The following is a 72,089-nucleotide window of genomic DNA, read 5'->3' on the forward strand; positions in this document are numbered from 1 at the left end:
CTTTGTGGTTTCTATAAACTCTTTGATATGCTAGTAGCAAAGTTGGCAGAAGCATTAAGCACTTCTCACATTCTCCACAAAGATAAAAAAGGACTTAAACCTTTCAAATTGTTCCTATAGAGCACCTTACTTTATCAACAAGCTTATGTGAAATGTCTGAAGAACTGTTAATAGTTATAAATGGGCTTCTTCTGACATTATGTTGTGTTTTAATTTAATATAAATTGAATAATCAAGGGTAAGTGTTACTAACGGTCTGCATCTGTGGCACTGACCTCACCCATTGGGGGGAAACAGGGGTGGAGCCAAGGAGTGCTCTCTTGCTGGTGGGACACTAACAGCAGAGCATCTGGAGGCATCCTTGGGACCAGGAACATGCTGGTGTTCATCTGTTTATGCTGTAAATTATTTCTCCCTGAATACACATCTATTCAGCCTATTTGTTTCTCCTGATCCTTATTAAACCACAATAGGTAAGGGCTAAACATAGTTGCATGTAATGATTGTTTAAAAATAAAAGAAAATGAGTAACATTGCAAAATTTGAGCTAGAAGAAATACTGACTTTCTTTTAACACTGCAACAGTGATCAGGAAAAGGTATCAGTGAAAAAACTAAGTGAAGTAGTTAGGACATTCTTGTCACCTACCCATTTCAAGGATTTTCCAGATTTCCTTGAAATTAGTAGGACTCTGTAAATATTTAGCCTATTGAGCATATTTTCTTTTAATGGTGAGTATATGACTGTGTCTGCTTCTGAGTGTGTCAGCATGCGAGTTCTTACATCCTTAGAGCCTGGAAAAGGGGTAAGGATCCCTAGAGTTGAGTTACAGGCAGTTTTGAGATGCTGTGAGTTAATGAGGTCCTCTGCTAAATCCATAATTGCTAAATATTTTGATACACAATACATCTCTTCTAAATACCTAGACCTGAGGGTTGTAAACCGAAATAAACTCCTTGTTCTCCAAGCAGCATGTGGTCATGCTTTTGTTTTATACCACAGCAGTAGAAAGTAAACTAATACAGAACAGATATTTAGATTAGTATTACGTTTTATGGGATATTCTTATGAGTAGCTGTGACTAGCATCAAAACCAGAGTGTATGCTGAAGTAAAAGTTCATAGGTATCTCAGTTGACAGGACAGACACATTGTTCAAAAATATCTCCAGAACCAAGGAGGGGTAGTAGATTCAACAAAATCTAGAAATACCTATTAAGAGAGAAGGAGAAAAGCAAAGCAGATCTAAATTAACAGCAAGTAATGGCCTTAAAAATTAAACAAACAAAATGTTTTCTTTTATTGCTATTGTTGCTGTTCATGCTGTTCTGACCCCAAATGCTATAGGGCAATTTGAAGCAGATTTTTAAAAGTTCATAATAGCACAATTTCTTAAAGATTATTTAGTTTTGATCCCTTGTAGGTTTTGTTGTTATTGTTTTAAGATGGTAGCTTGGTTGCCTTTCTACAAGTGAGGTTGCAATAAAACCACTGCACTACACCACTTCCTGGGCAGAAAGAAAGGTTTACTGGGGATAAAACTGCCAAGGCTGTCTCTTGAGTGGTAGAGGCAGACAAAAGTAAAATGTCAGAAAAGCAAGCAGATTTCATGTAACAATCATGGGGGTGTGTTTGGGCTAATATACTCGGTTTGAATTGACCAGTGTGGTGGTGGTTTGGAAAAGAATGTCCCCTACAGGCTCATATATTCAAAAGTATGCTCACTAGGGAGTGGTGTTATTTGACAGGGATTAGGAGATGTGATCTTGTTGGAAGAAGTCTGTCACTGAGGGTGGGCTTTGGTGTTTCAAATGCTCAAGTAAGGCCATTACTCTCTTCTTGCAGCATGTTGAAATGTGGAACTCTCAGCTCCTCCTGCAGCACCATGCCTGTCTGCATGTCACCATGTTTCCCACAAAGATGGCAATAAGCAAGCCCAAATTAAATGGTTTCCTTTCTAAGAGTTTTTGTGGTAATGGTGTCTTTTCACAACAATAGGACTCTGACAAAGTGAACCCTTTCCTGAGGTAGCTGACCTTTGGGGGCAAACAAAGGAGGTTCCTAGAAAACAAACTTTCCTTATTAGATGTGCTTTCTGGTAAATGAAATCTGAGTTAATCTTCTGTTCACATCTGGCCCAGAGTCCTTCTGTTTCAGAAGTTGTAACTGCCCCTGACATTTTGGGTGACTGCTTTGAACCTGACACACCAGCCTTTTGTTTATGTTAAAGTGTGATAATCCTTTGCCTACTTTATGTTGATTGCAGATTTGAGGAAAGGGCATCTAGGACTGTGTTCAAACCAGGAGCTCAAGCTTGGAGGCAAGAGGAGATCTGAGGTAATTCTACCAGATGCATCTGGTTTACTGACTTTGAGATCATTTCATTAATTCTCTCCTGAAGGAACCTGAAGATACAAACATCATTATTATGACAAGGATAGAGACCAGTCGGCCAAGGAAGGGTAAAAGCCAGTGTCCCAGAGCAGATCATAGGAAGAATATTGACCTGGAGGCAGCCCCTATAAGCAGTAGTTTGCAAACAGTTTGTTTCTGCTTTTAATGTACTTGATTGGACTGGTTTATATAGTAGCAACGTTTTATTCATTGAAAAGGAAAAGACTAGTTGTCCCCTTTTCAGTGGTTAGGATACCCAAGGATAAACAGGTAAGCTGGTTTTAGGGTAATTGCCAGGGCAAAGTGGTTTCCTGGATTGCATCTGCTAGTTAGGTGAAAATATGCCAAGTTAGACACATACTATGACTGAATCTGCCTAGCAATAGGAGCCATTGGGCCTCAGGAGCGACAAGATAGGGGAGTTGAAGAGAGAGAACTTGAGAACACCTTTATTAAGAAGGATTTTATGTCCGGTCTCATTTTAAAGAGTATGGTATTAAGGGAGAGAGAGATAAGAGGAGGTAGGGATCCCAGAGTAGGATCTTAATTAGGGGATGATGGGAGGCCACAAAGGGAGAAACAGTCCCAAATGAGTCAATGAGGGAGTCTGGAAGAGAATATCAATGAAAAATTTATGTCATTCCATAGATAAGGTGACTGTCTCTTCAGAGGCTAGAAGGAATTGGATGAAAAGAAAGTAAAAGCATAATTTAGCCTTGATATCCCTGCCCAACAATGGGTATGGGAAACTCAGTATAACTAACAAGGGGTGAGCAATCCGATAGCCCCAGAGGAAACAGAGGAGATTGCCTGTATGTAGCTCTAGTTTATGGGACTAAGCATCAGTACTTCTCATAAAGATCTGAGAGGGATGAGTATCAGAGTAGGCAGCAAGTATGGACCAAGTTGCTCCACAATCTATTAAAATGAAAGACCTTTGCCTGCTGCCTGGATCACTGGCCTCTGAGTGACATCCCACTGTCCCTGCCAACTAAGTTCATCAAAATTAAAAACTGAAGGATTTTGTTGGGGGGTTCCCAGTGTCCCCTCAGGTTTGGCACAAAGTGTAAGAACCAAGTGAAACCACCACATTAGACAAACACATGAGTAAAAAGAAAGGTTCCTTTGGTACCAAACTGCCAAGCCTATCTATCTCTCAGGGAATACAGAGAAGCAAAACCATGCAAATACAATGAGGTTTTATGTGATCAGTACTAGATGCTCTTGCCAAAATAGTTGACTTTTGGGTGTGGGTTAAGGGTGATTGCCAGTGAACAGAAACCAGCCACCTTATGAGAGCTGCTTTTCTGGTGAGTAGATTATTTGCCTTAAGTTTCTGCTTTCTTGGCCAGAGCCCTTTTTAGGACATTGTCACTAGTACTGACATTTTGGTGGGCCACTTTGGTCTAACATTTTTAAATGCCATGAAGAGACAGTGAACAAGGGAAAATATGAAAGAAAACATCTAATTATGGCTTGCTTACACTTTCACAGGGTTAGTGCATAATCATCCTGGCAAGATGCATGGTATCGAGCCTGGAATTGGGGCTGTAGCTGAGAGCATAGACTCTGATCTTCAAGTAGGAGGCAGAAAGCAAGGTTGGATCTGGAGTGTGCTTTTGAAATATTAGGGTTTATATACCTTTTTCAACAAGACTACACCTCAAATCCTTCTTAAAACAAAATAAATTGACCAGCTAGGAATAAATCAAGCAAATGTGATGTTTATTTCAAACCATCACAGATGTAGTCTATGTTAGTTACTTTTCTCATCACTGAGACAAAACACTTCACACAAGATAACATTGCATGGTGGCTTGAAGAAGGGTCCAAGTAATTTCATATATTTGGATGCTTGGGGAGTTGAAGTGTTTGCAAGGAGTGCATATGATTAGGAGGTAAGACCCACCTGGAGGAAGTATTTCACTGAAGGTGGGCTTTGAAATTTTAAAAGCCAATGCCACAACCATGGTCTCTTGACCTGCAAATCCATATATGAGCAAGTACATACCATGTTCCTATTTTGCGACTGGGTTACCTCATTCAGGATGGTTTCTTCAAGTGTCATCCACTTGCCTACAAATTTCAAAATTCCATTATTTTTTTCTGTAGAGTAGTATCCCAATGTGTAGATGTGCTGCATCTTCATTATTCAGTTTTCAGTTGAGTGACATATAGGTTGCTTCCAGGTTCTTGCTATTACAAATAATGCTACTATGAACATAGTTGAGCACATGTCTTTGTTGCATGGATATGGATCATTTAGGTATAAGCCAAAGAGGTGGATTGCTAGGTCCTGTGGTAAACTAATTCCCATTTTTCTGAGGAACTACCATACTGATCTCCAAAATGGCTGTACGAGTTTGCACTCCCACCAGCAGTGGAGGAGTGTTCCCCTTTCTCCACATCCTCTCCAGTATAAGTTGCCATTGGTGGTATTAATTTTAGCCATTCTGGCAGGAGTAAGATGGTATCTCAAAGTTGTTTTGATTTGCGTTTCCCTGATAGCTAAGGATGTTGAACACTTTCTTAAGTGTCTTTCAGCCTTTTTGATTTCTTCTATTGAGAATTCTTTCTTCAGTTCTGTACCCCATTTTTTAATAGGGTTGGGTTCTTGAGTTCTTTGTATATTTTGGAGATCAGCCCTCTGTCATATATAGGATTGGTGCAAATATTTTCCCAGTCTGTGCGCTGCCATTTGGTCTTGTCCACTGTGTCCTTTGCCTTACAGAAGCTTCTAAATTTGAGGAGGTCCCATTTATTAATTGTTGATCTCAGTGTCTGTGCTCCTGGAGTTATGTTCAGGAAGTGATCTCCTATACAAATTTGTTTAAGGGTACCCCCCCCCACACTTTCTCTTCAAAGAGGTTCAGTGTGGCTGGATTAATGTTGAGGTCTTTGATCCATTTGGACTTGAGTTTTGTGCATGGTGACATACATGGGTTTATCTGCAGTCTTCTATACACAATCATCCAATTGTGCCAGCCCCATTTGTTGAAGATGCTTTCCACTACCCATTGTATTCTTTTAGCTGTTTTGTCAAAATCAGGTGCTCATAGGTGTGTGGGTTAATCAGGATTTTCTATTTGATTCCATCGGTCTACCTGTTTATTTTTATGCCAATACCAGGTTGTTTTCAGAACTATAGCTCCTGGAGTTCTTTTATTGCACAGGGTTGTTTTGGCTATCCTTGGTCTTTTGTTTTTCCATATAAAGTTGATTATTATCCTTTTAAGGTCAGTTAAGAATTGTTCTGGGATTCTAATGGGGATTGCATTGAATCTGTAGATTACTTTTGGCAAGATTGGCATTTTTACTATATTTTTCTACCTACCCAAGAGCATGGGAGATCTTTCCATTTTCTGGTATCTTCTTTAATTTCTTTCTTTAAAGCCACAAAGTTCTTATTTATATAGGTGCTTCACTTGTTTGGTAATCGTTACCCCAAGATACTTTATGTAATTTGTGACTATTGTAAAGGGTGATGTTTCTCTGATTTCTTTCTCAGTCTCTTTGTCGTCTGAATAAAGTAGGGCTGCTGATATTTTTGAGTTTGTGATAGTTTGCTGAAGGTGTTTGTCAGCAATAGGAGTTCCCTGGTAGAGTTCATTGGGTCGCTTATGTAAACTATCATAACATCTGCAAATACAGACAGTTTGACTTCTTCCTTTCCAATTTGGATCCCCTTGATCTCTTTTTGTTGTCTTATAGCTTTAGCTAGAACTTCAAGTACAATATTGAAGAGATATGGAGAGAGAGGCAGCCTTGTCTTGTTGTTGATTTTAGAGGAATCACCTTAAGCTTCTCTCCATTCAGTTTGATGTTGGCTGTTGGTTTACTGTATATTGCTCTTATTATGTTTAGATATGTTCCTGTTATCCCTGATCTCTCCAAGACCTTTATCCTGAAAGGTTGTTGAATTTTGTAAAGGCTTTTTCAGCATCTAGGGAGATGATCATATGGTTTTTGTTTTTCAGTTTGTTTATATGGTGTATCACGTTGGTAGATTTTCCTATGTTAAACCATCTCTGCAACCCAGGGATGAAGCCTACTACATGGTGGATTATTTTCTGATGGATTCTTGGATTTCATTTGCCAGTATTATGTTAAGTATTTTTGCATCGATGTTCATCAGGGATTTTGGTCTGTAGTATTCTTTCTTAGTTGTGTCTTTGTGAGCCTTGGGTACCTAGGTGATTGTGGCCTCGTAGAAAGAGTTTGGTAATGACCATCTCTTTCTATTGCGTGGAACAATTTGAGGAGTGTTGGTATTAGTTCTTCCTTGAATTTTTGGTAGAATTCTGCACTGAAGCCATCTGGCCTTGGTTTGTTTTTTTTTTTTTTTTTTTGTGGGAAGGCTTTCCATAACTGCTTCTATTTCATTGCGGGTTTTATAAGTCTATTTAAGTTGTTTGTCTGTTCTTGATTTCATTTTGGTAAGTGATAGTTATCTAGAAATTTGCCCATTTCCTTTGAATTTTCAAATTTTGTGGAATATAAGTTTTCAAAGTATGACCTGAAAATTGTCTGGATCCTTTGTGCCCATTTTTATGTCCCCCTTTTCTTTTCTGATTTTGTTAATTTACATGTTCACTCTCTGCTTTTTCGTGAGTTTGGATAAAGGTTTGTCTATCTTGGTGTTTTCTCAAAAAAAAAACAACTCTTTGTTGTATTGATTTTTTTGTATTGTTTTACTGGTTTCTATTTCATTGACTTCGGTGTGAGTTTGCTGCTTTTTGTTTAAAGACTTTCAGTTGTGCTCTTAATTCATTAATGTGACTATGATCTGTTTTCTTCATATGGGCACTAGTGTAATGAACTTCCCTCGTAACACTGTTTCAAGGTGTCCCATAAATTCGGGTATGTTGGTTCCTCATTCTCGTTGAATTTTACAAAATCCTTAATTTCTTTCTTTCTTCTTTGACCCAGGTGTGCTGCAATAGCACATTGTCCAGGATCCATGAGTTTGTAATTTTTCTGTGATTCGTGTTGTTGAATCCCAATTTTAAAGCAGGGTGGTCTGATAAGATACAGGAGAATATTCCAATTCCCTAGTATGTGACCAATTTTAGAGAAGTTTTCATGCAGGGTAGAGAAGAAGGTATATTCTTTTGTGTTTGGAAGGGTAGTTCTATAGATGCCTGTTAAACCCAATTGAGACATAACTTCTGTTAGTTTCTGACTGCTGGTCCTGTCTAGTGGTGAGAGTGGTGTGTTGAATTCTCCCACTATAAGTGTGTGAGGTTTTATGTGAGCTTTGAGTTTTTAGTAGCATTTCTTTTACGAATGTGGGTGCCTTTGTATTTGGGGCATAGATGTTCAGAATTGAGAATTTTTGTTGATGGATTTCTCTTGCAATGTATACGAAATGCCCGTCTTCATCTCTTTTTATTAATTTTGGTTTGAACTCTAACTTGTTAGTTATTAGGATAGGCACACATGCTTGCCTCTTATTTCCATTTGATTGGAAGATCTTTTCCCAACCCTTTACCCTGAAGTAATGTCTATATTTGGAAGCTTAGATGTGCTGCTTAGATGTGCTTCTTGTATGCAGCAGAAGGATGGATTCTGTTTTTGTATCCATTCTGTTATCCTGTGTATTTTCATAGGAGAGTTAAGACCATTAATGTTGAGGGAGAGTAAGGACCATTGATTGTTAATGCTTGTTTGTTTTAGATATGTTGTTGGAGTTTTATTTTGAATATATTTGTCCTGCTTACCCTGGTTTCTGGTGAAGTAGGATTAACCATTGTCAAAGTCTTTGTGAGAGTATTTAACTTCCTTGGTTTGGAGTTTTCCTTCTAAGACTTTCTGTATGTCTGGATTTGTAGATACGTATTGTGAAAATCTGGCTTTGTCATTAAATATCTTGTTTTCTCCATCTATAGTGATTGAGAGGTTTGCTGGATATAGTAGCCTACGCTAGCATCCGTGTTTTGTTAATACGTTTAGAACATCTATCTAGGACCTTCTGGCCTTGAGGGTTTCCATGGACAAGTCAGGTGTAATTTTGATAGGTCAGCCTTTATATGTTACCTGTCCTTTTTCCTTCGCTGCTCTTAATATTCTTTCTTTATTCTGTATGCTAGGTGTTTTGATTATTATATGCCGAGGGGTCTTTTTTTTTTTGTGGTCCAGTCTATTTGGTATTCGGTGTGCTTCTTGTACTTTCATGGGCATGTCCTTCTTCAGATTGGGAAAGTTTTCCTCAATGACTTTGTTGAATATGTTTTCGACACCTTTGATCTGGGCTTGCTGGGCTTCCTCACCTTCCTCTACGCATAATACTCTTAGGTTTGGCCTTTTCACGGTGTCCCACATTTCCTGGATGTTTTCTGTTAAGGATTTGTTGGATTTAAGATTGTCTTTGGTTGACGAATCTATTTCTTCTAGTTTATTTTCTGTGCCTGAGATTCTCTCTTCAATCTCTTGTATTCTGTTGGTTATGCTTGTATAGTTCCCGATCGTTTGCCCAGTTCTTTATTTTCAGCATTCCTTTGGTTTGTGTTGTCTTTATTTTCTCTATTTCAGTTTTCAAGTCTTGAACTGTCCTTCACCTGCATAATTGGTTTTTTCTTGGCTTTCTGTACTTTCCTTAAGGAATTTGTTCATTTCTTCCAATTTTTGGTTTGTGTTTTCTTCCACTTCTTTAAGGGATTTTGTCACATCTTCTTTGAGAGCCTCTATAATTTTTATGACGATAATTTTTAAGTCGTTCTCTTCTGTTCTGGTCTAGTTGGTGTAGATTCCCTAGATTCTGGTGATGTCATGCTTGTCTTTCTGTTGTTAGGTGTTTTCTTGTATTGCTGTCTTCCCATAGCTTCTTCCAGTAGGTGTTGGTGGGGTCTCTATTTTTCTCTATGGTACTTCCCCGGTGAGTTTAGGTGGGTCAGAGATTCGATGTTGTAGCTCTTGGTGGTCCAAGTTCATTAAGAGGTCTCTCCACAGTCAGGGGCCCAGCGATGGAGGTCAGAGACCAGGCTCCAGCAGAAGACTGGCAATGGGAGTGAAAGATCTGGAAGGCTGGGACTCAGGATGTTTGTTCCTTAAGCTGATAGGAAAATCTAGCCTGGCCTTGGCACTCTCCAGCTGAGGCCTCTTTGGCAGAGGCAGAGACAGAGGCAGAGGGGGGGGGGGGTCAAGGATCCAGCCTGCAGGAACTCAGAAGGGTCCTGCAGTGATAGGAGTGTCTCTTCGAGGGACCCTGAACTCCAGTAGAGGACTGGTGTTGGGGGTCAGAGACCAGGCAGATGAAAATTACAGGCATGGATAGGCAGGCCTAGTGTACTCAGAATAGCTCCATGAAGTTCCTCAAAGGTGTCTGGATTGTTGGCTCCACCCTCTGTCCCAGTGCTCAACCAGAAAGGTGGGACTGTGGGCAGGGTAGGACACAGGGTAGGGGGAGGGAAGGCTCTTGGTGGGGGTGTATCAGAGCTCCAAGAGTGCTCTAGATAGGGACAGGATACAGGGGCAGGGATATCTGGGACCATCCCAGGGAGTTCCAGGGGAAGGTTGTAGGGGAGAGTTCACCCAAATTAATCCCAGACTCACCTCTAGCCAAGGCCTGGTGATGGGGGACAAAGGCTGGGTTGATATTTTTTATTGTACTTAAGAATTCTGATTATAGTATAATTACATTTAACTCTTCCTTTTCATTCCAAATTTCAAATATACTATCCCTTTTTCTCTTTAAGATTCATGGCTTATTATTTACTAATTCTTATTGTACACACAAACACACACACACACACATCTATGTACGTGTGTTTGTGTATGTACAGTCTGTATAATGTTACTTGTATGTATGTTTTCAGGGATGAACTTTAATATAACTGAGTTAAATTGATAACACTGTAAAACATTACAGTATTTGCTTACATGACATTCAATGTATTTTTTGTGGTTTAGTATTCTGTGTAAACAAATCCAACATTTCCTTCTAGTACTATAAGGAATGTGAAGGTTATAGTAAAATAAAAGGGCTCAGAGTTTCTAACTGCTTGAATCAGCCAGAAGCTGAAGCTTCAAATCAAGGCGAAGGAAGAAGCTTTGCTAGCTTTTAAGGCATTGTGAGCAAAACAATGACAACTCTTATAAACTCAGACTTAATACTTTAGTATCTGACAGAGATGTCAAGCCCAACTATAACTTTATAATATATGAAAGCCTTTAGTGTTGTTTGTGTACTTAGATAGATTTGTCTACTTACAGAAAACTTTCAAAACTTCAAATCAAACTTTTAATGGGATGTGCATTTTCTGACAATTGATTTGCATGGAATCAATTTAAAAAAAAAAAAAAAAAAAGCAAAATAGCCTCTAAGCTTCTAACGGCTCATGGAGTTTGCTCTTTGATTTTGTCTTAGCAATTACACAATCGGTTACAATGATCAATATGCCACCAAATTTCACATGCTTCTTCCCACGTGTACAAAGTTTTTATTCATAAAATTTAACAGAGTTCTGACTCATGGTAAAATATTTCTTACATGTATTTTACTGCTAAAATATATTTACTTATTTTGTTGCTTTTTCAAAAATGATATTCTTGTCAATGATACTGTAAATTAATAGTTCTTTTCTCAGACTACTACAAGCATTTCAAAAAATATTGATACTTTTTTTTCTCAGAATATGACAAGCAGGTCCAAAAATAATCTGATAATAGATCAGGTAATTATTCACTGGCCTGCTGAGATCCATGTGTATAATTATTACTTTCAAGCACTACTTTCAGAAGCAAGGAGTGCAATAAAAACCTACATTAATAAGTATTCACTTTCCTTTCCATTGTAGGCAGTTATTTAAATTAATTAATGAACGCTATTGATCAGGGAAATTTTATTCAGTAAAAATAGTTGTAATGTCATTTTAACAAATAAAAGTTTTATAATTTTATTTTCCCTTTATATAATGGAATATTTAATGTTATATCATTTGAGTCTTTTTCCCCACTTCTTAGTATGATGTATTCATTTCCTTAATAACTGGAACTTAAAAATATTATAGCAGACATAAATTAATCATATGCATAACTCCTTAAACAATAATAGCTCTCAAATCTTTTAATACTTATTGTATTTTAATTATTCTTTGAAAATTTCATACATGTACACAATGGATACTACATCCATAACTCACTTCCCAATACCCCATCTTCCGAAGATCCACATCACATCTCTCTCCCAACTGTCTTTTTTAGATTTTTCATTTTCATGTTTTGTTATTTTACTCTTGTTAAATCTAATTAGCATGGAAAGTGGGAATGGCTTCTCATCTTTCCCAGGAAACAAGGATTACAATGAATTTATCTTCCCAGGCTTCACAGAAGCTTTACTTGTATAAGTGTGCTACAAGCTACCGATGGTTCCAATTCACCAGGACAGAGCAGATATTATGTTATTTAAATGCTATTTCTTATTGACAAATTTGTTTCCTAGTCCTCATTAATTACTGTTGTTAAATGTATAATCACAAGCTTTATTTCACATTGACTCATTTGGGAATAATCATGAACAGATGACCAGACAAAAAGTGCCAATTAGATATGTCGTTTATAACGAATAACATAAAACAAACTTGGGATAGAAGAGAATTTGTTAAAACTCATACTTTATTTTCTTCATGGAGCACTACATAAAGAGAGTACTAAAATTTTTACCTCTTCCATTAATATAATCACTTGATTAAAATCTTCTCATGAATTTGAGGACTCAGAAGGAGCTTGGAGAAGTCCTACACTGCCTGCTTCATGCCCTATGTCGCTAATATTTGGTCACTAAAGCAAACCTGCAGTTCTCAAGATGCTAGGAGATGCTCAAAATGCGGGAAACTCCACCCTGGCTTCAGGAGCACTATGAGTCTGCAATGTTCTTTGTAGGGATACCGTAGCTCCTATGATAAGGAAATATGCTGTGGCCAGGAATATGTCATGGTGTCCCTGTATGGAAAGCTAGTATGGCCATTGTGTGAAGCTGTGAAGATGAATCCTGGTTTGCCTTGAAGTCCCCAAGATGATGGAGATGCCAGAGTTTTGAGATGCCTGCCAAGAACAGCTAATAACATGGTGTGGAGCTAGCTCAGGAAGAGAAGTATGTTGCAGTTAAAAAGCTGAAAGCAGGTGGAGATGCTTTGACATCATAATTGGAGATGCAGAAAATGATGTTTGTCCAGCACATTTTTGGTTTGGTTGTGGTTCAGTATTTCCTCATTATGCTCCATTCCCACCCCCTTTTGCAATGTTAATTTATATTTTGAGCCACTGTATGTTAGAAGTATGTAATCTGACTTCTTTAAATTTTGTTTTAAAGGGGGTTACAATTAAAACATTTCCATGAGTATCATATACTTTGATCTATACAGTTTTAAACCTGTTGAAACAGTGATAATCTATGGAACTTTTGAAGTTAAACAAAATGCATTTTGCATGATGATATGACTATAAGCCTATGGAGGCTAGGGAGTGAAATGTGGTAGTTTGAATGAAAATTACCAGTACAGGCTCATAGGGAGAGACATTATTTGAAACGATTAAGGTACGGGGTCTTGTTAGAGGAAGAATGTCACTGGGGTGAGCTTTGAGGTTTCAGAAACTCAAGCCAGGCCCAGTAGTTCATTCTGTCCTCCTGCTATCTGCTGATCCCAAGGTAGAATTCTCAGCTCCCTCTACAGCACCATGTTTGCCTGTACTCTGCAGTGCTTCTCACTATGTTGATAATGAACTAAACCTCTGAACCTGTAAGCCAGTCCCAATTAGATGTTTTCCTTTGTAAGAGTATCCCTGGCCATGGTGTCTCTTTGCAGCAGTAGGAACCCAACTAAGTCTCCCCTTTATACTTTGTATTTAAAAAAACAAAATAAAATAAAATGGTTAATTCATATACTAGGGATAAATACTGATCTTTGGGAGCCCATCCTACATAGAGGGATACTTTCTCAGCCTAGAGACATGGAGGAGGGTCTAGGGTCTGTCCCAGATTATAAGACAAACTTTGAAGACTCCTCATGGAAGGCCTTACCTTCCCTGAGGAGCAGGATGGGGATGGGATGGTGTTTGGTGGGTATGATAGTTGAGGATGGGAGGGTGAGGGAACTGGGATTGACATGTAAAACAACCTTGTTTCAAATTTAAATTTTAAAAGAAAACAAAAACTGTTAATGCCTGTCTTTTTTTTCTTTTTCTTTTTTTTTTTTTTTTTTTTTTTTTTTTTTGATTAAACTCTAATGGACATCACTCCTGAAAGACAAAGATAGTTATGTATGATGCACGAGAGAAACTATAATGAACAGTCTGAGAGTCTGAGGTTCTTAAACTGGAAGACAGGCAATTCTTATTTTAAAAGAGTAGCTTCTGTCTTACAGTTTTCCTTTGATTCTGTATTAAATATTCTTTTATGTATCACTTCAATAAGATAGGTAAGTTAATTTTAAAGATAAGAAAAAAACATGAGCTTATGTTTCTGGCATCACAGTTAAACTTTAAAATCACTGTGTTATCTGAAATAGCAAAGCTAATAATAAACATGATGAGCAGTTACTGGATTTCTGTCTGTGATTCTTTTGAAGTTCAAACACTGCAATGACAACAATAAAACTATATATAGCATAAGCTGCCATTCTCATACCTAAATCAGTTTCTAATTCAGTCTCTAATTGAAGTTAATTGTTTTCAATTTTCTTCTCACTGCAAACATATTTGTGCAACCATTATTCATTCATAAATATGCATAAATATCCAACTACATGTAGAATTATTTATCATCAAACAATCATTACATTAATTTGTATATATAAATTAAAAACAATAAAATCTATTGTCTTACAAGGAACAATTTTATTGATTCTATTTGCAATTAGCCAGACTCAAATTATTACTGCTGAAAAAAATAAATAAAAGCATTATTAAAATTAATAGACATTTATTGTGAAAGCATCAATTGCTACAACATTTAAATTACTATTTCTTAAAATATACATGAGAGTCACTATACAATATAGAATAATTTGAAGTTCTTGATAAAATTACAAAGAGTTAGTCTCAAAACTCTCTTTGATACACGTAAATGTCATAAAGACGGATTTCAAGTTCATGTTCAATTTCTTCTAGAGATTCTATAGCAACATACATAATCATTTGAGACCTATTGATGTAGAGAAACAAAATCAATTTATTTACTTAAAATTGTAACACATTTAAAAATAGGCTATATACTCTATGGCCTATGAGCTAAAGAAAGAAGGTTACCAAAGAACTTCAGGTGACTCACCAGGCAGTGAGTTGTATCTGTCATTTCTAGAGTATATATATTATCCTTTTGTGGTCTTTGAAGGAGTTGAAGACAGATAGTTATGGTTATAGTTTTCCTTAGTTAGGCTTAAAGATAAGTTACATATAGGACTTTAGACTCAATAATATAGGATAGATGATAGAATAGTTTCTTTTAATCTTGCTAAATGTTAATGACTAATTGTTAACTGTGATTCTTATTTGATAACTGTTATGTGATATATTTTGCTATCTTAAGGTTAAAACCCTTCTTTTTATTTAGACAGAAAAGATGAGATGATGGGTGATGCCATTATGTATATATGTTTCTCATACTGGTTAATGAATAAAGCACTGTTGGCCAATAGAAAAAGAAGATAGGAGGGACTAGGAGACAAGGAGAAAATAGGAAGTATGAAGTAGGGTCAAGATAGAGAGTCTGGAGAAAGCAAAATGCTGGACGGCTCCCTGGTAAGAGAAGACCACGCGGAAATATTAGGTTAATAATTAAGACAGAGCTAGCCAATAAGAAACTAGTACCTGGCCAACAGCATTATATCAAAAAAAAAAAAAAAAAAAAAAAAAAACAAGGCTATATAGTATTTGAAAAACATCAAAATTCTTTTGTAAATTCAAATAATCAAACAATTAGATGCATTAAAGGTTTACACAAAGATCTCAGTGGCTAAGAGTGCTGGCAATGAAGCAATGAGGCCAGAATTCAGGTCTCAGAATTAACCTGTTTGGTATTTCTCAAACACATTTATCTTCAGCTCTGAGGGCTATGTTGGGCTCATCGGGCTTTCATCTGTATACGGGAATGTTTCCCTGAACATAACTACTCTTAGACCCTCTCTCTTTCTCTCCATGCACACACACACACACACACACACACACACACAAACACACATTTGCCTCATATCCATAAGTACTTGGGCAACAAATTCTCAAAGAATTTTTAAAGTTTTCTTTTCTTTGTTTCTTTTCTTTTCCTTTTTTTAAGTAGAGCTAGCTAAACCTACCATATAATCTTTGCTGATAGATACACAAATATAATTGAAGGTATGTGGAAACATTGTACCCCTTCTACTCAGCCAGTGAGAAACTACCTGCTCTTGGGGCTATAAAACCTGCTTATTAAATTTCTACAGTATGCCCCATCATTTTTATCACTGTCATGGGCATCTGATTTTGCAAGGCCATAAAATAAATGGTCTCCCTTTCATAAAACACACACATCCACACGCACACATGCACAAACACATACACACAGACACACACACACACAGAGAGACAGAAACACACACACAAGCTTTGGAAATGCCTGTATATTTCACAGAGCTGTCTTCAGGTAAAATTACATTGCATGTTGCTAGAGATGGACTAAACTTTTGTCTGACTTGCACGCATACCTCAATGTGTCTCATTTACAGTTCATTTAAAATTTTGCTTTGTTTTATATTGATCTCTTTATGAATAATCATTGGAAAATGGTCAAATTTGATGGTCGATACCATTTATATATGTCATTTACCAGAAATAACTTAAAACTTAAACCTACCATAAAACAAGATCTATTACTTTGGGACCTCATTTTCTGTCATTCATCACTAAATAAGGCCAACAAATAAAACTTCTAACTTCTCCATTAATGTAATAACTTTGGTTAGAGTCCTTTTGTAGTTGCTGTCCTTTTATTTAATTTTAGTTAATGTACATTCATATAATTCGAATACGACGTTCCCTTTAAAATAATGTATTAATTTCTTCAGAATGAGCTGCGAATCCCATTAGACAGTTGATTATTTGTGGTGGTTTGAAAGAAAGAAAATGGCACCACAAGGAGTGGCACTTTTAGGAATTATGGCTTTGTTCACATAATATGGCCTTGTTGGAGGAAATGTGTCACTGTGGGACTGGGCTATGAGGTCTCCTAGGCTCAAGCAATGCCCAGTGGCATAGGTCACTTCCTACTGCCTGCAGATCATGAGATAGAATTTTCAGCTTCTCAGCAGTATGTTCACCTGCTTTCTGGCATGTTCCAACATGATAATAATGGACTAAACATCTGAAACTGTAAACCAGCCCACTTAAATGGTTTCCTTTATAAGAGTTGCCATGATGTCTCTTCACAGCAGTAGAAACTCTAAATAAGGTGGAGTTTGGAACCAGGAATAGGGTATTTCTGTGATAGGCCTGATTGATCATGCTATTGTTTTGTAGAATATAATCAATGTGATTGTGAATTAGAAAAGCAGTTGAATACTTTAAGTGCTGTTTAATGGGCCATGCTAGTAGGAGCATGGAAGACAGTGGTACTGAGTATAATTTGATGAGGAGGCCTGGCTCAAGAGGTTTCAGATAGGAATTTTAGCATGTTGTATAGAGATCATTTTTGTAATATGCTGGTGAAGAATGTGGTTGCATTTTTCCCTTGTCTAAAAAGTCTACCTGAGGCTAAACTGAATGGCTTTGGATTAACTTTATTGGCAGAAGAAATCTCAAAAGAGCATAGTATGGACTACGGCATGGGGTTATTAATGTTAATTCTATAAATGAAGATTTATAATGAAAAGGAACAAGCTGAGTAGGGTAAACTACAAAATGTAAACATTGAAGAGAAAAGGAGCACTAAGAAATGGATTGGTGACCTTGGGGAAAAAATTCCACACAGTTGATTTTCCAACAAGTGGAAAGCAAATAAATAAAAGCTTAGAGATTGATGTTGTGCACACCTTTGATCCCAGCAGTCAGAAGGCAAACTGTAGTAAATCTCTGAGTTTGAGTCCAGCCTGGTGTATAGAGCAAGTTCAAGAACAGATAACTTAGGCAGTAAAGGTAAAAAACAAACAACAACCAAAAAAAAAAAACAAAAACAAAAACAAAAACAGAAAGCTATGTAATTGAATGAGGGGGCATGGCCCAGGCCCAGCAAACAATAGCACTTGGTAGCTTCAGTAATGTGGTTCTAGCTTTAGAGATAAGGGTAGAAGAAATTATGCAATATGCCCCTGAGATTAAGGAAGGCCACTGAGGACAGGCATGTGTCAATGATGTTTGTGAATGAAGCCTTATTAGAGAGGGTATTTTGTGAAGCTGTGAAGCTGAAGCCTGGATTGCTATGAAGAATCTAAAATTTTATTGATGCCAGAGTCATAGGATACCCGCAGAGGAAGCTGCTAACAGGAAGTGGAACCAGCCCAAGATAAAGAATTGTGTTACAGTCAACAAAGCTGAATGGAGTTGGAGGGAGATCTGAAGAGCATTTTGATATCAAACATGGAGATTCAGAGTTTAAAGTTTGCCAGCCACTTAAAGAATTTGACTCCTTCTTCACCCCATCCTCACCAGAGGCCATCTATTTTGAAGAGATAAACTTCAGCATCTTTATAACAATATTTTTCTATTTCTTTTTTTATTAATTTATTTTTTATTTTACATATTGATCCCAGTTCTCTCTCCCTCACTGCCTCTTTCCCTCTCTCCCACCCTCTCATACCCCCTGACCACCCTCCCCTCCCTTCCCCACCACTCTACATGTAGGGTGATGCCCTCCAGGAGGGGTCATCTATATCTGGTAAGTCATTTGGAGTAGGGACTAGGACTTCTCTCCTGTCTCTAGGTTAAGGGAGTGTCCCTCCATGTGGGATGTGACCCCCAGAGTCCCTTTGTGCACCAGGAATACATCCTGGTTCCACTTTCTGAGGTTCCTTAGACTACTCAGGCCTTCTATCGGTGACCCATGTTCAGGGGGTCTGAGTCAGTCCCATGCTGGATTCTCAGCCATCAGTCTGGGAGCCCATTAGCACCTCCTTGTTCAGGTCTGCTGTCTCTATGTGTTTCTGCAGAATGGTCTTGTCCTCCCTCTCTGCATCTGGATTCCAGTTTGGCTCAGTGTTTAGTTGTGGGTGTTTGCTTCTTAAGAGTTCTCTCAGATGCCTTTCAATATAGGCTGTTTTTTCCCCTTAGGGCAGTTGGGATAGGGGTTGTCACAGAAGTCTTATATGTCTTTCTTTCTCAACTGTGAGTTGGTTGACATTGATACCTCTGGAGGCATGTATGGGTCTTTGTTCCTACCTCAGATGGGTGTTGTAGGATATTTGTGCACTGTGAGAAGATATTTTGCTGTGATTGTTGCAATAAAAAGCTGAATGGTCAATAGGTAGGCAGGAAGTATAAGTGGTATTTCCAGGAAGAGAGAACTCTGGAAAGAAGAAGGCAGTGTCCACAATCAGACACAGAAGAAGCAGGACTTAATAGGCACAGAGGTATTAGCCAAGAGCCATGTGGCAGAATGTAAACACCTCATTTTGAGCTAAATACAGATATAAAATTTTGTGGACTCCTAACAAAAGACGTAACTTACCAACTTCTTTTTTAAAGTCCACAAGCTTTGTAACTGTTATTAAAACTTACAAGAAATTATGATTGAGGGCTTGAGAGATTCTGAAAATATCAACAGTAGTTGCTACTTTTACAGTTTGGTTCTCAGATCCTAGACCAGGCACCACCTCCAGATGAAGGAGATTCAACATCTTGTTATGGCCCCAATGGGTACTTGCATATTTGCACCTTCTTATATACAGATAATCAAATGAACACATAATTAAAATTTAAATACATCTTAAAACATAAACAGTGAACATACTGTGTTGTGTACTTCAATACTCCAACTGAAACAAGTATGTGAACTTAGTAATTTTTATCCTTTGGCAAATAACTTTATAGCCAAGATACTTTGTAGTATAATTATAGCATTTAGCCGTTTCTGGTTCACTTCTGAACAGGAAAAGAAGCTAAGTAACTGTTTCTCTTGCTGTCCTCTAGCTTAATTTAGATTAGGATGTTAAGATGAATCAATACTTAAGAAAATGACTTTACTATAAATAGCAAAATGATATGCAATCACTAATGACATTTTGTTATTTGTATACACAGAATGACACACACACACACTTTGCCATGTCTTTTATATTCAACAATTGAGTTTCCTGATTCCATTTATGGGTCCCTTTTAGAGAATAAATGATTATCTATCTACTTTGTACTAATATACAAGTGCCCGGTATCAATCAGTAACAGTAATCTAACTGAAGAATGTCAAAACATTTTGTGATCATATAGACAGTTCTTCTGTTCAAGTACTTCTTCAAATCATAGACTTCCTCCCAGTTTTCTTTTAAAATATCTGTCAGGTATATATTCTGAACAAATTGTAATATTTAAATAAAGGAAAAGTATCAAATTAAAGTTTTGTCAATGTGGGTTTCAATTGTCCTCCAGTGAATGTGAAATGAAGCAATTTTATGTTGTGTTATATATTTTAAAATGTTATTTTCTAAAACTTTCCCATAAAAGTCAAGCACTATAAATTTTTATCTAATTCAGGAAATTTTATTAAAAATAAAATGAGGAGCTAATAATCTTTAGACATGATGAAAAGAACTTCCAAATTGCTATTCATACTGAATAAAAGTGTTATTTTATTTGAGACAGATAATAGATAGAAACTTTCATTCTGCTGCTTCTCTTTTGTGCAATTGAACCCCAGAAGCCCAGTGTCCCTTTAGTAGCTAGCTAGTTCATCTAAATCATTATGGCATGAAATGCTTTACAGAGTTAATTGATTTATTTTGTTTTATATATTAAGATTTGTGATTGAAAAGAGATAAATGGGGAAAGAGTAACTGAAAATCTTCCTGTTTTACAGGCTTTTTTAAAGGGTTTCCTTTGGTAAAGGACAAATATTTTCACTCACTTACACCATGGGTTTGTGTGTGTGTGTGTGTGTGTGTGTGTGTGTGTGTGTGTGTGTGTGTGTATGAGTGTATGTTCATGTGCATTCCTATGTGCACATATGCATGAATGTGATACATGTGAAGGCTAGGACACGGAATCAGGTGTCTTCTCAGCTTCTCTATCTTTTTCTATGACAAGTTCTGTCACTGAACTGAACCTGCACCTCACTGTTGAAGTTAGGTTGGCTAGAAGGCCAGTCTCTGGGACTCCTTCAGGTTTTATCACATTCATGTTGAGACTTCAGGCTCTATTGTACAGGCTCTATTGTGATGTGTATGTATGCTGTAGATTAAATTCAGGTCCCCATGCTTGATTGATAAGTAGTTATTGACTCTGCCACCTTTGCATTCCTTACTTTTGATTTTTACCCTACAGTGAACACAGACCTTTGAAAATAATTTACAATGATTTTTAAACAGTTTCAAATATAATCATCTCATTATAATTCATGAAAGCTAATATAAATCCAGATTTAAAATAGAAAATATAATCTCATTGAAAGATCTTACTACCACTGCCAGGTATAAAACTCCAAGAGATATTCCAACATCAGTAACATCAGTAGTGGTTTAGTGAGTTGAGTTCTTCTCTCCCTTGCTCCAACCTGTCTTTCTATCTTGATCAGACTGGGTAGAAGTTAAAAGTTAAAGTTCTGTTTTTATATGTTGCCATTGTTGTTTCTTTTAAAGGTTTGTGTTGAATTTTGAAACACTCTAATCAGGTCTGAGTAGCCAAACTAGAGACTCTCCTCCTTCAGGCTAACAAGGATGAGTGGGATAATAATTTTGTACCACCATGCCCTCATTTCTTCCTAACTTTATAACAGATTTTATGTTCCTAAATAACTATGAGGATTCCTTAAAATCTTCTAAGCATCTGAGAACAGTTTCTACATTATTAGTGAATCAAACAGGGGTAGGAAATGACAGTTGGAGAATCTTAAATATAATACTCATTTGTAAAAACTGTCATTATCTATTCTGATTATTGATTATTATGGAAACTAGAGAGTTCCCATCTTAAAGGAGCATGGTTTAGAGTATCTAAACTCTCCATATAACTTGTCCTTCAATCATTCTTTAATTGAAAGTACAGGTATTAATACTACTTATGCCTGCATTAATGACATAAATAAAACTGAAAAAAACGTCTATACACTTTATAATGAAAATAAGAATCCTAAGCATACAGAAGAATAAATCTGTTTGGGTCAGGATCATAAAACTGTTTGGAACATAAAATTCTCATGCTAAGATGCTATGAATAGACAGATACAGCAAACTTGGTAAGTTGGTGCCAATACTTGATGTCTAATAAAATGTCCATTTGATGAGTCATTTGAATAAGGTAAGTTATCCACAATTTATGTCTAACTTATATAATCCTTTACCAATCACATTTAAAGTCCAGTCCTAATTGAAAGATATTCTTTAATGGATGTCACAAGAAAAAATAATCCACTAAAACACAGAGAATGACTATATTTCAGTTAGGTATTACAGTCTATTCAATATGACATAATACTAATTGAATAATAGCCTAGCTGATTTAGTGGCTTATTCTAAAAGAGATACAACTCAAGATAATCTCAGAATAAGAAAAATATGAAGTTTTTTCTCAGAATGTGTGATGTTGCAATATAGTTGTTTAGATGGTATTCCATAATACTACTAATATCTCTTGTCTTCTCTCATCTCTCAGTGAAGCTTTACTTGATTCTTTGTTTGCATTACTACCATAGTGAAGGAAGAGAAAGAACAAAGCTTATCTTCCCTATACTGCAGCTGGAGAGAAAGACTTTGTCATCCTCTTCATGGAGAATAGTCACATTATTACTCATGAATGTCTGGCGTTTGGAAAGATGTGAGTACTGGACAATGGGAAAGTCAACAAAGCACACTCTGAAAGTAAAGCAAGATTCTGCACATATTTATCTCTCTGTTCACATTACCTAATCACTGTGCAATCAGCATTACTGATATAAAGCTACTATAGGTAGGTGTGTAGATAGGACATATACAAAAATATTTATTCATTTTATAATGCAATCAGTTGATGAGAAACTAACAGTTGCATTAAAGAATTGAATGAGATCTTATGTTTTAATAATTTTGTTCAAACATATTTAATATAGCAAATATAGTAGGGTTTTGTGGCATGGCATGTTTCTTTATACATTTATCTAAAGCTCATAGCTGAAGGTTCCTAAATAATAAAGAATTAAGACAATACTATCTAATAGTCAAATTTGTATGTGTTTTTTTTGTATCACTGTTCAACTAATCACAGCAACAAATACTAAAGTTTAATAAACAAGATGTCTGGCAAATCTTTGAACAGGATAAACTTTGGTACCAGAGTAAAACTAGAAGAATGCTGGGAGGAAGAAGGGTGGAGTCTGGAAGATTGCCAACCAGCCAGAGAATGAGTCAGAAATGCACAATGGAATAGATATAAAAGCTAAGAGTCTCTGGGCAGTACATAGGTTGATATATATGGGTTAAGTTATAAAAGCTAGTTAGTAACAAGACTGAGCTATGGGCCAAGCATTTATAATTAAGTCTCCAAGTCAGTTATTTGGAAAGCATCTGGTGGTTATTTGGGAGCAGGTGGTGGGAAAAGGCAACTGACGCCTACATGTTATATTATTAGAATCTCAGAATGAATATATAAAGCTTTAGTAATAAAATTATTTTTAAAAACATTAAACATTAAAATTGAGGCCACAGTGTGTAAGTTGGTTAAAGAGATTGCCATAAATTAAATGAGTATACCCCCAGAGTCCCATGTATAAAGAAATTTTCCCTAGCATACTTGTTCTTTGGAGTGGTTCATGAGTTGGAATAATTTGTTTTGCTCCAAAATTGTAAATATGCTATGTTACTCTTTTCAGAAATCTAAACAAAAGCAGCCCCTAGATCTTGGGTTGTGAGCCCAAATAACCTTTTAAATGTCTCGTCATATAGGCATAAACAGGTGACTAACACAGTGATGAACCAGGGATTGAAGTCAAAGTACTTTGAGCCACTGTCTTCATCCTTTTCAAGAATATTTTGTTGTTTAAATTTATATAATGATAAGTAAAAACAAAATAATAAAAAGATAGTATAATTAAACAATGATGATTGAACAGAATGACCATATTTAAAATATGGTATATTAATATGTGTACTTCATACTTGTCACCTTGAATTGTGTCATGAAAGGGCATGGCAGCAGGGGGAAGGCAAGTGTTGGACCAGAGGATGAGAGCTTACATATTGAGATACAATAATTGGGAAGGGCTTTTGATACTTCAAGGATTGCCCACCATGACAAACTTTCTCCAGTGAAGCCATGACTCTTAATCCTTCCCAAATAAGGGAACTGAGACAACTGAGACACATTCAAATACATTAGCTGATGGGGGCCATTTTTACTCAAACCATCATACTTACTATGCTTTTTTCTATGTGCCATATTAAGTAGCATGATTATACTAAGGGAATCTATTAAATACCTGCATTTTCAAAATCAGTGATAAAATATTTGTCTTTTCTCTTATACTTGTCAAAGTATTTTCTGTTGAGCTGGTATTATAAAAGATACAAAATTCTGTTATCATTTTCTAAATTTAATTAGCTAAATTATTTTGCATCCTGCCCAAAGTTTCCCCTGACTCCTTTCCTCCACTGCCCCCTATTTCCTCAGCCCACCCCATCAATCCACTTCTCCTCTGTTTCTGCTCAGAAAAGGCAAGCCTTCCATGGGTATTAACAAAGCATGGTATATCAAGTTGCACTAAGACTGAGCACCACTCCTTGTATTAAAGCTGGACAAAGCAGTGCAGTATGAAGAATAGTTTCCCAAGAGCCACCAAAGCATTTGGGATAGCCCCTGCTCATATTCTTAGGAGTCCTATAAACAAAACAAGCTAAACAACTGCTGTGCATATGTAGAGAACACAGATTGGTCCCTGGTTGTTTGTTCAGACTCTGTAAGTTGTTTCTGTTTTTTTCTCTTTTTACGTGTGTGTGTGTGTGTGTGTGTGTGTGTTGTGGTGTCCTTGACCCCTCCATCTCTTCAGCAGGATTAGTTGTTTTTGGATTCAGGCTCTTTGATGACCATTGGAGTAATTACCAATCTGATTATAGGAGATGGCTAGTTGAAGCTATGTATCCACAATAGTTGGGATTCTTAGCTGGAGTCATCTTTGTAGATCCGTGGAACTTCCCCTGCCTCAGGTTTCTATCTGACTCTGAAATGCCCCACCCAGTTTCTGGTCATCTTTCAGTACTCTCTCCTGTCTATATTTCCCCCAAATGGATTCCTCAATTTCCTACCCCCACCTACATCCAGTCCACACAGTAGATTTCCTCTATTGTCCCTTCCAAGGAAAATCCACGCATTACTCCTTGGGCCCTGCTTGTTATCTAGGTAGGCTCTCTGGAGCTATGTAGTAGAGCATCATTATTTTTACTTTATAGCCAATATCCACTTAGGATTGAATACATGTCATGTTTTTCTTTCTGGGTGTGGGTTACCTCATTCACATTGATTTTTTTTTCTAGTTCTATCCATTTGCCTGCAAGTTTGCTGATATGATTGTTTTTAACATATGAATTTTTTCTTTTGGGAATTCTGTTTAGGTCTGTACCCATTTTTAACTGGATTATTATTTTTTCGTGTGTGCATGTTTATGTTTGTTTGTTTTTTGTTTAGTTTTGGTTTGGTTTTTTAATGTTCAGCTTCTTGAGTTCTTTATATATTTTGGATATCAGCCTTCTGCTGGATATGGGATTGGTGAAGATCATTTCCCATTCTGTAGGCTTCTAAGTCCTATGCCTTACAGAATCTTTTCATTTTCACAAGGTCCTATTGATTAATTTTCAAATTTAATATCTGTACTATAGATGTTCTCTTCAGGAAGTTGTTTCCTATACAGATGTGTTCAAGGCTACTTCCCTCGTTCTCTTCAGGCAGTATCATTGTAACTGGATTTATGCTGAGGTTTTTGATCCACTTGGACTTGGGTTTTATTCAGAATTATAGGTATGGATCTATTTGAATTTTTCTACATTCTGATAACCAGTTATACCAGTACCATTTGTTGAACAAGCTTTTTTTCATTATATAAATTTGATCTCTTTATAAAAAAAAATTAGATGTTCAGTGGTATGTTGATTTATTTCTGGATGTTCGATTCAATTCCATTGATCTACCTGTCCGTTTTTATGCCAATAACATGTTGAGTAAACCTCATGTTTAAAAATCATTACACTCAACATAATTTTAGAAGCCCATTCTCCTTATTGTAAAGGAGGTTTTTTTGCCTTTTTAAAAGTTATAATTAAATCTTGCTATAGATAAACAATTGAAAATTTAAAGTTAACTAGCTTATGTTAAATGATTTTTAAAATTCATACAGAATAATATTTATGATTGTTTCAATAAACACAATCTAGCAATACTGATGTTCAAAGTCATTGGTTCTTCTAAAAAGTAAAGTAATTGTGCATGAAACTAACATGAAAAATAGATCGAAGACTCATTGGTAATTTTCCCCTTATTTTTCATGATATTCTTTGTTCTCACTTCTTACTTCCAGTTACTTTTGTTTTCCAGGAAATCTAAATCATTGCAATTGCAGCTATAGCAATATACATATTTAATCATGTATCATTTTATGATTATTTGTGTTATCTCAGATAAATTGTCATAGTTATTGCTCTTAAGTGTTTTAATATTTTTTCATTTACAAGAAACCGATAAGGATAAATCCTTGGCTAATTAAATGATCCTATTGCCAAAGACTTACTTTTCGCTTATATAGTGCTTATATAGATAATAATAATCCCAGTATTTTACAGACAAATTATATCTAGTGTTTTGGTGTATTTTATTGTGATGTAAATAAAATGTAAAAATAATGACTTAGTATTTTTATCTCATGATAGTAATTACAAGTATCAAATTACTGTTGCAAAACATATAAATGATGTAAGGTTCTAACTAAAAGAGAATATTTATATTCAAAATAGCTTTAGACAAATGCTATGTTGTCCCTTTGCACTGTATTGGAAACTGGTACATGGAAAAACTCCAGGAATAGGAGCATGGAAAAATACTTCATGACAGTCAAACTCTAGCCAAGATGCAGCAGATCATATGCTTATTCATTTTATTATGTGAGCAGTGTATGTATCTGTTTATATGTGTGTTTGCACATATCATGCATAAGTAGAAGAGAGGGGTCACTTCCTGGTGATTCCCTCAGTCACATTCATCTCATATTTATGAGGTGGAATCTTGCCCTGATCCAAGAGCTTGCTATTTAGATAGACTGGCTAGACAGCAAGCCCAGATTTCCTCCTTCCTCTACCCCCAGCACAGGGATCACAGGCCAATTTTGTTATTACATCTTTATTATAGATAGTAAGGATCTATTTTTCTAATGTTCCTATTGCTGTGATAAAATACTCCAAACAGAAGCAAATTATGGAGGAATGATTTATTTCACCTACAGTTCATATGTCCATCATGAAGGTAAGTCTAGGCAGAGGCTTAAGTAGGATCTGGAGGCATGAACCGAAGCAGAAGAACGCTGCTTACTGACTTGCTTTCCAATACAACTCAATACAATGGGTTGGCAGTGCCCACAGTAAGCTGGTCTCTGCCATATATATTATCAATCAAAAAATGTCTCAGAGGCTTGATTGCCCACAGAACTATCTGATGTGGGAATTTAATTGAGTTTCACTCTTCCAAAATGAATCTGGCTTATGTCAAGTTCACATTAAACTAGACAGCACAGGACCCAAATTCAAGTCCTCAAGCATTTTATCTACTGACACATCTCTGAGACGCAAGAGTATTTTCTTAACAAAATTTAAAGTCTACAGTGGAACTCATAGACATCACGCTGAAAGAAATGATAATCACAATTGCTATATGACTTGCATAAATTATCATATATAGATACATACATGTGTATCTACATATATATATACATATATACATACATATATATTTTTTTTTCTAAAACAGTAGTTACCAACCTGTGGGTCATAACCCCTTGAGGGACAATTGACCCTTTCATAGGGGTCTCCTAAACCCAGATTAAAACATAGATACATTACAATTCATAACTAGCAAAATTACAGTTATGAAGTAGCAACAAAAATAATTTTATGGTTGGGGTCATCAAAACATGAGGAACTATATATATAAAAAGTTCATACCATTAGGAAGGTTGAGAACCACTGCTCTAGACATATGTATCTATAAATATATGACTCCATATATACATACATTTTTAGTCAATATGTTTTTATCACAAAAATAAAAGGCGCATTTCTTTTATATAATCTAATTATTTTGATGAAAGAATCAACCATGAATTATGTTCTCCGTTTCCCTCATACCTCAAAATATACCATTGCCTCTAGTGACCTTAAATATAGATAAGCTTCATAGGATCAGTAAGGTGTTTCTGCCCTCTACAGTGCCATCTGTCAGGAAGTGGAGACTCTCAGTTTCAGAGATCAAGTGATTTCTGGCTGATTATCTGACTTTCACTAGAAGCCATAAATAGTGACTTTCTATCTCCCCTGGCCTGGGGTGTTGCCATATGTTGGTTCTCTGACAGAGGCCGAAATCACTGCAGCCAACCATTGTTTATCCATACTAAACTAGCCAAGATGACATTGAGCCAACATTAACCTGCATCCACACAATAGACTTTCAGGACAATTCATTTGTCTATGTAGCTTTTTAATTTCTGACAAATGCCATTTATTTTAGGAAACTAATGTCAGAGTTTGAACAGTACGATCACACACAGTGCTAGTTGACTCATTAACCACCTGCTTTCCATTTCTATTAGTGAAATACAAAAGTTTAGAAGTAGCCAGCCATGAGTGACTCTGCTTCCAGATCAGAAATAAATTCTCATTACCAATGTCTCTCCTGGTAGTTGATCCCTCTCACCAATGATTGTTTCAGCCATTGATAAGTGACAAGACCCCAATCAATGAGATAAAAGAGGTGGCCTGCTGGGTGCTTCCAGAAAGGTTTTCAGACACATAAAAAGAAGCGCACACACTGGAAGACAGAGTTTATTTTCCTACAATGAGTGCTACACATTTATAGTGCCAACATATCATGCCTGGAGCTGCTACAAGAATTTTAGTACTTTAGAATGAAGCTGGCTTAGTATTCACTGGGAATATCACTCAGATTTTAGATTTGTGATAAAAATAGTTCAGGCATCAAATCAATCACCTAGGACTGGCATGCGGCTCAGGTGGAACACTGTCCCGGGCTATGTGAAGACACAGATCTGATGATCTTCAGGGCAAAACATAGTGAGGTAACCAGGAAGAGTAAGGAGGAGATATTAGAGCAGGGTGGCAGGAGAAAAGGAACAAAGAGGAAGGGGAGAGGAGGAGGAGAGAGAGGGAGAAAAGCTCATCACTTTACTTCAAGATTTTATTGAGGGAAGATAAATTTTCCTTGTAAGATAAAGGGAATACATTCCCAGCATTCCATTAATTGGTGAATATTATATCTTCTTTTCTTCATCATGATTACCTACTAGTGAATGAAATAACATAGCTATGCAGATATCATGGTAAAAAGTATCACTCCATGAGGATAATATGGGAGAGTAAATTCTTACATTCAATATTTCATAGTTCATTTATAATCCCTTGACTATGTTAGGTATTAGAGTTTTTATATATTCCCCAGAAAACATGAATGTTGAAAAGAAGTAGTATGAAAATACCTTGGGAACCTACTCAGTCTGTGTAATGCTAGTTGCATGTCTATTTTCAAGGCTGAATATTGGGTGTTAGATAACTATTGGTATATTCTGTCTTGGACAAGACTATTTCTCACATTCAGCACTCCTTAGTTGCCTGTGGTTCTTTGTTCAGGTTAGAGGCAGTCTCAACTTTGTGCTGTTCTTCTCATTGAGTATTGTGTCTCTATTGGTGTTGTCTTTATTCAGGTCACACTTAGGCAGACATGTTGGCAAGACTTCATGGGTTTAATAGTTAAATAATATATATACATATACACATATATGTATATATTTATTATGTATACATATATAAAGCATGTATTTAAGGTACATATGTATGTGTGTGTGTATATATATATACATATATATATGTATATATGTGACAATGAAAGAAAAAGGTGTTAAATATGATATGTATGAGAGGGTTTGGAGGAAGAAATAGAAGGGGAGAAATGATGTAATTATATAATCTCAGTTTTTTAAAGTTAATAAAAACATTGGGAAGTTACTATTTTAATGATCAGAGATCTTTGCAAGTTCATTTTATATTAAATAGGATCATATAATCTCTGAAATTTCTTCTTCACTCACAAAAGTTCAGCTGCCATTACCATTTTGATTTTTCTCCTTTCTTTTCAAGTCCTAAGCGAGTGTGTCCTACTTCAGTTGCTGAGTTTTCTGTACTAATCAGTCTACTGTTTACTGCTTCAATCAAGGACTTGCATTTACCAATCACATTTTTCATTTACATGTAATTATTCTTTATCTTCAACTGATTTTCTCTATAACTGCTTTTTCTATTTTTATGGACTAGATGTCTTCTTATATCTTTGGGAGAAAGATAAAATAGAAAATTTCTAAAAGAGTAGTATTCTTTTTTCCTCTATGTATATTTGTGGGAAAAAGGAGAGAGCATAGAAAAGGAGATGGTGTTCTCTGAAGTTATTTATCTGGGATTCATAATTGCCTTTGATGGTTCATAGAGCCTCTGTGTACTGGCTCTTTGCTCAGTTTAAAAATACATTAAATTATTGTTTTGTGTGGGATTTTACCTAACAACCTAATATACAAATACAGGTCTAATTCTATCTACTTGCCTGGAGCTATTAAGTGCCTTAGACGTACAACAGTGAAAAATGTCAACAGGTCTTAGCTGTTGCAGTTTACAATCAGAGAAAAATTAGCTACTCAGAACTCTTTGGAAATGTAGAAATTGTTTTTGCTGTTAAATATGTTATCCCTTGTTATATTTATTTAGTCATTTCTCATTGATTTTATTTAATGTATTTAATAAAACCAAGACAATGTATTTTCAATTTAATTTAAATTTAAATTGCCATATGCTTATATTAAATACTACATAACTATAAATATTGATAGATATAATGAGTTTCTTTTCTAAGTTAAAGATATTAGAAATGGCATGTCTAAGAACAAAAGGAAATAGTAAATAATGAATGGGATGGATGGGATATCCTTAGAATAACAAGAAAAAATTCTCTGAAGTGATAAAAAACATAAATTTATGTTATCAAAGAATAATCCTTGTAAAGACTATTTAGATAGAAATGGTTGTGAGATGGACACAAACTTGAAAATCAAGTAATTAAAGAGACATCATATTAAATGATAGAATAAAGAGGAATACAGTCTGGAGAATCCAAAGCATACATGGCCTGGTAGCCACTCTTGTATCAAACACAGTTTCTACATAGATCAGTGTAAATTTCGAAGAGGAAGTAGAAATTATACTCTTGAAAACACAGATACAGGATTTGTATAAAGCCTAAGATTTGTGAGAAAATTTTGAGAGATGTGCTTTAAGCAATGCTGTGTTAACAAAATCTTTTTGACATGAACCTACTTTGAAAGAAAAGCAAAAACAAAATAAATGAACAAAGGAATGAAAAATACCAAAACACAAAGCAAACTAAAGGCAGTAGATGACTGTAAGGAAATAGTGTCTTCTGGATGCAACGAGACAGTTGTACATATCAAGTCATAGTGGTTGAAACATCATGCATATGACCAGTGTAAGTACAAGCCAAGCCAAGTTCCTGTGTGAAGTTCCACCCCTAGAGATGGACCTATTAGCAACTCTTAGATGGTAGGAGATGGAGAGTCAGTTTTCTTTGAGTGCAGTCATGAGAAGCTCCACATCTTACATCTATGAATATTTGGGCAGAACAAATCATTCTTCATAAAAAGGAAGGATCCAAATTTGAAAGTGGTATGGTCTGAAAAGGGTTGAGGAGGGAGTAGTGAATATGATCAAAAAACATAAAATATTCTCAAAGAAATGTTACTAAGTAACTAAGAACTTAGCAATTTGCCAAATTTGTGAATATTTGTGAATGAATAATCAATGTTCTAATCATAATATTGTAGAAAATCATTTTGTAATTTTGGCCTCATTTCACCTATATACATAACCATGTAAACACAGCACGTTTAGGCAGGAGACCCAGGAAGTCCAATAAATGAACACAATAGTTTTTTAAAAGACAGCCAACATTATTTTATAGATCAATAAAGTTATCTAAATTATAACACAAAATGCTGAGTGGAGCTCAAATTTGGATCAATTATCTGTGTGTTTGGTATAGTTTTTCCTCAACCAATATTGTACAAAAACCCTTTCATATAATTTCTTAATATAAATGATATTTTTCATAAATATTCATAAATGATTTAGTATTTAAAATTTTCTAATCTAATTTAAAACAAATTTTCTTGGCTTGAAAGTCTGAATCACAGTGAGATTTTAAAATATACATTTATATATATATGTGTGTATGTAATCTATAATATATATAATGCAATTACAATAATATATAATTATAGATAAATATATCAACATAAAAATTGATGTCAGGTGCTTGTGCCAGCTCTTGGGACTCTTCTATTGGGTTGCCATGTCTAATTTACATATGATAGTTTTTGCTTCATCTTATTATATTTCATTTTGACATGCTTTGTTCCTATCTCTTAGAAGCCTGTTCTTTTCTAATGATACTTTATCTGTAGGTGCACATGTATGAGTTTATATTCCTTTTACATGCATATAATGATTATCTTTCAGGCCAAAGCTTAACTTTCATTGTAAACATGTCCTAGAGAAAGTTTGTAATTGTTCTTTGCCAAGTTTGTATTGAACTTCATTCTGAACAATTTGGCTACATAGCTCACATTTAAATAATTTCACTGCTTTTTATTTTTCTAAGAAACAGCCATCAAAGTCTGTGACTTCTGTCTCTTGACATCTATGGAAGAAAATACAATCTCTGTTGGTGTAACCTGTGTCATTTGACTTCTCTCATCCCTCAGGGTACCTGTGCTTATTATTTTCTGGTCTTCACAATACATACCATAACACTTTGTGAAGGAAAGGAGCTCTGTTCTTTGAGTTTTGATCTTTACATTCTGGTTATTATTGCTTGGGTACTGTGTACAATATTTTTTAAAGTTAATCAAAACAGAAACACACAGAGACCGCTGACCTGAACACGGAAGAGCTAATTGGCCCCCAGAATGATAGCTAAGAATCCATCATTGGACCGAGTCAGACCCCCTGAACATAGGTCTCAGAAGTCCTGGGCAGTCTAAGGGACCTCTGACAGTGAAACCAGGATGTATACCTGGTGCACAAAAGGATGTTGGGAGCACATTCCCCATGGAGGGATGCTCCCTTAACCTAGAGGCAGGAGGAAAGGCCTAGTCCCTAGTCCAAATAATTTGACAGATTTAGATGTTCAGATGACCTTTCCTGGAAGGCATCACCCTACATGTGGAGTGGGGGGGGCTGGGATGGGTGGGTGGTTGGGGGGCATGGGAGGGTGAGAGAAAGGGAAAGAGGGAGAAAGGAAAGGAATAAGGGAGGGAAGAAAGGAGGAAGGGAGAAAGGGAGGGAGAGGGAACTAGGATTAATATGTAAAATAAAAAAAGTATTCATGTATTCATAAGAGTCTCACAGTTTAATGGTGTGACAGCATTGGTTTCTTGAGTCTTGTCAAAAGTGTACATTCTGTTGAATTTCTGGAAATATGGATAGTCACATGCATCATAAAATGGATAATTTTGCTACTATATAAAGCACGTGGGTCAGCAAGGAGTGATGATGAGGAAAAATTTCCTTGTTTCATTTGATTGAGGTATAATGCTCATATGAAGTTTTCATAATTGTTATAAATATGCTCACATTAGAAAGGTTTCTAGCCACAACACATCTACAGATATTACTTTTATCTATTCATAAACTTCAGGTCATTACTCCTTTAATATCTGTTTTCCCTATGATGTTTCATCCTCCCTCAGTTGGAACCAACTTTCAATATGGTGGGATTGTTTTAAAACAGCAGGCTCAGTTACTACCTGCAGAACACACTTTCACAGAGAATTTTTCATGAACACTTTTTTTTAGTCCTTTGGCCCCAAATGGAAGGTACTATGGTGTTTTTCAAGGTCTACTCAAGACTCCTGATAGAATTTTGTTTATTTACAAATTAAATAACTTTTGTTCAATTCTTCTATACAGTTATGAATTTTCTGTCTCTTCTACTATCAACTATAAAGGAAAATAAAATAATTTAATGTAAGTTTGAATTTGTTTTTTCTTTAATTTCTGGCAAATTTATTTCTAAAAATTGAAACTACTATTGGTATCATAAATACTGAAGGTTTTTATACTATCTTGATCACATATTGCCTTTTGAGAAAAGAAATGTCAGCTCATTACAATGACTTTTGACTAATAAATAACATTTACTCAATAGTTTTCTCCTTATTTAAGCAACATAAAACTTAAAATTAGTGTAGATTATTGGTGCACCTTATAGTTTATAACATATAATATTTAAATTATTTAGATCTTGTTTACTGAAGTTTATTTCCAACTGGTAAAAATACTAGTCTTTTCATAGAATTTCTAATTTTGAATGATATTTTGGTTCACAGAAAGTTGCAAATAAAATACAGAATCTGATCTCCCTCAATCCCACTATTTATCTTATTTTCATACATTAAGATTATTTTATTTCTCAAGGGCGGTGTATAAGTTAAAAGTGATTAATATTGGTTCACTTACATCCCCATGGTTGTATTTTAAGAGCTTCAAAGGTAACACTATTTCTTTGTCCCATCATATGGTCCAGAATACCAAGTAGCACTTAGTTACCTGTTCTGCTTAGCTTAATCACAGTCAAGACCATTTTTAGTGTCTTTATTGCTTTTTTAAAAAAAGTCAGAATGGTTATTTTTAAAGTTCCTTCCATTGGAGTTTCTCTGATGATCTTTAATTTTTAGAGAGATTTTGGGATTGGCAGGGGTAATGTGCCCTCCTTCTCATACCATGGCATAGGAGTCAACATGCTTCATGTAAACTAACCCTGAAATTAAAGCATGCCTGTCTGGCCCATTAGCTATAAATGGACTAATTTTTACCTTTCTGTATTCTTTGGAGTCAAATTACTAGGTCCAGCCTACTCTTGAAGTATGGGATGGGATAGTGTCTGAGCAGACTGTGTTTATTACCAACTACAGGAGAAAAAAACATATACATTTATTATGCATACATTTCTTTGGGAGACATACTTTTATTCTTTCTGAATTTGGTCAATCATATATTTCAGGAAAGAACTATATTGAATTATTATATATTTCATGCTACAACCAATATTGTTACTATTTGTTCCCATGTTAAAAAGAGAAAAATTATTAGTGATTTTAAAATTAATCATATCTCTAATTTATAGTATGACTTTTAAAGAATGTCACCTGTAAAAGTGTGTTTTATAGCTTTAATACTTCCCTCATAGATTGCTTCCCAACTTGCAGATTTTCAACATGTAATGACAAAATAAATCTCCTTTTGAAAATAAGATAAATAACAGTGTAACAGGGCAAGACTACACCAAAGCAAGACTAACCCCACAGAACAGAAGCTAAATCTCACAGTCTGGAATTTGGAATCACAGATGAAGTGTCTGGGCTTCACAGGCTTACGTAGATCCTCCTTTCAACCTTTACAAATCTTTCAGATTTTCTTGGCAGATATTTCATGGTCCTATCATCGCCAATATCTTATGGGTTCTATTGTGACATAGGGTTTGCTTCTATAGGTGCATTCAGTGGCCTCTTAAGACCTCTTTGCATTGATTCTTACATTTCCACACTTTCCCTGAATTCTAGCTTTGTGGAACAATGTTGCAAGACTCCAGGACTTTATCTTCTTTTCATGACTATGTATCCAGTGCCACCTGCACAATATCTAATTTCTTTTCTCAGCTTTGAGTGAATATTAGCTTCCTTGGGTGACAGTTGCATTAGCTTCCTTCTGTTGTCCCTGGGGAAGCATGTCTCTGGCCAGATCTTTTGGAGTACAGGAGAACCTCTTCAGTAGCAATCTCTGCTTTTATATAGGCTCTTGACTTTCAAAGATGTTTTTATTATTTCCTTGTCAAAATTATGGTGTGTTTTATTTGATGTATGCTAAAGACTTTATTATTATTAAACTATTTTATTTAGCAGTTAAAATTAAATATGTTCACTGCAAATAGCTGCTAGTTTTTCCTCATTTTTACATTAGTTATGCTCTTCATAGCTTCTCATGGGTAGCCTAATGGTTATCTCTTTATTTTTCAGTGACTTATGCCATGTCTTGATGTCTAGTTTCATTGAATGTCTTAATATTGATACACCATAACTTTGAATATATAAGGGAAATATATGGTCACTATTTCTTTAAGTCACTTGCTTCTTTCCTGATACTTTTTCCTTGTTAATATTCTAGTCTGCTGACCTGTTTTATATATCACCATTTTAGATTTGATATTCATTTCCACTTGGTGTTTTATCTAATCCTGTTTTGGTGGTGTTTATGTGTGTGTGAATTCTAAGTTTTCTAATGGTTTTTACTGTGTGTACTAGAATGTTTATTCCATTTATAATATTACATTCTACCTTACCTGCAGAAACAAAATTTGATATTTTGAATATCTTCAATTTCTCTTTCCTATCTGTGTCACAATTTTACTTATATCTTTTTAAAATATTATTTTATTTTTATTTTACATATTGATCCCAGTTCCCTCTCCCTCCCTCTCTCCCTCACTCTCTCTTCCCCTCCCTCCATCTTCCCCTCTCTCCCCCATTCACATGCACCCGACCACCCTCCCCTCCCCCCACACTTCATATGTATGGTGATGCCATCCAGGAGGGGTCATCTAAATCTGTCAAGTCATTTGAAGTAGGGACGAGAACTTCTCTCCTGTCTCTAGGTTAAGGCAGTTATCCCTCCTTGGGGGATGTGTTCGCAAGGTCCTTTTGTGCACCAGGAATACATCCTGGTTCCACTGTCTGAGATCCCTTAGACTGCTCAGGCCTTCTAGCTGAGATCCATGTTCAGGGGGTCTGAGTCAGTCCCATGCTGGATTCCAAGCTGTCAGTCTGGGGGCCGTTAGCTCCTCCTTGTTCAGGTCAACTGTCTCTGTGTGTTTCTGCGGCATGGTTTTGTCCTCCTTCTCTGTCTCTGGATTCTAGTTTGACTCAGTGTTTAGTTGTGGGTGTTTGCTTATGTTTTCAACAGATATTAGATGAGGGCATATGATAGTGGATAAGTTAGTCATTGATCTCATTATCAGGGAAGGGCATTTATGGTAGCCTTTCTACTGTTGCTCAGATTGTTATTTGGAGTTAGGTTCAATTTTCTCTTCAATCCTATAATGGCTCCATCTTTTATGTTCTCTCTCTCTCTCTTTCTCTCTTTCTCACCACCTCTCCAGGTCTGTCTCTTTTATGTCCTTTTTCCTGACTCAATCTTCCTAGTCCCATGTGCTCTCCTCCCCTACCCTTCTCTTTCTCCTAGTTCCCTCTCCACTCACTGCCTCCCTGACTCACTCCCCATGTGCTCTGGAGAACTTGTCCCTTCTCCCTTCTGTGAGGGACCTTATATGAATCTCTTAGAAATTCTTATATCTTTGAATGTAAGACTTTTATAATTGTTTCAAGGTCTAGCTTGATCTTCTACCTTCTATAAATTTCTGGGTGATTTCTATTAATTTTACTCTTAGTAGTTTCTTATTTTCTATAAGATATTACTTTCAGAAATGACAACTTTAATTTTGATGCCAACTATTAAAATTTTACATGTATATCTACAAGGTATTGTATCTATTTCATCAATACTGAGTTTTATTCATGTACATGTCTACTTCGATTTTGTCAAGGTTTGTTACAAGGATTTTGTTTCTAATTTGAGCTAGAGAACATTCTTTATTTTGTGTCCAATTTCATTTCTTCCTGAAGAAATACTGCTGAGGCTACTACCCACTGGCTCATAGACTAAATCTCCCTATTGTCTAGGAATACAAACCACTCTCAGCCATCTTTGATTACCAAGACTGGTTCACAGAACCTTGTTTGGCTTAGGGATACTTTGCTCAGAATTAAGAAGCCCTCTTTGACTTGTGAGCAACAGCATCCTGCTGGTTACTTCAGCAAAATAAATAGATATTTGGCAGTGTTAAGAGCTATCCAGTTTTTAATATTTTTCTGTGAGAATTACGTTTCCCTGAGTTCTGACATCTTCTACCTCAACTGAAGAGAGGCTGCAAAATGATTTTCCATACCTCTACTTTTGCTTTATCTCAGAAACACCCAAGATGAAACTGATTTACTGTTTCTTCTCATACTGTTTACATTCTCAGGGTGTCTTTTCTTTAAAATTAATAACTTTTTTATTTAATGTATTATCCATATCTAGCTGGCAGTTTGTACTGTTTGACTACTGTAGCAGTTAATCATATACAGGTGAAAACAGAAAAGATAACCAGTCCATTTTCTTCTACCAAGTAGATTATTTAGAAATAAAGAATAAATAATTAGTTATGAACTTATCTTTTGTGCCAAATCAGTAAGAAAACACACAGTTAAACTTTAAAAAGTATTGTTTCTCACAATGTTAGACTGTTTTACTAAGTTATTTATACTAAGTAAATATTTTAATTAATGCCTTTTGACAAGAATTTGCTTAAAGGAAGCTAAGCATAATAAATGAATAACCAGCACATTTACACAGTTTTCTTGGTAGTTTCGTTATTTAAAATCTTTTAAAATTAATGTTTCATTTAGGAACATGAAGAAAATTGCAAATATAATTACTTTTAGAAAATTTCCTCATCCTTAAATAGTTACTTCCATTTCTATATGACCTAAAAGGAAATTAAGAAATCCAAGTTTTTAAAAAATAGTAACATCAAATACAGTTAAGACATTTATTTCATGTTCAAGTATGATTTCTGACAAAGCTGGGAGTTGCAAAACATTGCCCAAAGTTTTGTACAAATCTAGAAGCACCTATTCTCTTTCTAAGACTATTTGACCCCTCAGGATAAACATAAAACTAGGTCTTTTTGACATGAAAGTCAGCATGAAAGCTTTTCCATTTTCAGTTTAATACTAATATTTTTTTCTTTAATTTTAGGAATTTAAGGCTGAAAAGAGAGCTCAATGTTTAAAGTTCTTACCAAACAATGTAAGTCATTTGATTCTAAGGAACCCAGCTAAGAAGGGGCAAAGCTTGGGGACAGCACTTGTACTGCCATGGTGGTGAGGTAGGGCACAGCAGGTTCCATTGATCTTGCTGATCAATCAGCTAATCAGCAAGAGACCATGTTGCAAAAACAAAGTTAAGAGCTATATGCATGCATATATTTGTATATGAACATATTAGTAAATTGAAATTAAAATTGTAGGTCAATATGATTTTTGAATGACTCAACATGAACTTTCATACATTAACCCATGTGAAAAGTTTAGCTTCTTTGCTTAAGGCGAAAAAATTTACCAATTCTACATGAGACCATTAGACATGTTGGGAAAACACATTGCAATGGAAACTGTTTGTTTTGTTTTGTAAACTTGCTCTCCATGATACACAACTATTGCATCAGAATAAAGAATAAAGGGAATTTAGGGATTTGAGAATATTTTTACTGTTTTTATTATCCCTCAGAAAGAAAGCAACAGGACTGACATGGCCCTCAGTTTCTGATGGAAGAGTGCTGTGCCAGACTGCCCAGAAGATTAGAGATGGCACTCACAAAGGTAAAGAGTATCATTGTGCCAGTGTAGTATTACTCAGTACAGAATGATTCTCAAAGGAAGGTGACTGCTCTACCCTAAATGGTCTCTTACTGTTGTGTCTATGCTTGGCATCCCCTGTTATAGTATTCTATATTCCTGGTATTAATAAATATAGAGTGCATTACAGTGCTGGATTACAGATACTTACCTTTCTTACTTAAGATTTAAGAAAACAAAACACACAACACACACACACACACACACACACACACACACACCAAATGAATTAAATCATATTACATTATAGTGCATACTGGTAACAGACTCTAACTTAGTAGGGTCACAAAATTTTGCTGCTTAATAATATAATGCCTCATTATTTTAAAAGTGGTTTGGAAAATTTTGTGATAAAAGCTCATTGGAATACAGCAACAGTTTGAGAAAATAAAGGAAACAAAGCAGATGTGCAAACACAGTTACAACCTTTGCTCGATCAGTCTCTGTAGTGAACAAATTAGGCAAACAGACCTCACAGTGGTAATCCCACAAACAAAGCAGAGGCAATGTACTCCAAGTGTACCTTTAATTGGTATCAGAAGTAAGATTCAATGATGAGTTTTTCAAGACTTACAGTTGTATTTCTGTAGGAAAGTATGGTTAATGTGCAGAGAAATAATGAATAATAGTTTTATATCCCTGACAAAAAAGAAAACAAAAAAAAAACAATAACAACAAAACATTTGGTGTTCATAATTACTCTATCCAATAGTTCCTGAATAGACACAAGCTTGACAGGGTACAGAAGGAGAGGCCATCCTGGGAAAATTTCAGTTGGGTTTTTATGTAGCTCCTTTGAAATAAACTCATAATCTTTGAGAGTTAAAAATCTAAGTTCTGAGTTTACAAGTGCTTTTTTTGTGTGTATCTAATCTAGGAAATCTTAAATTGTCAAGAGTCAGTGTGAGTTGATAGGAATTTGGAAACTTTCTGAAGAAACTGACACAATTTTAGTGTGACTTTTAGTCCCCTATGATGTATACAAGGGATTACAGTGTCTAAATATGGAACACAGTGCCATGGTATCATTAAATGTACTTGCTTTTAGGCTCTCTCTCATTGCAAGATATATGATCTTGTGGAAAAAGGGAACTTGCAAACTCAGTTGATGGTAATGAATTACTGCATTTCACAGATGTTTTTACTTTAAAATGGAATATTATGATGGTGCTAAAACTTTCTTTCACCATTACTGTAATTTGCATACCATTCCTGGAAATGTTTACATCTTGAAAGTTGGAATGTTTTCTGAGCTCATCATAGCCTAATCCTAATGTTTCTCAGTACATCTGTGGAAAACCAATATCTAGGCAGTTTCTATCATCTCAGTCATCTCTGATGAGTTTGTACTGTCTTTCAAAATGTTCAGCAAGGATTGTCTCCTGTATAGTACTTAAAAATTCTTCTTTATGGATGCTCAACTTGAATCTTAAAAGGAAGGAAACAAATCAAAATGATGTGGCATCATACAAATGGACTTCCATCCTCGCATGTGTTTCAAGAGAATCACTCTGGTGGACTTAGAGTGTATCTTAAAGATAGCCAAATCATTTTAATTATGGGTTCAAAGAGAACGAATGCTTTGTTTGCCAACAATGAAGTCAATTAGACTTCATTCAGCCCCTGATGCTTGGAAAACACCCACGCACTGCAGGTGCCAATAAAAGAAGGTTTGAAGAAATATAATTCAAAATGTAAAATATTTCAAGAAATAAATCTCCATTAAAATTGATGTGCAATTAAACAATGACATGGGGATAACAAACAATTTGCAGATGGAAACACTTTGTTTAAACTAAAAACCTGAGCTAGCAACATATGGTCTTCTTTCTGCTGTTATCTTGAAAATAGTGATGATTTTTGAATCACTATGAACTACTCTGTATATCTTTGTATTTCCTCATAATCCTGAGAGCACCTTACAATTAACTACAAGGCTTAAATCATATAAGTATTATCTTACAGCACATATCATTTCTTATGTAATAAAAAGTTCAGTTCTCCAGTTTTCCATTCCAATGTTTCTGTACTTAGTAAATGAAAATAAAATCCTCGACATAAAAAAGTTACGTACCATTAGTTTTCCCTGTAAAAGATGTCCAGAGGAGGCCAACATAGACATTTAATGCCCCCGTCTCACTGACACAATGGATACAAGTTCAGAAAATTTCATTCTATCTACATAATATCCTTACTTTTGTTCCTTTTTGTTATTGTTACTAGCATTTATTTTATAATTTTACTGAGGTAAGACCACTTAGCATTAGTTACATCCTCCTAACTCATATATAGGGCAATACTATAATCTTCTTTTCAATGTTTTTAACTGAAATGGAATTGCAAAATTTCTACCTTCCCTTTCTTCCATCCAGACTCTCCTAGCTACCATTCCTTTAACCTCTCTTATGTTCATTCTCCCTCGCAAATACACAGCCTCTTTTTCTTTGATTTTTATTGCTACATAAAAATATATGTGTATGTGTGTTTAGTTTCTGTTTTTCTGTACTTACATATGCATGTGAATTTATACACACACACACACACTCACACACACACTCACACACACAAACACACACACACACACACACACACACACACACACACACACACATACACACACACACACACCTCCTGAGTCCATTTTTGTTATTTAAATGACTATGGTCCCAGGACTGACCACTCTGCATTCTAAATGTTTTCATTATACCCTTCAGTAAATGTATCGACCACACCTTCAATAAAGCCTATCTTTACAGCAAATGGAGACTATCACAAAACACCACAACCAAAATCAATGCAGAAATCAGCAGATGGTAGTTAAGTCCATTCTGAAGAGATACACTAGAGAAAGAGCTTCTCCATCTATGGTCCAGGGACAATCATGAAAAGGGGAACATTAATATTGTAATGCCAGAAGAATGCCAGGATTCTGATGTCAAAGTCTTTTCTAGAAATAGCTGTATTAACAATACTGGAACAACAATAATGTTACTAGACATGGTTCAAGTCTTGTGGACGGTAGGATCAATGTTTTGTAGATTATTTTTTTGTCCTCTTTCTGGTATTGGAAGGACAAATGCTGCTGTTTACTTTCAAGTCCATGTTAATGGTATGAAGATTAAAACTCTCTTTTATTTTGTTGACATATTCATTTTGTACCTAATACACTAAAATTTTTATGTCATACAATAATTTGTATTTGGTTGGTATTTCTCGGTATCAATTGAGGATTATTGTATCATTTGTTCATTTTGCATGTGTTACCATGGTGTATCATAATAACTGACTTGCTTATGTTTAACCTTTATGTCTTCTTACAAATAAATCTACCTTGGTTATCTCACCAATGGTTGTATATACATTCAATCCCAGGAACTGAATGGTATATGCAAGAGAATTTCTGAGATTGAGGGCAGTTCCAGAGTGAGTTCCAGAATGGCCAGGAAAACACAGAGAAACCTTGCCTTGAAAATAAAATCTACCTTTGTTATCTAGTATAATTCTTTCATTGAGTTGGGTTTAATTTAGAAATATTTGCTGGGTGGGTTTTGTATCTGTATTTAGGATGGATGATGTCCTGCAAGTTTTTTATTTTGTTTTGTTTCCTTTGTTACTGTTTGTAATTTTCCTGTGCTGTCTATGTACTTCTGAAGCAAATCAGTGTTTTAATTGGACTTGACTTTTTCACATTACTTTTTATCATTTACTTTTTTTATTAGCTTAAGATGATTGGTAGTCTTAAATGTTCTTGAAACTCAAAGCTAAAGTGGTCTTTCTGATTCCGTGCACTTCACTCCAGACATTATTAATTATTGATTAAACATTACTTGTATTTCTCTTTATGAAAGGATAAGTTGCATATTTCTATCATTTTTCTCTTTCCTTCTCAATTAGTTTACAGATAACATACAGTGATCAGTCATAAGGGCTTTTTTTGTGGCATCATATGTGCCTCATCTTGTTTTGAAATTTGCTTTAAGATTCTCTATTTCTCCTAGTCATTTTCTTTTTCCAAAAAAAAAAAAATCTTAACAAAAGCACTTTTTTGTGTTGCTAAATTTCTGTTATTTCCATTCTCTACTTTGCTTGTTTCTTGTCTAGTTTTTACTTCTCTCATATTGATACTTTGGATTTCATTTATGCCAATTCTGGCTCCTCCACACAAAGTTAGCTGCTTCTTATTTGAGATTGTGTTTGATGTAGGACTCTATGGGTTTTAAACTCTGCTTCATTACTTACTGCTTTTCCTAGTGTGCCCGAAGTTTCTGTGTGTTGTGCTTCCATTTCCCTTAAATATAGATTTCTCTTAGAGATTTATAGACCCAGTGGTAGTTGAAGGAAATGTCATTTTTTGCTGAAGTCAAATTATTGTTGAATAACTCACCAATGCTACATTAAGCATAAGTATGTAACAAAAATGTGGAATACAGAGAAGCACATACTGTATTCTCTGTGTTGAGATTCATCAAAGTCCAACCAATCACATTCCTTTACACTTAAGGTAACAATGTTGTCACATCATAATATCTAACTGTGTAAACTGAGCAAGTTAATGTTGAGCTCAACAAATAGGTCTCCATGTTACAGTTCCAGTCTTATGACTACTAACTGTCGATCTATGAATGGCTGAGATCCTTGCTGATTTTTGTTTTGTTTTGTTTTTATGATAATGTTGAAACTGCATGTTGATATTATTTTTCTTCATTAGAAACTGAAATAGCAACATGCAAAGGGTTTTGTCATGTGTCGTTGACTAAAAATAAATTCTGTGAGAATACAATCCATGAATGTTAAAATGAGGAACAGAAAGAGAATGAATGGAGAATGATGATGTTTTATAAACCATCTTCACTATTTAAACCTTTAGCTGGCCACTGGGGTTTTACTCTACACATTTACATTAGAAAGATATCTGACCATAATCACCATGGTGCCACACATTTTAATGTTGAGCATACTTACAAACTATACCATATTATTTGTTCTTAAGTATGAGGGACAACAAATAATGTATACATCTTACTGAAAGTTTAAGTCAAGAATTCACTAACAGCCATTGAAAATATTATAGTATTGGAATATGACTTAAAAATAAATAAATGTGTCTAACTGTAACATATCCTCCTGCCTCTATGTTAAGCAAATATCCCTCCATGGGGAAAGTGCTCCCAAAGTCCTTTTGTGCACCAGGGATACATCCTGGTTCCACTTTTAGAGGTCCCTTAGGCTGCCCAGGCCTTCTAACTGTTCATGGTGTCAGAGTTGGTACAATGCTGGTTTCCCAGCTATCAGTCTGGGGGCCCCCTTATCTCCTCCGTGTTCAGGTCAGCTGTCTCTGTGGGTTTCTGTAGCCTGGTCTTGTCCTCCCTCTGCATCTGGATTCCAGTTCTGCTCAGTGTTTAGTTGTGGGTGTCTGCTTCTGTTTCCATCAGATACTACATGAGGGCTCTTTGATGGTGGATAATTTAGTCATCAATGTGATTATAAGGAAAGAGGTAGCCTTTCCACTGTTTCTCAAAATGTTAGTTGGGGTCAGTCTTGTAGGTCTCTGGACATTTCTCTAGAGTCAGTGTTCTCTTCAAACCTATAATGGCTCCCTCTTTTATGGTCTCTCTCTCTCTCTTTCTCTCTCTCTCTTTCTTTTCTATAGTCTATTCCTCCCCTGACTCAATATTCCTAGTCCCACATTGATGGGAGATGTCATTCTGTGTATGTTTCTCATACTGGTTAATAATAAAGCACTGTTGGCCAATAGGAAAGGAAGATAGGAGGGACTAGGAGACAAGGAGGAAATAGGAAGTAGGAAGGAGGAGTCAAGATGGAGAGTCTGGAGAAAGCAGTATGCCGCCGGCTCCCCGGTAAAAGAAATACATAGATCAGCAGAAATGGGTTAATAATTAAGGCAGAGCTAGCCGATAAGAAACAAGTAACCGGGCCAACATCATTGTATCAAATACAGAGTCTCTGCGTATTATTTGGGGCTGGCGCGGTGGCAGGACAATACCAGGCGGCGGGCGGAAAAACCGTACCCCTTACACCACATGCTTTCCTCTCCTCCCCTTCTCTTTCTCCTAGTTCCCTCTCCACTCACTGCCCTCATCCCACTCCCAACATGCTCAGGATTCTTGTTCCTTACCTCTTCTGTGAAGGACCTTGTATGAATCTCTTAGATTTCTCCTGGTGATCCTTTGCTCAGTGTCTGAAATCCATATATGAATGAGTACATATCATGTTCCTGTTTATGTAACTGGGTTACCACATTCAGGATGGTTTCTTCAAGTTCCATCCATTTGCCTGAAAATTTCAAGATTCCATTGGTTTTCTTTTTACCAAAAATTATTATTCCATTGTATAAATGTGCCACATCTTCTTTATCCATTCTTCAGTTGAAGGGCATCTAGATTGCTTTCGGGTTCTCGCTATTAAAATTATGCTGAAGCAATATAGCTGAAACGATGTCTTTGGTGCATGGATGTGGAACATTTGGGTATATGCCTAAGAGTGGAATTGTTGTGTCCTGTGGTAGACTGATTCCCATTTTCTTCAGGAGCCATTATATTGGTCTCCAAAATGACTGTAGAAGTTTGCACTCCCACCAGCAGTGTAGGAGTGTTCCCCTTCCTCCACATCCTCTCCAGAATTAGTTGTTGTTAGTGTTTCTAATTTTAGTTATTCTGGCAGGAGTAAGATGGTATCTCAGATGGATCTTGTTCAAGTTTGCCTATCTTGTATCCATTATACTCTCATATGTTATGATGTCATACTTCATTTTTCTGATCTGTCTCATGAAAATGACAAGTCCTTAAATTTAATGCTATCACAAATATCTGTGAGTGTTATGATGTCTATTGTTGTGGGTTTTTTTTTTTTTGTGTGTGTGTATGTTTTGCTTGTTTGGTTGGTTGGTTTTTTTTGTTTTTGTTGTTTGTTTGTTTTGTTTTGTTTTTTTCTAGTTTGGTATAGAGGGATCTAGATTGAAAAATCATAAATTCAACACATGTTTTCCAAAATTTTGTGGAGTTTGTGTAGGATAAAATGGCCAATGAAAAACATCCTGACCTTGACTTGACCCAGGACCAGGGCTTGAAATCCTGCCAATCCCTGAGCTTTTTCCAGAGTCAGGCTGCAGAATCCTACCAATCCCTGAAGTCCTGAAGACAAAATCCCACCAATCTCTGAGCACAAAATCTTACCAATCCCTGAGGTTGCCCCAGTACCAGACCACATAAATCACCCCATTCAAACCACCCTAGAAAACTCTGCCCTTCCCGAATCCTATATAAGCTCTATACCCTGTTCAATTTGCTACTGTTCCTCACCCAAGGAAGCCACACTCCTAGATTCATTCAGCCCAATACATCTCTTGAGGGAGGTTTGTTGTGTTTTGTGACACTTTCACAGAAGCAGAGCCCAGCATGAGCAACATTTGCTGGAGCCTTAGTAGAGTAGACTGCAGCAGAAATATAACACTTTTTCTGGGGAAACTTGCCCCTAGCATAGCAGAGTTGTAACACTTCTCTGGAGCAGAGCAAAGCACAGGTATAACACCTTTGCTGGGGAAACCCAGCCCTCCTGGAGCAGTGTTGTTACAGTTGCATTTGGGGACACCTTTCTCTGGAGCAGAGCTGTAAGCTGCAATATAATGCCATTCAATGGTATTTCTTGGCTCCTGTCAGGATACTTTTCTATCTAAGCTGCAATGCTTACAGTTTGATCGTCAGTGTTTACAATATACCTTTCAGAGGGTAAATATTTTTAAAGATTATCAGAACTTAACCTATGACCAGGTGACTCTTCTAAATCAATCTGCCAGATGTCTTTGTCTCTGTGTCTGACCCCCCCCCACTCAATCTACTCCAACCTTCCAACAAAGAAAGCCACTCTTTTGCTAAAATCCTTGATTATGAAGAATGAAAAGGTCAGAGATAGGAGACATGGAGGGAGGTAGGGAGGAGAGAATCTGATGGTGACAGAATGAGTGAAGAAGGAAATCAAAATTATGAAAAATAAAAAAAAAATACTAACAGAGAGGATAGGACCTAACTGAAGGAAAACTGCAGCAGTGAACTCAGCAGGTGATCTGGAGGGGAAAGGGGACCTAAGGGTATGCCTTTGAGTGTTCACAGGCTTCATCAAGAGTTGTGAATTAAAGGAAATAAATGAACTAAGAACTGGTACATGTGATTAAACATTGACCATCAACTTCCACCATAAAAGCTGTCAGGTATGTTAGACCTTATATGAGTAAGAAGGGGAAAGAAGACTACATAACCAGATGGGGAGTAGAAAGTCTAACAAGGCCAATTTTGATGCTGATCACCATCTTTAAACAACTTCTGTCAGGATGAAGATAACATGGCAGTTTTGTAAAACAAATATGGGAATGTTTAGAAACATAGTGTAAAAGAGGCTTCCCATCAAATGATTTCTTTTCTCATACCACCTGGTGAACATCTTGATATAATGTATGCATAACAGATAAAATGGGTGATAGAGAGAGGAATAGATTTAAACTTTTATTTCAGGTTAAATTTTGTATCTTTTATTAATTCATAAATTCACATATTCCCTTGGAGATGATTGGCATTACTAAATAGAGCTTGATTTGGTGTCAGTATCAGGACATAGATTGTTATCACCATTCTGAGGAAATTCTGTACAAACACAAATAAAGCAGAAAAGCACAAGTTGTGTATGCCACTATGCATTCATGAGAATGAATGAAACCATGCTGAAATATGAGGAAAACCATGCTGAATATCGAGGAAAAGAGTGGCAACTGCCTTTAGTAAGGATTTGTGGTGGAACAACAGCAAAATTATATTTATTAGTGTTATTACTATCACTGGCATCTTGATGCCTCAGGAGGATATACATAGGATGAGTACAGAAATGTCACTGTGGAGTTGCAGCTTTAGTCTTATAGTTGTCACAGTCTCAACATTGCCTAACTTATGGTTATGTGGATACTACATTTTGAGAATCAATACCAGGGGAATGGAAATCTATAATTTGTATAGGAATATGTAATAGTCAAGGAGTAGGAAACTGCAGGTGGTCAGAAGAGATATTGTGGATGTAAGCAATTGGGATGTAGATATTGCAGTGGCAGCTAATAGCATAGGTCTCTACTGGCTAAATTAGACCACAAGGAGAATAATCTGCAAAATTCCTTGTTGGTTCCATTTATATTTTCATTCAAGTCAAACATATATTTCAACACAATGGTTTGCTAAGTTGTGGTCCTTCTAAGGGGTCACTTATTCAAGAGAAAAGTCTGATGAACAGGATTGCATTCAGAGAACCATTCAGTTTTCCCTTCTTCAGGGAAAAAACTTTGTTTCAGCCTTTTTGTCATTCATCATGCTATGACACTGTCTGACCCACTTTGTATAAAGATTGGATGGATTTTGTTTATAGTCCAGGTCTTTTAGCAAGCAGACCTCAGATAATTTTAAAGGGATTCCTAGTAATTTCACATCCATTATTGAATGCAACTGTGGAACCAGAAGGTATTGAAAACTTTTTCCAGGCCAGATTTTGTAGCCTTTGGGGTTCATTAAGCAGCCTTCTTTATTTGACGTTTGAGTAGCAAGACTCAAACGTCAAATAAATACACTAATAACAATAGTAACAATAAGCATTCCTATTGGAATAATGTCTGTGTCTTGACCCACAGGGACAGCACTTACATAATATGGGACGGTTACATTAATTGTCAAGCCAGTGAAGAGACTGTACCCCTCTCTAGCATTTGCTTTATTTTTAGAGCTTACATCCTGTACACAATGTCTTACTTTTTGTGATTGTGTATCAGAGGTTCTTCTTTAGATATGAATGGTGTCCATCAGATGTAACTTATTTTTAATTCGAGTAATGACCCATACAATGTTTGATGACTTTACACTATAGTGTTCATATAAGAACTCAAAGGCACAAGGGATTCTAGCTATCACATACATCCAGTAAATCTAAGTAGGGCATGCAATCAGAGACTTTCCCATTCCCCAGAGTAATAATGCTCAAGAAGCAAGCATATGGGTTTTGACATTTGATGACTATTGTCAGGGGATCACAATTTACCAGCTAGTATGTGTCTGGTGGGCAGTGAGACCTAGATAAAGGTTGGTGGAAATTGAATCTTAGAACTTGTAGACATGATAAGAACATTTTTGTTTATCTCTTGGTGAGTATGCTACTTAAATGCAGTTGTCTCTCAAGATAATTAGTAGAGGTCGAACATCATGATTGTGCTGTATGTGAAACCTGGCAGACATTGATTTAGGAGAAGCCCACCATGAGAGCATTCCAGTTCAGAGGTCCCATCTTTCTTGGCAACTTAACTGATTGTGTTTTATAGGCAGTCAATTTGTCCAGTCAGGTTTTCATCTGATCAAAGATGTTGTATAGTACACATGGTTCAATGACACACTGAAGGACTATCTAAATCATAAAGAATGTTCTCTGATTAGATTCAGTTATCTGAGAAAATTTTAAACAATGAGACAGTTTTTAAAAACTATTTTTCTTGATTTGTTGTCAGATGCCACTTGGGGATATCATGGGAGAATCCTGTGCATAGGCTGTAAGAGCAAGCAGATCTCTGGTAGCTTTAAGGACAACTGTCAGCATTAAAGTTGAAGAGTATGCCTATCTAAATGAGAAGGATCTCTTTGAGACACCCTTCTTCAGAAAATGGATATTTATTTTCTTCTAATACTCAGAATGAGTTTAGCTAAGGACAGTGTCAAGGAATGTCCCATTTGATAGGCTAACTCCCAGTCTGAATGCTTTGGGGTATGCTTTATTGGACACAATTTTCTCTTTAAGGAGGAACAGAAAGTTCTCATTTCCTTTTGTTTCTTCACATATGTATACTTGTCAGTAGCTTTTCAGTAGTGTGTAACTCTAATTAAAAGTTGGTATGCACCCATGCAAGTGACTTAAAAATAGCAAACATGGTTGTGGACAGTTTTTCCAGACCTGGAAGCCTGTGAGTGGATGGCTTAAATTTTTGAAAGGTATTTCTTTCTCTAGTCCAGATGGTATATGGGTCACCCTCTAAGAATCAGTGTAAAATTTTAAATCATGAAGGTCATTTGTTAGGATGTGTAATAATGTCTCCAGGATCCAAGTGCACTGCCTAAAATCTCCTGCCAATTTAGGCATTCCCACAACTCCTCACTATGTATAAATGTTCCCAAAATGGCTCCTTAACTAGCCAATATAGAGGTAATAGGAGTAGCAGTAGCTGCTCTAATAGTTGAAGTTAGAGACTGATCAGACTGGAAGGCACGCACTTCTATAATTTGGAAATGAATCTTAAATCAGACTTAGGCCTTCCATAAAAACACTATTTTGTTTAAGAGTAAGTTATGCATATGTTTGCTGAGCCTTTACTGAAAAATAATTTACAACTAGAACATTGTGGGATCTTGTATGTGTAGGACCATTAAGGATGGTAGGAACCTCTGCCATTCATCCAAAAATGAAATAGGAAGATGTAAACTGGTGAGATGAGGGATTGGATCATAGGATAGAAGAGGTAACATATGAGCAGTAAATAACACTAAATACTTTTCAAAAAACATGGTAACCTACTACTGGAGAAATTTCCAAAGAGAAGAGAGGGGGACAGACAGAGACAAACACAGAGACATTTACAGAGAGAATAAGAAATCCAGAGACAGAGATGGAAAATTTAAAGTGTTCCCCTATAAGAAGACAACAATGCTTCTACTAGATTCCAGGCATCAAAAGATAAAAAGGCCAGTATCAGAAGCAGGTAACATCTTTTGGAAGTGTTAGCCATTGAGGTTCCATGGATACCCAAATATTATAAAATATGATGATTCCAAAGAAAATGCCCCCCAAAGAGAGTAGAACTATTAAGAGGTGTGTTTTTATTGGAGGAAGTGTGGGGTTGTTGGAGAAAGTGTGTCACTGGGGGGATGGATTTGAAGTCTGCTTGCTCAAACTAGGCTCAGTGTGATACAGAGTTCACTTCCTGCTTCCTATGGATGAAGATATCTGCCCAAATGTTACCATGCTTCCTTCCATGATGATAATGAACTAAACCTCTGAACTGTAAGCTAGTCCGAGTTAAATGCTCACTTTTATAAAATTTCCCATGGTCATGGAATCTCTTGACATCAACAAAAACCCCAAGACTCAAGATTTTGCCATTGTTCTTACTCTCCAGAATACAATACAAAGCTCATATTACTGACATATCACATAAGAGAGACTAGAACATGTCAAAAATCAAGCTGGTATGGACCTAGAAGCTATGTCACTGCTGACTAACTTCCACTGTGTTTGAAGGTGTTTTCTAAGTTATGGGAGGAGAAAAGGAATCATCAATAACATCCAACCATTATGAGAGAGTTTTCTACTTAATGATGCACAAATGACCATGGTGCAGAGAATAAGACTTCAGAATGCTTATCCCTGATGGCAACATGTACACTTCAATCTCCCCACATGAGAGAGAGAGAGAGAGAGAGAGAGAGAGAGAGAGAGAGAGAGAACCTACAGCAACAAAAACAAAAATCCACATACTTGTTACAAAGAAGGGTCAGTTTTTCTCTCTAGGAGTGTAGTTGCCAAGTCAAACAACAGTGCAAATTGTTCTTGCAGGGTTTTAAGAAAAAGTATAAAAAAAAATGGTTTTCAGGAAAGGAGATGGATCTTGAAGTTGTTGGATGGATGAATATGATTAACATTTTTGTATTAATTTCTCAAAGAATTATTTAAAAAATTAAAAAAGCCTTAAAGTTATTAAAAATTGGCTTTCTGGTGGAGTGTCTTTGATGGCTGTGGAAACTACTAGCCCTAGAATCCACTGGGTAGCTTAATATTGCCATATTACTTAAACAGCTTTTAGAAGACATGTTCAGTGTTATCAGGAATTCCAATGAGATTCAGTACCTAAAGTAGTAGGGGCAGTGCCTGTGGTATATTACATGCTTAATTAATTTTTACTGTCCCATCTTGTGACTCATCTCAACTAGATTAAATGGATTTAGGCATTATGATGTGGGAAGTTTTGAGGAATAGCAGCAAATGTGGAAAAAATTGTGATTAAATCTGATTAAATGATGCTTGACTGTAATGAGGGACTTAGCAACCTTCAGCTCACCATATATCCCCCAGATACTTGAAGGAGGTAGTAGGCTCTTTGATTTTGTGGAGAGTAAATATACAGGGTTGATCTTGCAAATGGTGAATGAACACAATTTTCTTATAGTTTTCTTATCTAGCCTATTTAGGTATTGTGCAGAGAGTTAAGTGTCTACTTATTAGACCCCTGAAAAAATGGAGGCAGATGAGCTTTGGGAATCTGCTGAAAGTGCAAGAGTAAACACCACAGGGCAGGTTTAGGGCTGAAGAATGAGAATCAGAAGGTTTTAGAAATTTCTCAAATTGATTCATCAGTTTAAGAACCAGGAGCTCAAGTTCCATCCATTTGCCTGAAAATTTCAAGATTCCATTGGTTTTCTTTTTACCAAAAATTATTATTCCATTGTATAAATGTGCCACATCTTCTTTATCCATTCTTCAGTTGAAGGGCACCTAGATTGCTTCCGGGTTCTTGCTATTAAAGTAATGCTGAAGCAATATAGCTGAAAAGATGTCTTTGGTGCATGGATGTGGAACATTTGGGTATATGCCTAAGAGTGGAATTGTTGGGTCCTGTGGTAGACTGATTCCCATTTTCTTGAGGAACCATTATATTGGTCTCCAAAATGACTGTAGAAGTTTGCACTCCCACCAGCAGTGTAGGAGTGTTCCCCTTCCTCCACATCCTCTCCAGAATTAGTTGTTAGTGTTTCTAATTTTAGTTATTCTGGCAGGAGTAAGATGGTATCTCAGATGGATCAATGACCTCAACATAAATCCAGCCACACTGAAACTCTTAAAAAAGAAAGTGGGAGGTACTCGTGAACAAATTGATACAGAAGACCACCTCCTGAACATAACTCCAGTAGCACAGACCCTGAAATGGACAATTAATAATAAATGTGTCCTCCTCAAACTGAGTAGCTTTTGTAAGGCAAAGGACAGTTGGCAAGACCAAATGGCAGCTCACAGACTGGGAAAAGATCTTCACCAACCCTACATTTGACAGAGGGTTAATCTCCAAAATATACAAAGAACTCAAAAAACTAGTCACCAAAACAAGAAATAACCCTATTTAAAAATGGGATACAGAAATGAAGTGGGAATTCTCAATAGAGGAAATCAAAAAGGCTGAAAGAGGCTTAAGAAAGTGCTCAACATCCTTACCTATCAGTGATTCCAAGATTTTAATCACTAAGGCATATATTCATTTTTTTTTCCAGCGAGGCAATAGATTAGAATTGTAAGTTCAAATTTGAAAGTGGTATGATTTTATTAGCCTTAGAAATAAATAAATAAATATGTTAATTTTTTGACACAGTATCAGAATAATTAGAAAAAGGAGACCTGCAAACTATGACAAACTATGTTACCTTCAGGTAAACAGAAAAACAGTCAACCAATCTACATGATGTTGTAGGTAGAGTAATTCTACTTTCTCATTTATTGGGCAAGCCTCTAATTTTAGAGTTCAGACATTGAACACAGGAAATATTACAAATATATAGTTATAATGTTAAAAAAGTTTTATTTGGCATAACCAGATTGTTGTAAGTCACAAAATAGTAGGTAGTCTATGAGACAAAACTTTGGAGAAAAAAACTAACACAAATGAATCAAGCTATTTGCTTTTAATGTTATACTTGAAAAAAAGAAAGAAAGAAAACCAGAAAAACATTTCAGTGTTTGTGTTTGTTTCCTTTTGCCTTTAACAGAGTCAAGCTTTATGCTCCTTCATGTGGTATTTAGATTTACTGTTGCTGAAGTAGAGTTTACTGGAAAATGATTAAGGTACCTCAGACTGTTCAGTCTCCTAAGAAGTCCATCTCTGTGTAGCCACAAGTCCCAGACAACAGTGGCTGAGATCAAAACCAACTTGGGCTTCACTTGCCTGTGACTTTAGTCATTGGGTTAGTAGAAATTGTTTAAGTACTTAAGGGAATTACTAATATTGGCTCAAGTTTTGTTTAAATTAGACTCTAAATATCCTTATTTTCAACAATTATTTTGACTCTATTGTCACCATTGTTTTGTTACTGACATGCCTTGATAATTGTAATTCTTGAGTTCTGGTGCTTAGAAATAATATTTGTAGTAAATTTTTAAAACATAGTAAAATATTAAAAGCAGTATAGGCACCATTCAAACCTTTCATTATTATATAAGCAAAAAAAAAAAAAAAAAAAGGAACATAAATATATCCAGGAGTATTATTAGAATATACTCAAATACTTCTTTGAATCATGTTATAAAAACTTATTAACTACTTATTCAACAAAGTAGCATTTCAAATTGCAAAGACCTAAAGTATACAATATCAAAAAACATAAAATCTAGTATTTGATTATGAAAACAAATGTAATTAGAAATTGCAGCTTCGTATAAGCCACTGTTATTGGAGGATACTGCTGCAGAGACGCTTAATCTTAGAGAATGAAAGGGATCTGAGAAAACATATTGCCAGAATAAAAATTTTAGTCATTCTCAGAATTGTTTCTATGTATCTAAAATGTTATAATTGCTAATGTCATAGACTTTAAGTGGTTTTTTTTCCTACAAAAATAACTTGAGGTAATAATAGCTTATTTCAAATGACACAAACATTCCATAGTGGAAACATGCTTCACATCTCACCCCCCATACTGTGTGAAACAGAAAAATAATTTGCAAACCTGAAACTATCAGATATAGTTAACAAAAAACTAATATGTTAGCTTATTTGGAAGCCAGACAGAAAACTCTCCCCTTTTATCAATTAAAGATTAAGGTTTTTGGTGTCCTGTCCCCATCGAGAGCACCCTCGGAGCTCTGATACACCCCTACCCATCCCCACCACGAACCTACCCACCCCTACTCTTTGCCCTACCTTGCCCACTGTCCTGCTGCTCTGGTTGAGCACTGGGACAGAGGGTGGAGCCAACAGTCCACCCAACTTCGGAGACTTCTCCTAGCAACTCTGAACAAAGGAGACCTGCCTATCCATGCGGGACCACACGTGATTTCCACCTGCTTGGTCTCTGACCCAACCTCCAGTCCTCTGCTGGAGTCCTGGGCCCCTCCCAGAGATCCGCCTATCTCTGTGGTTCCACTCTGAGTTCCTGCCTGCAAGAACCTTGAGGCCTAAAGCAGGGGCTCTGCTAAAGAAAGAGGCCTCAGCTGCAGAGTGCCAGTTACCAGTGACATCAGACTATCCTGCAGAAACTTCCCAGGTTTCAGCTCAGACTTTGTTCTCTTCTGCCAGCCATTGGCTAGAGCAATTGGCTAGTGGCATTTTTTACTGTATCCTCAGCCCTGACCCCAACCCTGGGTCACTGTCTGTGGAGAGACCACCTATAGAGCTTGGACCACCCACAGCTACAGATATTGAATCAGTGACCCACATAAGCCCACCGGAGAAGTACCATAGAGAGAGCAGGAGACCCCACCAACACCTACTGGAAGAAGATATGCGAAGACAACAATACAAGAAAACACCTAACAACAGAAAGACAAGCATGACACCACCAGAATCTAGGGAATCTACACCAACAAGAATGGAACACAACAACAAAGCAGAGGAAGCAGAAGGGAACAACTTAAAAATTACCATCATAAAAATGAAAGAGGCCCTCAAAGAAGATGTGAGAAAATCCCTTAAAGAAATGGAGGAAAAACAAGCAAAAAAGTGGAAGAAATGAACAAATTACTTAAGGAAAGTACATGAAGCCAAGAAAAAACAATTAAGCAGGTGAAGGAAATGGTTCAAGACTTAAAAACTGAAATAGAGAAAATAAAGGCAACACAAACGGAAGGAATGCTGGAAATAGAAAAACTGGGCAAAAAATCGGGAACTACAGACACAAGGGTAACCAACAGAATTCAAGAGATCGAAGAGAGAATCTCTGGTGCAGAAGATAAACTAGAAGAACTAGATTTGTCGACCAAAGAAAATCATAAATCGAACAAATCCTTAACACAAAACACCCAGGAAATGTGGGACACCATGAAAAGACCAAACCTAAGAATAAGAGGCATAGAGGAAGGTGAGGAAACCTAGCTCAAAGGTGCCGAAAACATATTCAACAAAATCATCGAGGAAAACTTTCCAAATCTGAAGAAGGACATGCCCATGAAAGTACAAGAAGCATATCAAACCCCAAATAGGCTGGACCAAAGAAAAAAGACCCCTCGACATATAATAATCAAAACACCTAGCATACAGAATAAAGAAAGAATATTAAGAGCAGTGAAGGAAAAAGGACAGGCAACATATAAAGGCAGACCTATCAAAATTGCACCTGACTTCTCCATGGAAACCCTCAAGTCCAGAAGGTCCTGGATAAATGTCCTACTGTATTAACAAAGCACGGATGCCAGTGTAGGCTACTATATCCAGCAAAACTCTCAATCACAATAGATGGAGAAGACAAGATATTTGATGACAAAACCAGATTTTCCCAATACATATGTACAAACCCAGCCCTACAGAAAGTATTGGATGGAAAACTTCAACCCAAGGAAGGTAACTAAGCTCACTAAAATGTAGGCAACAGATACTCCAACCACACCAGAAACCAAGGGTAAAGCAGAACTAATATATTCACAATACCACTGCCAACAACAAACCTAAATCAAACAAGCATCAACAATCAATGGTCCTTACTCACCCTCAACATTAATGGTCTTAACTCACCTATAAAAAGACACAGGCTACCAAAATGTATACGAAGACAGAATCCATCCTTCTGTTGAATACAAGAAACACATCTATGCTTCAAAGATAGACATTACCTCAGAGTAAAGGGCTGGGAAAAGATTTTCCAATCAAATGGAAATAAGAAGCAAGCAGGCATAGCCATTCTAATATCTAACAAGTTAGACTTCAAACCAAAATTAATAAAAAGAGATGTAGACGGTCATTTCATATTCATCGCAGGAGAAATCCATCAACACAAAGTCTTAGTTCTGAACATCTATGCTCCTAATACAAAGGCACCCACATTCGTAAAAGAAACACTACTAAAATCCAAAGCTCACATAAAAGCTCACACACTTATAGTGGGAAACTGCAATACACCACTCTCAACACTAGACAGGAACACAAATCAGAAACTCAACAAAGAAACAAAAGAACTAACTGAAGTTATGTCTCAACTGGGGTTAACAGACATCTATAGAACATTCCATGCAAAGAGAAAAGAATATACCTTCTTCTCTGCTTCACATGGAACCTTCCCTGAAATTGACCACATACTAGGTGGCATAACAAACCTAAACAGATACAAGAGAATAGGAATAGTCCCCTGTATCTTATCAGACCACCATGCTTTAAAATTGGAATTCAACAACAACACAAACAGCAGAAAATCTGCAAACTCATGGAAACTGAACAATGTGCAATTGCAACACACCTGGGTCAAAGAAGAAATAAAGAAAGGAATTAAAGACTTTCTAATATTCAAGGAGAATGAGGACACAACATACCCGAATTTATGGGACACCTTGAAAGCAGTGCTACCAGGGAAGTTCATTGCACTAAGTGCCCATATGAAGAAAACAGAGGATAGTCACATAAGATAATTAACAGCCCAACTGAAAGCCTTAGAACAGAGAGAAGCGAATTCACCCTGTAGGAGTGACACCCGGAAATAATCAACTTGGGGGCTGAAATCAACAAAATAGAAACCAGGAAAACAATACAAAATATCAATGCAAGGAAGAATTGGTTTTTTAAGAAATTAAACAAGATAGACAAATCTTTATCCAAATTAACAAAAAAGCAGAGAGAGAACATGCAAATTAACAAAATCAGAAATGATAAAGGGACCATAACAATGGACACAGAGGAAATCCAGACAATTTTTAGGTCATACTTTGAAAATCTGTATTCCACAAAAATTGAAAATTCAAAGGAAATGGACAAATTTCTGGATAACTATCATCTACCAAAATTAAATCAAGAACAGACAAACAACTTAAATAGACCTATAACCCGCAGTGATATAGAAACAGACTTTGAAAGCCTTCCAACCAAAAAAAGTCCAGGGACAGATGGATTCAGTGCAGAATTCTACCAGACATTCAAGGAAGTACTAATACCACTACTCCTCAAACTGTTCCACAAAATACAAACAGAAGGTTCATTGCCAAACTCTTTTTATGAGGCCACAATAACCTTGGTAACCAAGCCTCACAAGGACACAACTAAGAAAGAAAACTACACACCAATATCCCTGATGAACATCGATGCAAAAATACTCAATAAAATACTGGCAAACCTAATTCAAGAAAACATCAGAGAAATCATCCACCATGACCAAGTAGGCTTCATCCCTGGAATGCAGAGATGATTTAACATAGGAAAATGTATCAATGTGATCCACCATATAAACAAACTGAAAAAGAAAAACCACGTGATCTTCTCGCTTGACGCTGAAAAAGCCTTCCACAAAATTCAACAACCTTTCATGATAAAGGTCTTGGAGAGGTCAGGGATAACAGGAACATATCTAAACATATTAAGAGCAATATACAGCAAACCAATTGTCAACATCAAACTGAATGGAGAGAAACTTAAGCCAATTCCTCTAAAATCAGGAACAAGACAAGGCTGCCCCCTCCATATCTCTTCAATATGGTACTAGTGTTCTAGCTAATGCTATAAGAAAACAAAAGGAGATCAAGGGGAATCCAAATTGGAAAGGAAGAAGTCAAACTGTCTCTATTTGTAGATGATATGATAGTTTACATAAGCGACCCAATAAACTCTACCAGGGAACTCCTATAGCTAATAAACACCTTCAGCACACTAGCAGGATACAAGATAAACTCAAAAAAATCAGTAGCCCTACTTTTTTTCAGACAACAGAGAGACAGAGAAAGAAATCAGAGAAATATCACCCTTTACAATAGCCACAAGCAACATAAAGTATCTTGGTGGATTGCTTAACAAACAAGTAAAAGACCTATATAATAAGAACTTTGTGGCTCTAAAGAAAGAAACTAAAGAAAATAGAAAGATCTCCCATGCTCTTAGATAGGTAGGATAAATATAGTAAAAATGGAAATCTTGCCAAAAGCAATCTACAAATTCAATGCAATCCCAATTAAAATCCCTCCACAATAATTCACTGACCTTTAAAGGATAATAATCAACTTTATATGGAAAAACAAAAGACCCAGGATAGCCAAAACAACCCTATACAATAAAAGAACTTCAGGAGGCATCACCATCCCTGACTTTAAGCTCTACTACAGAGCTATAGTTCTGAAAACAGCCTGGAATTGGCACAAAAATAGACAGGTAGACCAATGGAATCGAATTGAAAATACTGATATTAACTCACACACCAATGAACACCTGATTTTCGACAAAACAACTAAAATTATACAATGGGGCAAGGACAGCAACTTCAGCAAATGGTGTTGGCACAATTGGATAAGGGTGTGTAGAAGACTGCAGATAGACCCATGTCTGTCACCATGCACAAACTCAAGTACAAATGGATCAAAGACCTCAACATCAATCCAGCCACATTGAACCTCTTAGAAGAGAAAGTAGGAGGTACCCTTGAACAAATTGGTATAGGAGACCGCTTCTTGAACATAACTCCAGGGGCACAGACACTGAAAGAAACAATTAATAAATGGGACCTCTTCAAACTTAGAAGCTTCTGTAAGACAAAGGACAGAGTCGACAAGAACAAATGGCAGCCCACAGACTCGGGAAAGATTTTCACCAATCCTATATCTGATAAAGGGCTGATTTCCAAAATACACAAAGAACTCAAGAAACTAGCCAACAAAACACCAAACAACCCTATTAAAAAATTGGGTACAGAACTGAAGAAAGAATTCTCAATAGAGGAAACCAAAAAGGCTGAAAGACACTTATGAAAGTGCTCCACATCCTTAGCTATCAGGCAAATGCAAATCAAAACAACTTTGAGATACCATCTTACCCCTGCCAGAATGGGTAAAATTAGAAACACCAATGATGACTCATGTTGGAGAGGATGCAGAGAAAGGGGAACACTCCTCCACTGATGGTGGGAATGCAAACTCATACAGCCATTTTGGAGATCAGTATGGCGGTTCCTCAGGAAAATGGCAATTAGTTTACCACAGGACCCGGCAATCCCCCTCTTAGGCATATACCCAAAGGATTCACATCCATGCAACAAAGACATCTGTTCAACTATGTTCATAGCAGCACTACTTGTAATAGCAAGAACCTGGAAGCAACCTAGATTCCCCTCAATTGAAGAATGGTTAATGAAGATGTGGCACATCTATACAATGGAATACTACTCTGCAAAAAAAAAAAATATATATGGTATCTTGAAATTCACAGGCAAGTGGATGTCACTTGAAGAAACCATCCTGAATGAGGTAACCCAGTCACAAAAAGAGGAACACAGTGTGTACTCACTCATATGTGGATTTTATACATAGAGCAAAGGATCACCAGCCTATAATTCACACCACCAGTGCACCTAGGATACAAGATGTGTTGTAAGAGATTCATATAAAGTCTTCCACAGAACCAGGAAGTAAGAAGTTCCACAGAGCACAGAGGAAGTGGGGGGGGGGGTGCAGCGAATGGAGAGAGAAGTAGGAGAAAACGAGGAGGAGGAAAGGAAAACATGTGCGATCAGGAAGATTGAGCCCGGTTAGGAATAGAAGACAGGAGAGAGAGAGAGAGAGAGAGAGAGAGAGAGAGAGAGCATAAAAGTGGGAGCCAATATTGGTTTGAAGATAAAATTGAACACAAAGAAATGTGTAGAGAACTATAAGACTGCTGCCCACTAACAATTTGAGTATCTGTGGAAAGTCTACCATAAATGCCCGTCCTGGAGAGTGAGATCAGCAACTAATTTATCCATGGAGCCCTCAACTAATATCTGTTGGAAACAGGAGGAAACACCCATATATAAACACTGAGTTGAAGTAGAACCCAGATGCAGATGGAGAGGACAAGACCAAGCTGCAGAAACACATAGAGACAGCTTACCTGAACAAGTGGAGCTATCGGATAGCTGGGAAGCCAGCGTGGGACTGACTCAGGCTCCCCTGAATATGGGTCTTAGCCAGAAGGACTGAGCAGTCTAAGGGATCTCAGACAATGGAGCCAGGATGTATCCCTGGTGCACAAAAGGACCTTGCGTACACATCCCTATGGAGGAATAACTGCCTTAACCTAGAGATAGGAGAGAAGCCCTAGTCCCTACTTCACATGACCTGCCGATGTACATGACCCCAACTGGATGGCATTACACTACATATGGAATTCGGGTGGGGGGATGGGAGGGGAGGGTGGTTAGAGTGCATGTCAGAGGTCAGAGAGGGTAAAAGGGAGTGAAGGAGGGAAGGATGGAGGGAGGGACGGAGAGCGAATTGGGATTGACATGTAAAATAATAAATAAAAAAAAACTGCTTTGACTCCAAAATTTAAGTTCAAGAACAAGTTACTGGGGAAAAGGATTTCTATTTATGTTTCCACAGAAAATGAAAAGATGTGGATCCCTTCCAGACTAATGTGGTTTGATCAAGCCAGACCACCTGAAAAAGAGTACCAGGTGATTCTACATTCAAAACAGCTGCACAAAGCAGCCTTACAGACTACAGCCAGGATTTCTGCAACTTGTTAGAATCCCCCATGACAGTGCCCCTTACCATCAGGAAGTAGTTTGGAAAGAGCAATACCCAAATTCCCAAATATTGTCTATAAATGTTTGTTTTCATTTAAATGGACTTGGATATATATATATATATATATATATATATATATATATATATATATATATATATACACAAAGCAGGTTCATCAAGCCATGAAAAGCAAGCACCATGGAGGACAGCCTCTGTATCATTTCTTTCCTCCAGCTTTCTGACTTGTTGGAGGTCCTGCCCTCATAGATTGTATTAATGAACTGTTAATCGTAAGCAAAATAAACTCTATTCTCCCCCCCCAAAAAAAGATTGAGGTTTTTGTTTTGTTTTCTGTTTTTGTTTTTGTTTTTCTTTACCTTGTTTCAGTCTTCTTAGTGTGTTTTCTTATGTGTACTTAGAGATTCCGGGTATTTATCTGCATAGATAAGAGTAGATGGGATGGTCATGTGACAAGTTTTATACTGATAACAGAAGAGTACTTGCATTTTTTAGTAGAGGTAGGCTCTTTGGCTTACTGCCTCCATCCCTGCTCTGTTTTGTTCTTCAGTCATAGCTGCTGGGAAGGTATTTCTCCTCTAGGCTCTCAGTTTTCTGTGCTTTCCTAAATTACTGTTTTTTCACTTCACCCCTTCACAGAGGAAGATGAAATCAGCATCCCTTTGCTGAGAGTCCCTGGAGAGCCTGCCAGCCTTGTGTAATTTCTCTAATTTTGCCCACAGCTCTTTAAATGAACACTCCAGTTAAGTTCTTCTCAGTTCATTCCCTTTGCTGCCCTCAACGTCATCTTACTATCATCCTGAATATGTTCATAAGCACATTTTTATAAACTCATCAAGACTACTAAGACTCATGTGTGATACGCTGCTCTTTATTACAGTAACATGTATTTTTCTGAATTCTATGAAATATGAAATAGTTGCATTTTTACTTTGAATAGAAAGGTAATAATGACAGAAAGTGTAAATGGAGTTCTTAATTGGACTAAACAATAAAAGCTAGGAGTCATATATAGAGGAAAATGCTGAGAAAACAGACAGAAGAAGGAGCAAGCCAAAGCCTTATTAGCTTTACAGTGGAAAAGAGATCAAGTTTCTGTTTCTTCCTGCTTGTATCCTCTCTCTGCCCAACCATCTCACTTCCTGTCTGTCTGTGCAGTCCTCTACACCTCTGTGGTTAGCTAATGACAAGCTCCATCCTCTGATCTTCAGACAAGCTTTGTTTATACAAGCAAGATATCACCACAAGAATAAACAATTTCACTAGGAAGTGAAGGAAAATGCCATATTATTTACCAAGGACAGTTAACAGATCATCTGCTTAATAAGGTACATTTATCAATAAAACTGTTGGGAGGAAAAACAATGGAATCTTGAAATTCAAAGGCAAATGGACGGGACTAGAAGAAACCATCCTAAGACAAACGTGGTATGTATGCACTTATATATATGGATTTTAGACATAGAGCAAATGATCACCAGCCTGCAGTCCACATTGCCAGAAAAGCTATAAAACAAGGAGGACTCTTAAGAGAGACATACTTGGTCTTCTGGAGAAGGGGAAAGGGACAAGATCTTCTGAGCAAATTGGGAGCATGGAGGGAGGGGAGAGGGAGTTAGGGGAAAGAGAAGGAGAGGAGGGGAGAAGAGAACACAAGGGTGCATGAAGATTGAATCATGGGAAGAATAGAGGAGAGCAAGAAAAGATATATCATAATCTGGGAGCCATTTATAGGTTTAAGGATAAATCTGGCAGTAGAGAAATGTTCAGAGACCTACAAGGTTGATCCCAACTAACAATCTAAGCAATAGATTGCCCTTCCCTGATAATAAGATTGACAAATACCTTATATGCCATCCTGGAGCTTTCATCCAGTAGCTGATGAAAGCAGCAGACACACACAGCTAAACACTGAGCCAAACTGCTGGAATCCAGTTGCAGAGAGGGAGGAGTGATGAGCAACGGCATCAAGGTCAGACTGGAGAAACTCACAGAAACATCTGACCCGAACAAGATGGAGCTCATGGACTCCAGTCTGATAGCTGGGAAACCAGCATAAGACAGACCCAAACCACCTGAATGTGGGTGTTAGTTGGGAAGACTGAGCAATCTCTGGGGCCTCTGGTAGTAAGGTCAGTATTTATCCCTAGTATATGAATAGACTTTGTGTTCCCATTCCATATAGAGGGATACTTCCTCAACCTAGAAAAATGGGGGAGGGCCTAGGCCCTGCAACAAATGATATGACAGACTTTGAAGACTCCCCATGAAAGGTGTCACCCTCCCTGGGGAGCAGAACATGAATGGGATGGTGGGGGGGGGCAAGGGAAGGAGGAGAGGTTAAGGGAACTGTGATTGACATTTAAAACAAGCTTGTTTCAAATTTAAATAAAAACAATTATCAAAAACAAACAAACAAACCTACAAACCCAATTTTACATAAAGTAAATCAGTAATTCCTATAGAAGAAGGAATAGAACTGGGAATTTGGCAGTGTATGAAATGAACTTTAGGAGTTTATGTAAATGTGATATTTGGAACTATGTGTGGGTAGGAAGAACTTCACAGACCTATTACCAATAATTTAATAAACTATGTAAGAAATTCTACTTTCATCAAAGTCTCATTTAGTCTGCTTCTGAAAGGAGCAATAAAGCTTTAATATAACACATTATTGATAGATTGCATAATTTAATCTACTGAAATTCTTTTCATTCTAAGATGAAGTATGCATCTGGCTTTCAAACTAAGTTAAAATAGGATAAAAGAGTTAATTCTAGGACAGTTATTAAATAGTATTCTATTTGTGAAGGTCTACACATTTCCCCTACTTTTATACAATATTCTGAAACCTGTATGCTAATAGTTGAAAAGACACTTAGTGATGAAATATTATGTTATAAATATAACACTCTAATTTAGGACCTGGATATGTGGTCAGCAGTGGGTTGTTCTTCTAGAGGAACTCAGTTCTGTTTCCAACATCCATGTGAGGTGTCTCACAACTGCCTGTAATTTGAGCTCTAGAGATCCTTCATTATTTTCTGGTTTCTGAGCATGCTTAAACTCAGAAACACTCGCACCTGTATACATGCATTAAACACACACACACACACACACACACACACACATACACACAAACAAATTAAAGTAGATTAAAAAAAAAAGAAAGTGGGAATTTGAGTATAGGCATGTGGGCTTCATATCCTTATCTTGGAGTTTATTATTTATAATTTCATCAGTTCTGTGAAGTTTAAATTATAGTCAGTTTTGTATAACTCCTCTCTTCTACAGAATCTGTTGCCCAGTTTCTTTTTCCATTTTTAAAACATTTTGAGTTTATTTTATTATGGTTTCATTTTTCCATACAGCAGTTCCTAATACAAAGATTATGTCTTTGGCAAATGTGTTCTTAGAAGTATGGGGAGAATAAAGATGGATTTCAAGTGAACTCAAGTAAACTTGTTACTCATACATAAGTCAATACTCACATATTAATGGTCAAATAATTACCATTTACATTGAAATATTAAAGTTCTATCATATTTAATAATTACACATAAATTCTACAATGAGCGTGAGTATATTTTACAGAGTAAATAAAGCTATGTCCTCAGGAAACATTATCTTGAGAGTTTTGAGAAGCAGAAATAGACATTGTTTTACATGCTTACACTAGGAATACTTCTGTCAAAAAATTTGAGTTTCCTAGCTTCACATACTTTGTTTTGCTGAATTCATTAAAATGGGTCTGGAACTGAGAATAAGTCTGGCTGGAAAGGTGCAGAAATCAATAGCTGGATTTCAGAACTATTGCTGTAAAAAATCATTATGCCCAGTCCCCAGTACTGAATTGTGGAGCTTCCATCTCGGAGGCATCAGCTCACAGAGAATCTTGAATGCAATGTGTACTGCAAGTAACCTTTGCTCAAGATGTTCACTGTGACTATGTTTAGGTTGGAACCTAGGTTTCAAATGTGAATGGATGAAAAATTTTCAAAGCAGTATGAGACTACTGGTCTACAGACCATGATTTGAGTAGTTAAGTACAGAAGTATGTAAAAAGAGACTGAATAAATCAGCAAGTTATTATGATCAACTATCATTAGATTAAAAATCATTTGCTTTCTCATTAATTCTAGTGTTTGTATCTAAAAAATAATTACACTTCACATGTATTGGACACCAACTATATAAATGATTTCATTTGAACTTATTATAAACCTACATGAAGAGTCAAGGTGTATAGGAATTTTCTAGGTGTTTTTCTGAAAAGTAGTTTGCTTGGTTTTAGAATCTAACTCACTGTCTCTAAGGTTCTAAAGAAACTCTCCATGGCAAGAGTTGTATGTGCTTTAATCATTGCACAGTGGCTTTTAGCTGCACTTTATGAGTGTATGCCAATATTCAATGATGGGCGGGGGTATATTTGAATGTATGTTCATGTATGCATAACAAATAGTATTATGTCCTTTTCTTCTTCCCCAATATATATATATATATAAAATAAAACAAACACACATGGGCTTTGATACAAATTCAGAATTACACTGTGATTTAATTTTTGATGACAACATACAGTAGAATTACCAAATGTGCTTTTCTAAGGTATCTCATAGGTGTAAATATTTGAGTCATAGCGATAAAATGGAAGAGATTTTTTTCTATGGAGTTTTGCTCTAAAGGTAAGTTTTGAATAAGCAATGAAGAAAGAAGAAGATGAAAAATAAACATTGCAATTTACATTTCCCAATAACAATAACAATCATAAATATAACTAAGCCATTATCAAAGGGAATTAATTCAAAATATCTAATTTTCCAACATGTGAGTTTTGCTAAAATTCTATCACTTTAGAGGGAATTGTTGACTCTAATGTAGCAAACTATTTAATATTTAGTATGCATATGACATATTTGTGAAAATTTAGCTACCTGAATAATGTATTTAATCAAGAAACTTAAAGGCAATGTGATTTTCAATGTGAACTGATTAGCAAAAACATGATCAGCTCCTGAAAATTTAAACCTTAGAGATAGCAGTTTGCATAATGTTCACTTAGTGTTTAGTCTTAAATCCTGGAATGAAAGATGAATGTAAAAATCTCCAAGCTGATATTGGTCTTACTTATAATGCCTTCCTCCAACTCTGTAAACAACAGTGAATAATGAAGAAAGAAAAATCATTGTTTTCAAATTAATTAAAATAATGTGATTTTTTACCTAGATCCTGAATGAATAAAATTATTTCCTAAACAGTTTTTTCTTAACAAATGAGAGAAGCCCCCAGTAAATATAAAAAAGTTCCAATGTAAAAATGCTGGAGAGTTAAACATAATAGCACATTTCTTGAGGGAGAAAGACTGGATTTCTTGATCCCTAATTCATCATTTTTTCATTCTTAGGATATTCCCTCTTTAAGCAGTGCTAAAAAGCATGCCTGAAAACACTGCTGAGAGAGTTAGCTTGCATCACAGGGTGCACTCAGGCTCCTGCTCACTGATCTGTTTCCCATGTTACTGTCAAGAAACATAATGCACCTCTCCCTGTGGTCAGGCAGTTCCTTCTTCATACTTTCTGTTTCAGCTGCATGATAGCAATCACTTTTGTGCTCTGTGGGAAATCCAAAAATGTTACTATCCAATAAACAACCTGGTGGAAGAGCCGGGTTTTTCCTAATTTTCCCTAAAGTGCTTCATCTCTTGGTGAGTCTGGGACATTGAATCCATTATCTAGTCAGAAGCACATACAAATGCAAACAGTTTCCAGGTGCTGCTGTCCTTCCCACTAGGATTTGTAATTACCTTGTTTCAAGTAAATTTTGTGGTATGCTTAATCATGTTTTTCCAGTACCAGGATTTAGATGGCCAATATAAAAAGGAACTGAGTCAATGATTCAAATGACAGCAGGTCCACAAATTCTCCCTATTCCGATAAACAACATTTGTAAAGATCTGACAAATACTCTTGGCACTGCTTGACATATTCCCTGGGGAATGATTTGTAAGAGCCCCAAATATAATATTCCTTTCTCCACTCTTATTCTTAGGACTACAGTGGATTCAACATCTTTCAAAACTATAGCTGAGTCTCTTCAAATGTTAATCTCTTGTGAAGTGAATATGGATTGGCTACAAATTCTGACATGCAAGCCAACTAGAGCTGTTAGCAGAATTTCAGTTCCTTTCTTCCTATTCCAATTCAAGGACTTGTTACTGAAAGCTATTGACAGAGCCTTCTGTATATTTAGGCATAATGAAACATACTTTTCCTTCAGAATATTTAAGTACCATTTTTAGAATATTTTAGTGATAGAATAATCTCAGGTATAAGATACAAAGATTCTACTTTCAAAAATCAAAGTCAAAACTTTCTAAACACTCCTTACTAAATTGAGAAAATATCACATGTTCTTTGAAATAAAGACAAAAATATTTTAATATTCTTTTCATGGGTATTATGTACTATGAGAATCAAGTCACCTTCATATTCTTATTAAAATTATTTTGTACATTTCATCTATGTGATACTTTTAATATAGTACACTTATTCTGTTTTTTTCAATTACCCACTACATATTAATTATATAAAGAAATACTATGAAAATAATTCTAGAATCATACTACTAAAAGTAGCTTTTGCAAAGAAAAAGTAAATAGAAATATATTTTTATGAAAGCACACTGCTCTAAAATCTTTGAAATACCTAAATGCAGCATATATTTAACAAGGCAGAAGACTTAAAAACATCTTAACTGGTCTATTACTATAGGACCTAGGAAGTAGGTATTCTAAATTTAAGAATTTAAGCTCTCTTATGTTTTTTTTTCAATGTTTTGCCTGGAAATTCTTTGGTTAACTCCTTAAAGGGTCAATTCGCTGTACCAGTGGATAACTCTGGGCAAAATTATGAAATATGACTTGAGTTGAGATGTTCAATGTCCTTTCCAACAAGAATCATTAAACAACCTCCCAGCTTCCTTTCCCAGTACAGTGTTAGTATATATGGAAGGATCCATGAAAAGAGCTTGTAAACAGATACCAATAAAGGGATATCTATAAAAAATTCTTTTTGTCATCAACATTATAAAAAACTTTGGTGAATAGGACAGAGTTTGATCTCTATGTGGATTAATAGCAATGCAGTGCAGAGGTGATACCTCAAAGGCAGTGTGTTTCATAAAAACTGCACAAATCTTAGACAAGATTCAATGTAAGGTTTAGGGAATAGTGAACAATTCAGATGCACGCAGTAAGCACCTTGAAGAAGTGACAAGCAATGAACTGGAAATATAAGTTACAGTTAAGTGTGACCTCAATAAATGGTTAATGTACCACAAATGTAAGGGATATGAAGAATTTGAGATAACTGGGAGATGTAAGAGTTATGTTGTTGGATTGTCAGTAGTTGTAGGGAAAAGTTTATGAAGGTTAGCATATAGGGTTTAGTATTGCAGGCACTACTGTTGTGGAAGACATTACTAAGAGGAAATAGCATAAAAACAAGAGTTGATAGTGAGTATTTCATCCACATTCCTGATGTTTCTCCCCTGTGGAGGTATCCCATCTCCATCTCTTTACATTTTCTCACCAGGAGTTCTAGAGTTTATTAAATTGAAACAACAAAAAGAACAATTCACTTTAGTTTCTCTGCATTTCTCTCTCAGTAGGTGTTGTCTCTCCCTTGATCTTCCCTCAGGGGTCCTCTTGGGTGTAGCTTCTTTATAAGAGCCTTGCCACTGTGCCATTTTCTTGTGTAGCTCTGTCAAATCTTGGATATACACACCAGACACATTTGGCTGAAATGTGAACTGGACTATCCAATGTTGCTTTTATTGGTATTTCCTCCAATATTTTGTTAGGTTCATGTCTTATATTCAAATTTCTTGAGAAGATAAAGAGGAGGGTTTTAGTGATCCAGCTGACTCATGGAAACACCAAAGTGATGAGTTGAATAATTTTGATAACTTGGTAAATTGAGACACATACATAATGAAATGTAGAAATGCTGAGCAGACTTAATTATTAAGGTGTTTCAATGATCAGTCACATGTGAAATTGGACATTGCAGTGGCTTTGAGAATGAATCCCAGAAGTATATTTGATAGAGGGAGAAAAAGTTTGGTGTGAAAAAATGAAGAAAATTTTATATAATTGTCGCTATTGATCTATGATTGAAGAATTCATTAAATAGTAGAGTTTTTGCTTGTTAAGGAATATGTCTTTATGTCATTTTAGAAAATGTCTTGGTTAGGACTTGTGGTTTTTTAATCAGGCAATAAAAAATTACCTTGTCCACCTAAATGAAATGTTTCCAAAACAAGTTAATCACATTTGCATTCCAACATTAGCTTCCTTCTTAATTGTGCATCTAATCAAATCTAAATGCACATTACCAAAGAAAATTTACACTTCTACCATACAGTGCTATACTTGGAAGAGCTAGAGGAGTCTGTTAATTAGGTTACCAAAAGTTTGCTTGAGATTAAATTTCTGTTTCAGGAGATAGAAAGAGAAAAACATAAAGAAGATGAAGATGCGCACAGAATCAAATACAACTATCACATATTTCTTATTTACTTTTGTTTTGGAAAATATCCTTGACAAAATTATAACATTGAGTTTCTCCTCACTTGTACCACAGCAGGCAATAATATTTACTAGATCCTCTAAAATTACAATTTAAAATAAAACATCTGAATTTCCATGTCTGCAAGAGTGTAGTGCTTCCTGTTGGTTTAAAATGACCATCATATCACAGAAAAATGGTTTGGACTTAGTACTGAATGATCTATTAATAATCTACCAATTTCCTTGAAATGTAATCTTACACAACTGTGGCTTAAATAAATCAAATAAGCATTGTAACATGTAAGTGTCTTTATCTGTCCTGTGATCCAGCTCCCAAATAACCACACAGAGACTTAATTATTATGAAAGTTTGGCTTATATCTTAGGCTTGTTTCTAACCAGCTCTTATAAGCTAAATTATTCCATTTCTATTTATTTACTTTTTGCCTTGTGCCTTTATTACCTTTGCTCTGTACTGCCCATGATGATTTCCTTCTCCCTTCATGTCACTCTGGTGACTCTTGTCTTCTTCCCAGTATTGTCTCTGCCCTCAAAATCCTCCCTAGGCATTGACTATGTAGCTTCTTACTAAAGCAATCCAGTGACACTTCTTTACATTGTACAAAAAGATTATTTCACAATAGCCATGTTTGCAGAATAACTACTATAATAAAAGATGGCATTAATAAGATGACATATTAGTATGTGCCAAATATTTTTCCCCCTAAGGAATCCTCTTGACTTTGAGAACTAGTAATTGTTTTTCAATGTGTAGAAATTGCTGTTACATGTGTCATGGATATAGTCAGAGTGGTTTGGAAGTTGTACTCTGAAAATAGAGCAATTGAAGAATTCTTTGAACTTGAATAATTTTCTAAAGGGATAATATCTGAAGGAAAACACTGTTGTATGAATATGGCTATGTGTTCTGCCTCCAAAATATGCTGTGGCAATGGGGGCAAAGAACTTTTGAGAATGACCAGAAAATGCCTGTCTAAATTGAGGCCTATTCCACAATAAGGAGCCTATACCCATCACTTCTTTGGTGGCCAGCAACTGGAAACTGAATAGACCAGAGACCTAGAACAGAATCAAACACAACTGGTATTAAAAAGAAAAAACAATGAATGAAATGATTTCTAATATTATGTTCTACTTACCGATTGGTGCCTTGTGAAGTCATCATCAGAGAGGCTTCCTCTGGCAACAGATGGAAGTCGATGCAGAGACCTGTATCAGGCATTATGCAGAGAGAGGGTCTAAATTTGAGGTCTCCACTGGGTCCCTTACCTTGGAGCTGGGGGAATCACATGGAAGAAGGGACACAAATATTGTAGGTATCAGAGAGTTTGGAAAACTCCTGGAAAACAAG

This window comes from Phodopus roborovskii, unplaced genomic scaffold, assembly GCF_943737965.1.
Source record: "Phodopus roborovskii unplaced genomic scaffold, PHOROB, whole genome shotgun sequence".
In the NCBI taxonomy this organism is placed as follows: domain Eukaryota; kingdom Metazoa; phylum Chordata; class Mammalia; order Rodentia; family Cricetidae; genus Phodopus; species Phodopus roborovskii.